General features: G+C 39.8%; 3 protein-coding genes across 3 annotated transcripts; 2 read left to right on the top strand and 1 right to left on the bottom strand.

Annotated features, from left to right (window-relative positions):
• Window positions 1-4,303: 4,303 nt before the first annotated feature.
• tbc1d8b (TBC1 domain family member 8B) lies at window positions 4,304-16,016 on the top strand (the record flags this gene model as incomplete). Its single annotated transcript, XM_079213942.1, has 21 exons — window positions 4,304-4,430; window positions 6,940-7,050; window positions 7,339-7,457; window positions 7,801-8,026; window positions 8,479-8,719; window positions 9,323-9,530; window positions 9,626-9,793; window positions 9,878-10,039; window positions 10,285-10,435; window positions 10,642-10,856; window positions 11,435-11,552; window positions 11,662-11,947; window positions 12,042-12,171; window positions 12,250-12,348; window positions 12,441-12,509; window positions 12,634-12,874; window positions 12,963-13,028; window positions 14,914-15,006; window positions 15,170-15,217; window positions 15,330-15,427; window positions 15,579-16,016. The coding sequence occupies 21 exons, from the start codon at window positions 4,304-4,306 to the stop codon at window positions 16,014-16,016; spliced, it is 3,414 nt and encodes a 1,137-aa protein (XP_079070068.1).
• Window positions 16,017-23,167: 7,151 nt separating this feature from the next.
• Window positions 23,168-32,374, bottom strand: LOC306753988 (gap junction alpha-5 protein-like; the record flags this gene model as incomplete). Its single annotated transcript, XM_079237900.1, has 3 exons — window positions 23,168-25,199; window positions 30,314-31,043; window positions 32,347-32,374. 3 exons carry the CDS (start codon window positions 32,372-32,374, stop codon window positions 24,128-24,130), a joined length of 1,830 nt encoding a protein of 609 aa, XP_079094026.1. The 3' UTR covers window positions 23,168-24,127.
• Window positions 32,375-37,874: 5,500 nt separating this feature from the next.
• Window positions 37,875-59,660, top strand: ophn1 (oligophrenin 1). The gene is made up of 24 exons (XM_079214029.1): window positions 37,875-38,270; window positions 39,499-39,594; window positions 40,003-40,064; window positions 40,849-40,920; window positions 42,509-42,610; window positions 42,705-42,815; window positions 42,944-43,048; window positions 43,145-43,274; window positions 43,386-43,486; window positions 43,638-43,729; window positions 44,826-44,904; window positions 47,686-47,719; window positions 47,872-47,934; window positions 48,558-48,632; window positions 49,684-49,768; window positions 50,351-50,409; window positions 51,349-51,454; window positions 51,563-51,722; window positions 52,467-52,614; window positions 53,358-53,666; window positions 54,515-54,659; window positions 55,498-55,548; window positions 58,509-58,561; window positions 58,683-59,660. The coding sequence occupies exons 1-23, from the start codon at window positions 38,117-38,119 to the stop codon at window positions 58,531-58,533; spliced, it is 2,364 nt and encodes a 787-aa protein (XP_079070155.1). The 5' UTR covers window positions 37,875-38,116; the 3' UTR covers window positions 58,534-58,561; window positions 58,683-59,660.
• Window positions 59,661-61,146: the final 1,486 nt, after the last annotated feature.

The following is a 61,146-nucleotide window of genomic DNA, read 5'->3' as shown; positions in this document are numbered from 1 at the left end:
ATGATTCATGTAAAGCACATGCAACATAAAAGGGATTTATTAAAATATGTTTCATCCAAAACACATAAGGTAATAAAATGGTTTTCCATAGTGTGTACATATATGGATTTGTATTTTAACTAAATGAGGACATTAATGGAGGCCAAATGCACGGTAATATTTTGTGAATGTAGTGTGAATCTGTGTGGGTGTAATGTAAATTGTATTCCAACATTTTTATTTGTTTTGCTCTGAGTCTTTTTACGGCAATCAAGCCATTGGTGTTGTGTATTTCATTAGAGTATGTGTCTGATTTGATCAAGTGACAGGTAATAACATCAAAGTTACAACATTTTAAGTGATAAGTCTTTGATGATAATAGGATTCAGGATCAACTCATCAGTATCTGAAAAATGCTAACAGATCACGTTAAGTACCAATAAATCATGGACTCCTTTAAATTGTTTATCAGTCAAGCATGAAATTAGGCAAAATTACAGATGCATTGCCCATACCTGTTACTGTATTACAACAAAGGTGTTTAATACATGCATCTATAGGACTTTACTTGTGCAACAAACAACTGACAGGAATCAGCCTTTAATTTAACCCAGCACAGAGTACATAAAAATCTTAAAAGTTTTATTTTGAAAGGCACTTTGGGGAAAGTGTTCCGAAAGAAAGGGAAAATAAACAAATTAGAAGACAACAAAGGAAAACACGCTATACATATGTATTGTTTAAAGATGAGTTTAAAGGGTTTAGGACAACCCATGTTGATAGCCAATAACAAGAGCTGTTATTGTGTTATTGCTGAGTTTTTACTGGATATTCAAAATAGGTCAGCTGTGGGCACGGTGCCACTTTATACACTGTAGTGAACCTCATGGCAAATGAAAGGCTCCAAGATTAACCATAAGGCTGTTCTCTTATGGTATTATGCAATCATTTCAATTCAAACAATGTTCATGCTGCTAATGCCCTTAAGTATTTTCAAAAGTTGGAGATGCAACAAATTTGAATCCTGCAAGAATTAATTTGGCCACTTATGGACAGCAAAAATCAAACCGCAGCAACAACATCACATAAAGTTAATTTGGTATAAATTGAAATACATCTACAGTTTGATATGATATTGATTCATATAGTCTTGCAGTCATCAGTGTAGCTTAATGCTGAATAGCCATGAGTCAACTAAATGGATAGATGTGATTACATGGAATTTACTAAACCAATGGGTGAACATACAAGCATAACACTTCACTGAGTATCCTCATATCCTCTTCTTGTAATACTCCTGATGGAAAGAGAATTTGGATTTTCCAAAGAATTACTTTTAAGGTCCTAGAAATATAGTTTTCTGAATTTTAGGTGTAAGAACTTGTGGCCCTTACAGAGCCCCGACCTCAACCCCGTCCCACAGCGAGCACTCCGGGGTTTTTTGGACAGCGTTCCCGGAAGAGTGAAGGCTCTTGACATAAGAGCAACAGTCACATAATGTTTGAGAGTCCACACATACTTTTGGCCGCATTGTGTAGCTTGAGACACTTCCTCAGACCTCATTAACATGTAGCAAATAACCAACTGTCACCTGTTGGCAGTTCAGTGAATTCACCAAGTCACAATGCTTCATGCTAGAAGTTAACACTCACAACATTAATGGTAAAGGATCTACAGTTATTCATACTGCTGATCTGTTCGAAAAATCATTGCACTAACTTCCTGACAAGTGAATCAGCCGTCATGGTACTCTCGTTTCCTTCAATGAAGCAACCATCACTAAGCGTGGTACAGCAATGATGTTCCCGGGTCAATTTGACCCGGTGCGTGTTGAATCATCCAAAAGTTGTCAGAAACCAAAAAATCCTAATAAATATAGTTTGTACCTCATCACCAACACCATTACCAACTATTCAATCCGTTTTTAGTGGAATGGAGTTATTCACCCCTCCATAGATCATAGTTCAATTAGGCTAACTCAATCATTTTAATGAAAAATACATCAAACAATTGTTTAGGTGCATTTGAAAAACTTAGATATAAATTGCATTAGTCTACCATAGGATGTATTTTTTCCTAAATTTAATTTGCATTTTGAATTATTTTTTGTCATGGGCTGATGTAGATAAATAGAGATGATACACCTGTGCTGTTCAGGGTGATATTGACCAGCTCACTCAAAATCAAGCCAAATGAGTCATAAGGATTTATATTGAAAGTAAACTTTATGTATGTTTATTTATAGTGTTAAGAAATCTAAATTGACCTCAAGATGGTCTTCACCTTCAGATACTTACTCCTCTATTTCACTGTCGTGATCAAGGATGTGCTCCAGAGCCTCCAGGGCCGTCATCCTTTTGTTTCTGTTGCTCATGTTGCCCTACAGTTGTGTGTATCTGCAGACTGTAAAGTTGGTAGAACTTTGTATGCTTCACCTCCCCCGCGGGAAAGAAAAGGTTCCCGTCAAAATAGTATCTGTATTTCTCGCACAGGTGGGGTAGTTAGAAAGAGAGTGTGCGTGCGCCTGAGATTGGGATGAAATGTGTGTGTGTCCCTCTCAGTAAGTGTCTCAGTCAGTCTATTAGAAATCCTATAATACCATATTCATTAGGAGAGACATCAAAGAAACCCTTACTTTGATGTTCCCGGTGTATTTAGGGGGAAAGTGAGAAGATAAGCATTGTTTAGTCTGGAAGGTGTGGTTCACCTGGAGGGATGGGCACATGAAGCAGGATAGAGATGGTTCCCATAACAAACACCTGCTTTTTTGTTTGAAGTTTGAAATGTGTACAACTTTATATATGGTGTGTGTTTGTGTGTATGTTATGTGTGTGTGTGTGTGTGTGTGTGTGTGTGTGTGTGGGTGTGTGTGTGTGTGTGTGTGTGTGTGTGTGTGTGTGTGTGTGTGTGTGTGTTGTGTGAGAAATGTGATGAAACATGGAAGGAGTCTCTCACATTTTCAAAGAAAGAAATGGTCTAAACTTGACCCTTCTGACCCCTTATAGCCTCCACTTTCACTGTCGGGTCAAATTGACTCGAACATCATCTCTGTAATATAAACCTGCAGGGGGGGTTTACAAATACATGATTTTTTTTTACGTTGATTACACCAATTAAGGCAAGCAGAAGAAGTTTCATACAGAAAAAGTACTTTAAAATATTTTTCCTGGTTGTTCAAACTTTGAAACGGGTCAATTTGACCCGGAACATAACAGGAGGGTTAAGGCAGAATTTCAGAATGAGGTTCAAAGGGTCCTGAAGAAGCCTTGTGACAAGCAAACTGATAATGTATATGCTATGGATGCTATGGATTGGATAGGGAGGCTTGTAATCAGGGGATGCTGTGCTTGCAGTGCCTGCAGTGCCGCTATATGCCTTGTCAGGTCTTTGTGTCTTTGATAATTAAAGTCTTTGGTCTGAGACGCAAGTATCCTTTAATGTACGCTATCTATTTCAACAACAGTACAAACACTTAATTATTCAGGAAATGTTGTAAAGCAAACACTGGTCTAACTTCATTGAAATAATACAATGCAACATATTCTTTTAGGCAAAAATAATAACATCAACACCAGAAATCTCAATAAAAGGGAAAACTGTTCTGTAGCTTCAGACAATGGGAGGAATTGTCTGACTGTCAGACAATGGGAGTCTTTAATGTGTTCATTCATTGATGTATTCATTATGAAATGTCCACCCTTATTTTAGATTATATGAAGAAAGGGGTTATTGAAAGGAATATTTAACACATATTGCAGCTTGGATGAATAAGAAAAGCAATATTTTATAATATATATATATATATATATATATATATATATATATATATATATATATATATACGTATATATATATATATATATATATATATATATATATATATATATATACGTATATATATATATATATATATATATATATATATATATATATATATATATATATTCTGGGATTGTAGTGTATATATATATAAAATAATAAAGTATTGTTTTTCTTTTTCATCCAAGCTGCAATATGTGTTAAATGTTCCTTTATTTTAGATTATATGAAGAAAGGGGTTATTGAAAGGAAAATTTCAATTTTTTTCTTCTTTTTTTCTTAATTTCATTCATTAAATGTCTTGTGTCGCGTCCAGGCGAACCGCCTCCTCCTCAGAAACTACAATCCCAGAATGCCTTGCAGCGTTGGCAGCATTTCTTGTCGACGTGGGAAGGGAGGGGATTCGGACACAAACAAATGTCCACGGGTTTGATGTCGGGCTACGTTACAGATAACTGTGACATGTCAGGTGGATTCCAGAGATAACCTCCCTGACAGCTGAAACATGTGGCTCAAACCGGACGAGATTCTGCTGAAAAATGCGTTCAAACTGTGGGTGACGGAAGAGGATAACGAGTACTTCGTACTGCAAAGGAGACGAGGTTACGGAGAAGGCGGAGGCGGCTTGACAGGTAACGTTAGCGGGTTGTGCTCGCGCCTCCTCGCTCGCGCGCGTTGTGTGTGTGTGTGTGTAGAACCAGCCGCTGCGGTATCTCCGGGACACGTTACAACAAACAAGTTGTGAACGGGTTAACTCGCTTTACGTCCGTGAGCTAGCGTGCTGTGCAGGGCGGGCGCTGCAGACACATACCCTCGTAGCAACAGGTCTGAGCCAATAAGTGTCGGCATTAAGGGAGTCCGCGCAGATGCTGCACAGCTGCTGTGCTCACGGTGTTGTGACGGCGTGCAAGACCTCGCGCTCTATGGGTGTCCGTGTCCGTGTGTCGGCGTATTGTGGTTACGAAGCGAGGTGACGTTGGGGAAAGTCTGCCTGTCCACTAACGTTATTGTTCCTGCTGGGTTTAGGACACGGTGGCTGCAGGGTTAGGGTTACAAGATGAACAAAAGGCCTAAAAACTTTGAGCCACGTATTTGGGAATATTTTTAGGAGTAGCTGTGTCATGAGAATATACAATATTTAACTGTCACCTCTGAAGGAATATGCAAGTGGTGACGTAGTGTTGTTTTTGTTGGGGCAGTTCAGTCAGTTTGTGGAGATGTGAAACCACTTTCTCCCTGAGGTTAAAACATATGAAATAAACCCCTTTTATAATGCCAGGTGCTGCTGCTTTCTGGGTAATAAACGTGTCAGCGACTTTGTAGAGACACTGATGCTGAGTGGAGTTGTTCCACTGTAATTCAGGTTACATCAGCACTTTGACAGTAGTTTGTACAGACTACAACTAATGATTGTTTTCATTAGGCCTATGATTCCTCTGTCCATTATTACAAACAGTTCAAATCTTAATGTTTTTACACTGACATAAAAGAAGGACAGGAACTCTTCCTATTTTAAAAGCCAAAACAAGTTAATGTGTTTTTTTTTCCCTTGTAAAAATACATATTCATTAATGTATAATATACTAATTATTAAAGAAGTTGTTGATTTAATTTCCTGTTTACCAAATAATCAATTCATCATATAATGATGTCATCCCTCCTACAGATCTTTTGTTGAACTTTCCCTGTTTTCTTGCTATGGACTTGGAGCATATAATATAACATAACTGGGCAGCAATAGTGTTAGCTGACACACTGATCTAATACTTTTAGATGACTGGTCCTCGGTAAGGGACAGTCAGTAATCGGTTGCACCGCTCCATATGGATTATTAGTTTGTAATATTTCCTCTATGAAGGACAGTAACTGAACTTAATCATACGTACCAGTTTTCAGGAAGAGTGGTGCATTTTCAAAGTAATCTGTTTAAAAACTGAAATAAATCATGCTGGAACTCTCAAATTTAGCGGCATTCTCTTTTGAGTTCACCCTCAGGTGCTCGGTTTCAACCGAACCCCCAGTGCGTTTCTGATGCAGATGCAACCTCGCAATAATAACCTGACTGCGTAGCATTCTTTACTGACTGTGGCTCCGTGGTAGAGCAGGGTCGTCCTTCAATCAGAGGATCGCCGGTTCCATTAAGACACTTCACCCCAAATTGCTGTATCTGTGCCTACGGTGTGTGAATGTTAGCTAGTTCTGATGGGCAGGTGGCACCTTGCCTGGTAGCCCCTCCCATCAGTGCATTTATGAATGGGTGAATGATGACATGTAGCGTTAAAGCGCTTTGAGTGGTCGGAAGACAAGAAAAGCGCTGTACAAGTACAGTCCATTTACCATCCATTTATCTTTGAAACCTATTGTCACCTGCCAGTATAAAAGTGGAGCCTATAATACCACCAATGATTGTTACCACATGCCTCTGCGTGACAGCCGCAAGGCAATTAATAGATAATTAGTGATAATGAATGGTGTTCTAGCGGATCACAAAAGGATCAATATCCTTGTTGGAGTGTTTAATGTTAGTGGAGGTTAAATACTACCTGATGGTACACGGCATGATGCACTTGAGTCCCTCTGCAGCACAAGAGCCTTTTGTGTGTGAAGTATCTTGTATGTGTTTTAGTCTATGCTCTACTGTGTGATATTCTTCTACACTGATGAAAACATAAATTATGTAAACTGTGTTTGATCCTTGACGGCTCACCAGTAGAGCCTGTGGAGAGCTGGTCTGTGTTCAGCAGGCAGGCCAGTGTAATGCTGATGCAGTGTGTGTGAGTGTGGTTTCGCAGCGACCTTGTTTATAATTCATGGAGGGCATGTCAGAGAAGTTATAAAGGTAACAGATTTAGCTAATTTTAGTTGCGCAACTCTAACGTGGACCTGAGGGATCTCTCCTTTCTACGCAGTCAGAAAGTATCAGAGCACAGTCTGGTTTGTCAGTAAATACAGTTCAACACAGCTGTGATCAATTAACAGTGATTCATCAAAGGTCAAAAAAATGAGAAGTTGTTATTTTCGCTGTTCATTTTATTTCCATATATGTCCGATATCTGTCTTTCTCATTTTCAAAGGCGCCACATGGCTGACGGTCATGTGAGACAGAGGTGGTTAAAAATATCAATGTACTGTATGTTACAGGCCTCCTTGTGGGAACTCTGGATACGGTGTTGGACTCCACATCCAAAGTGGCTCCCTATCGCATTCTGCACCACACACCAGACTCACAAGTGTATTGGTCCATAGCATGTGGTATGTTCCTGTATTTCAATCTTCTTCTGGCAAACATGTCAATAGTGCTGTCCAGCGGTTAGGTTTTCAAGATTACTAGTTGCAAAATGTCTTTTTGATGTAGACATTTTATAAAAACATTAACTGTAAATGTAACAAAGTCCAGGACAATTCTACCAGTCACAATGAAGCCAATATTCCCAAATCCAAGTTAAAAATAAAATATTTTACAGTAAAAAACATTTTTAAAAAGGAAGAAAAAGTGACCGTTGAGTTTTTGTAATGTTTTCTCTCTTGATTTTGGGTCAGGTGTCACCAAAGAGGAAATTGTTCAGCATTGGGAATGGCTGCAGCAGAACATCATGAGGACACTCTCTGTTTTCGACTCCAGCGAAGACATCACCAGTTTTGTACAGGGCAAGATTAGAGTAAGAAAATCCTCTTTTTTTTTTTTAATGGGGACTCCTCATCCCACATGGCTAATATGCCTACACGTTAATCTCTCAGCAGGGCTGTAATTGTAATGCTTTAACATACTGTACAATGGCTTCTTGATTCTTGTAATACTGTACTTATCCCTGATTATTTTTCGAGTAATTTATCTGGCCCCTTAGCGAATAAGAAGGTGTGGCTTAGTCACCAACAGCAGCCCTTTTTCTCCCCATTGTTAATATAAAGATATGGATTTGAGCAGCTTAAAAGAAGACGGTGCATTCTTGTATCGTCACCCTCAGCCTGCAGTAACCTTTGATGTAACCTTTAATGTGTTAGGGTCTTATTGCTGAGGAAGGGAAGACATCCCTGGTGCTGGAGGAAGATCCCGAGAAGTTCCGGGAAGCACTTTTGAGGTTTGAGAAGTGGTTTGAGCTGCCGCCAAAGGAAAAGCTGGTCACATATTACTCGTGCAGCTACTGGAGAGGCAAGGTGCCCTGCCAGGGCTGGCTCTACCTCAGCACAAACTTCCTGTGCTTCTATTCGTACCTGCTGGGAGCTGAGGGTGAGCTGATTTCTGTTTCATTTATTAACAGGAGCTGCCAGAAACAAAGACAGCTACTAATGGCAACCATAGTTGGCTATGGTTGCCATTAATATTTTAAATAATTGTGAAGAAGCAATTATACTGTAGCAGACCTCATCGTGGAGGTAGATTTGAAAGGCAGTGGGGATAATGGGTAACAGTGAATATTAATGAAGCCAAGTGACATTTTAAGAATGATCACAATAATGCTCTGAACATTGTCATTGTTTCGTATCATCAATTCTTTATAAAGGCACTAGGAAGTATGTTATTACTGCAATGCATTTCCTATATTTCAATTAATGAAACATTTGACTATTTATGTACTTAATTGCGCAGTCATAATTTACCCATTCATTGAAGATCCTTATCCTTGCAGCTGTGAGCCTTAATTAGGGGTCTAATTTCCACTCATTGTGATGACTCTGCAGTGAAACTGATCATCTCCTGGGATGAGATCTGGAGGCTGGAGAAAACCTCGAACGTTATCCTGACTGAGAGCATCCATGTCTTGGTCCACGGGGAGGATCACTACTTCTCCATGCTGATGCACCTTAATGAAACGTTTGTTATCATGGAACAGCTGGCTGACTACTCAATCAAGCGCCTTTTTGATAAAGAGGCCTTCCAGAGAGAGCCAGCGCTCTCCGACCCCCTGCAAATCACCAAGAGGTAACTGTCTGCCTGCTGCACAGCTTCACATGATCCTGTTAGTGCTGGCTGCCCGCTTAAAGAAGCAGAGTAAACATAAAGTCTGACTTCGGTCAAAAAGCATTTGTGTTAGCCTGGTAGGAGTGGCAGGCAGGCCATGCATGACGATACCAAGCCAGGTATTTATAGAAAATCAACATACTGTAGTTGTTTACTTTGACCATTTTGACTACATATTCAAGCTTTTGGTTGGATATCGATTTGCCAGAATCATGCTTTTTAAATTTAAATTCTAAATGCTGTAATTTATTTATGATACAACAAGACAATTTAGAAACTGAGGTTGAACAAAAACATCTACATGCCAATATTATGATATACAGTATTATAATAATACAGTGTATATATTTGGAAAGATCTAAAGTACTCGTAGGCACTGAAATAATCTAATATCCCAGCACCTAAAAGATTGATATGGAAGGTGACGGTCAAGAGAACAAAAATAGGTTATTGTGAGACTGTGTTGTGTGTTTGAGCCTGAAAGCTTCTAAAAGTTTGTTCTTAGAAAACTTAAATATGATGTTCTGCTCATGACATTATTTTCTGCTTTACTTCCTTTCACAGAGGCTTAGAAGCTCATGCAAAGAGTGAGCAGTTCCGGACATTTTTCCGGCTTCCCAAAGAGGAAAACCTGTTAGAGGTGCATGAGAGCTTTCTTTGGGTGCCCTTCAGCCATTATAACACACTTGGCAAGATCTGTCTGTCTGAGAGCTACCTGTGTTTCGCTAGCCAAGATGGAAGCCAATGTCATGTCATCATTCCAATGCGAGAGGTAAAGTAAAACAACAGGAATGATGTACAATAGCAACTCAAAAAGCACCCGGATGAACGACAGAAAACCTAAAAGTGAACATTGCCCTCTTCCAGGTTATCAATGTCGAGAAGTCCGACTCCGGCAACAGGGCTCTAACGGTGTGTGTGCGTGGAAAGCGGGCGCTGCGTTTCTCCGAGGTGCGGGACTACCAGCGGCTCGCCAACACGATCCGTAGCAGGTGTGGGATTAGTGCCAGCCCTCAGCACTCTGCGTCATCAGAGGTAACGTGTGTATTGTTGTATTTCTGCCATTGCACTTGATTTACAGCTAGCTATGCTTTCTGACTTGAATCATTTGTGTCTCAGGCCATACGAGGCGAGTGCCAGTCGCTTATCAACCACTTTGAGGACAACCCAGAGGACGTAACGCTGATGGTGGGACAGAAAGACAGCAGCAAGGCTGTGAGCACCGAGGCTCTCATGACCGTTTTCCACCCCCAGGATGTTGAAAACCTTGACCCCAAAATGGTAAATATCACTTTAAATGAGACATAACCACCACTCACAAAATCTGTGTGGATTACCTTGATAAATTTGTGTTTCACTAGTATCTTCCCATGCTCTGCAGGATGGGGGTGTCTTAGTGGGTGTCTAATCAATGCAGGGGTGGACATGAATAAAAATGCCTGTTTTAGAAATACCACCAGTTTTAACAGTGTAGCAGAGCATGTACAGTAACCCTGTGGTATGTGGTCTTCGCGTGTGTTCGGCAGCTTAAAGAAAAGATGAAGGAACAGTCCTGGAACATCCATTTCTCGGAATATGGACGTGGCACAAGTATGTTCTTCACCAGGAAGACTCGAGACTTGATTGTTCGTGGCGTTCCTGAGGCCTTGAGAGGAGAGCTGTGGATGCTTTTTTCAGGTATTTATACAGCAGACATTACTCTGGCCATGTCATGTCTAAGCAAATGATATGCCGGGTCAGTGATTTGTTAGTGAAGCCTTGCATGATTGAAAGTGTTATGTGCTGAGTGCTTCCTCAACATGCATAATTAAATTAAACATCGTTGATGTGGGTATATCTGCAGCATCTGTTTCTTTGGACTAACTGTGGTTCTACCTCTGCAGGCGCTGTTAACGACATGGCCACTCATCCCGGCTATTACACGGATCTGGTTGAACAGTCTCTGGGCACAAGCACTTTGGCTACAGATGAGATCGAGAGAGACCTGCACCGCTCTCTGCCAGAGCACCCCGCCTTTCAGAGCGACACAGGCATCTCAGCTCTACGCAGAGTCCTTACTGCCTATGCATACAGGAACCCCAAAATTGGCTACTGCCAGGTGCTTTGATTTCTTGTTTTTAACGGGCAGAAAAGCCCTGATTGAAACTGATAGCACACACTCACAACTTCTTAGAGGCTTTGAGTAAACTGTAGGGACATTAGCCATGTGACTGTATGTAGCCAGAAGTTTATTTCAGAAAAATAGCCAATTTCCTTACATCTTCATTTGTAGTTGGTAATTCATGTGAGGTTATCCTTTAGTTTTTTACCCTCTTGACAGTGACCGATGAGGTGACAGGTGGTTATAGTACAGACAAAAGACATATTTGAACCCTTTCGGTTTTAAACCCGTGTCCTTTACTGCGATTGGTCGTTTCATGACATTGAGGAGTGCAGCAACTCTGAAAAGCAGAGATGATTTTTAAAAAGGCCAAGTACCTTTAAAAAAAAAAAAAGGCTGTAGAGATCAGAGATGGCCAGATGTGATCTAAAACCATTGACATTTTTTATAAAGGCACCGGTGCTCAAAAAAAAGTACCTTTTTGACACACATTTGTAAATTGGCCTCCCGCCTCAGTTACTGTAACCTTATACTTACAAAGGAGGTTTATTAAGAATGCTTTTCCCCCTATTTAGGCCATGAACATTCTCACCTCCGTTCTTCTGCTCTACGCTAAAGAAGAGGAGGCGTTCTGGCTCTTAGTGGCCGTCTGTGAGAGGATGTTGCCGGATTACTTTAACCGCCGGATTATTGGTGAGAGTGGAAGCAAATTCTCATTCTGTGACTGCTGGTAATTTTAGGCCTTGAGTGATTTCACGAGTGAAGTCACACTCTGTAATGTTGCCGATGTTGCTTTCTTCAGGCGCTTTGGTGGACCAGGCGGTGTTTGAGGATCTGATTAGGGAACATCTCCCCCAGCTGGTGGAGCACATGACGGACCTGAGTTTCTTCTCGTCCGTGTCCTTGTCCTGGTTCCTCACTCTTTTCATCAGTGTCCTCCCCATAGAGAGTGCTGTGAACGTGGTAGACTGTTTTTTCTACGACGGCATAAAAGCCATCTTGCAGCTCGGCCTGGCAGTGCTGGACTACAACATGGGGGCTCTGATCAGCTGCCATGACGATGCAGAGGCCGTCACCATCCTCAACAAGTTTGTGTGAATACAAACCAAGCTGGACTGATGGTTTTTAGACATGGTCCCTGTGTGAATTATTATCCCTCTTTCTCTGATGATGTTATTTCAGATTCTTTGACAGCGTGACAAACAAAGACAGTCCCCTGCCTTCAACAGTGAAGCAAGCTTCAGTGACCAGCACCGATACAGCCTCACGCTTCAACGTGGATATCAGCGAACTGATCCGAGAGGCCTACGAGGTAATGCGTTTCTCTGTGTCGGTATTATTCCATGATGCCGGTTTTGTGGTTGAATTAACTAATTGTGCTTGGTTTTAGAAATATGGAAATATCCGTTCAGAGGATGTCGAGAGTTCACGGAAAAGAAACAAACTGCATGTGATCCAGACGCTGGAGGATACAACAAAACAAAATGTGGTATGTGGCCGTTGAGTTTTTAACTGAGTTTAGTTAGGGTACTTGCATTGTTTCTGTGGTATTAAGGATGAATTTAATGATTTTTTTTTCAGATTCGGGTGGTGACCCAAGAGGTCAGATTCAGTCCCTCACATCTGGATGGGCTTTATAACTTGTTCAAAGTGAGTCAATTACATGACACAGCATCTCGAGTGTCATTATACAAAAATATCAACAGACATCATTTATCCATTTTTGTTATGTTTAAATGGCCTTGTGTTCTTTTTCTTTGTTTTCTATTTTCAGAGGCAGCATTTCCTGTGCTGCTACTGGACAATGAAGAGTCCAGCTCTGCTCCATCATGACCCTAGCCTGGCCTATTTGGAGCAGTACCAATTGGGTTTCCAACAGTTCAGCGTGCTCTTCTCTCTGCTGGAGCCCTGGGCTTTCTGCAGCGCCAAGAGCGCCCTCTCCCTCTGGGTCTTCCGCCTGATAGACGAGAACCAGGACGGCCTCGTCAACTTTAAAGAGTTCTGCTATGCCCTCGGTGAGTTCCCTCGCTCTCTGCTCTCCACTAATGCTGCCGTTGACCTCAGTACACCCACTGCTATAACTTCTCATCGCTCCTCCCGCAGATACTTTGTACAGTGGATCGTTCACAAATAAGCTGAAGTTCCTCTTCAAGCTGCACCTGCCACCAGGTGAGTGATGAACAATTGGAGCATTAAATCTCAATGACACAAAAACTGATTAATAGTTGTCATGTGACTGCTCTCGCCCCTGACCCTGTCAAGTCGACAAGATAGATTTGTGTGAGTGCAACGTCAGCTTTGACTCTGACCCATTTCTCTCACAACATGTCTGCAGTGATTCCTTCAGGTTCAAAGTTCAAACGCAGCTAATTTTTTCTGAACTGGATTCAGCCTGAAGTAAAGCACAAGGTCTGATAGACCTCAGTCTCCGTGCTGCAGGGGCTTGTGGGATTTGTCCTTAACTCAGCATTTGATGAGCGAACACATTGCCCCGGGGATAGAGACTGTCCTTGAACATGTGACTCCTCACTGCGTGATGTCGGCTTGGAGGCAGAAGTAAGAATAGCCTATATTAGGTGAAAGAACTTTGCCATGGCAACAATGTGTGCGAGGAGCTCTAGGGGCATTTCGCAGTGGTCTAGTTTCTCCACAAAGAGGGTCTGTGATGATGGTGAAGTGCTCAAATTACAACTGACAGCTAGGCAGCAGACGAGAGCACTGAGTCACCATTTGTGATGTGCCAGGCCGGTGAACGTTTTATGTCTAGTGGAGAGAGCACATTCCTTCAGCACCAAGGACAGGTACCCAGGACTGAACTCCTCCAGACTTTAATCAGCATGAGTGCTCTAAACGCTGTCCGATAAGTGGGACAGCACTTTTGTGATGTCATTGTACCTGCACAGTAGTGTGAGGCTGATATTTCAGTGTGGAGCCTAACCCTCGTGTTGTCTTGGGGTCAAAATGACCCATCAACACACATACATATACACTCGTACACGGGTCATTTTGACCCCAAGACAACACGAGGGTTTAACAACGTGGACCATTTGTTGTTTGCTTCTTGCGTCAAAGTAAACGAGTTGCGTCGGATCAAATCAACATGTGAAACAGCTAGACATGGTGTGTTTTTCATGATGCAAAATAGCCCTGTCATAACCGCTTTTGACGTCACATTGTGGGTTTTTTTGTGGGGTTTTTTGTGGGTTTTTTTGTGGACTTTTGGAAAGTTTGCAGAGAGTGGGTGGAAAAGGTTGACCATGTGGACCTCAAACACTTGCCAATTTCACAGTGGGACAGCCCTGGGCCCTGGAACTGGGCCAAACGCATCATTGATCAAGGAAACAAAATCATGTGCTGACTGTCAAGTCTAAACACAGAAACTATTCGGCTGTATCTTGTGTGTAAATGGAAAGTTAGTATTAATGTATCATTAGTTATCTGTGTAAGTTGGTGATAATTTGATGGTTCGTTGACGAGAGGGATAGGTCAGAATTTGAAGATGATAATATTTTGGAGGTAATCAATGAGTTTCATAAGCATCTGCCCATGAGATCTTAAATAATATGTTAGGCGTGAATTTTAGCCTGCTTCTGGCGAGTTAGGAAAGCTCACCACAATCATTTACGGTTAATTCTGTTTGAATACCAGCAACAGATTCTACGTCAGACACTAATAAGGTGATCCTCAGGCTGTACCGCTTATGCAGCACGAAGCTATCTGCCAAACATGATGACACTGCTGGCTTGTGTGGGTAATTGTTTAATCCAGCAATGCAAACTGACACGCATGCATGAACTCACAGAAAGTCATTGGCGGGGGTTGGCGCATAGAAGTATACAAGTCTCATTCAGCATGACCTCAGACTTTGTAGGAGTCACAAAGATGCAATCTATTTCAGGAGTAAGATGGGGTTGCGTTACACTGTATGTAATAAACGGGTAACTCGGCGTGTATGAATATCTTTGTTTTCTTTAACACATTTACTCTACATTGCTGATGTGGATCCTCTGTCTTCATCTTTCCTCTCAGTACTCTCATTTTCGGTATCTTCTAGCTTTCACAGGTAGTCCTTTGCACTTAAAGGAACAAAGAATCCAGCACTTTATTCCAGTGACTGAAGACTCTTCTCACTTGAGTAGACTCTCTGGTTAGCCTCTTTACTCTTTCTTTTCCTTATAAAACTCAAATGTCACCTTTTACCCTTTCCTCCTAAATTCTGTCTTAATGCTTGCCTGATTACCTTGAATGTATTGATTGTTCTTGAAGCATTTCACTCTGCTATTTGTTCACATGCTGCTTCTATATTTCAGCATTTGATCTACCACAAGATGGCGTGATAAAGAAAAGCCCTGAAAGAGGTAGTATTTTATTAGATCCAATCTATCACAAACACTCCATGGATATAACTAAAATAACTGTGCATGTCTTAGTTGTGTGTGATAGTTTACAGTTTGTATGTGAAATTGACAGGTAGAGGAAAAGTGGACCTACAGGCCTACCTGAAACAATGGCAAAATGAAATACTTAAGAAAGAGGAAACTATTAAAGACCTACCCCGAATTGATCAGGTAATTTAATCTATGTTGTGACAATTTTCTTCCTGAAGCTATTTTATAAAACGATGTGATAAGGCAGAGTATCTGATGAAGCACAACATGTATATACTGTGTGTGTGTATGTATATATATATATCTCAGTTATTTTCTTTTTAAATCTCAGACTCAGTTCATCCAGTTCTCCAAGACCCTTTACAACATCTTTCATGGCGATCCGGAGGAGGAGTCTCTGTACCGAGCCGTGGCCCATGTGACCAGTCTTCTCCTGAGGATGGAGGAGGTGGGACGGAGGCTGCAGGAGGCGAGCAGCCTGTCCGAGTCCTCAAAACCTGCCAACGGCGCTGCCGCTGCAGATGAGGAGGAGCCTTCAACGGAAGAAGCGTCTACGACCCCGGAGAGCTCCGGCACCTCCAGCTCCCGCAACAGTCAGGACGCAGGGATCGACCTCACCGAGATGGAGTGGTCGTTTTCCTTTGAGCAGGTTCTTGCGTCTCTGCTCAACGAGCCGACTATAGTCCGCTTCTTCGAAAGGCCCGTCGACGTTCAGACTAAACTGGGACAAGCAAGGGTTGCCCAGCTGAAGCTCAAGGCGAATAAGTGAAAGGATACATAAGGGAATTGATACTTCGCTTCGAATTCAAACCCACAAGTCACCATGAATTTCCTTCCTCCATTTGGAAAGGACAGCGGGTTTTGGCGAGGCAGAATGATGGTATTATAAATAAAGAGGCATCCAATTTTAAAATCTGGGCTGTATGAAACAAATAAGGCACAAAATCTTAAATGTAAACACGGTTGTTACAGTCCACTGACCAACACCTTCAGTGCATTTTCATGTTGGGCCTCGTTGTATACCGTCGGCTGTCGTTCCTCAAATCTGATTATGCATTTTCAAGCTCTGTGACGAAATGTAGCTTCAGATTCTTCGGATTTTATGGAAGTTTAGTGAAAAATATTTCCCACCCCTATACGGCGTGGAGCATCTACAGTATAGTTTTGTATTTCAGTCATTCAGTGCTGTTCCCTGTATTTAGAAACATGACAGAAGACGTTGTCCTGCCCTCTCTCATGATGTCAAATCAAGTAGTTAAAATCCGTGGCGAATGGTGACCGAGGCGGCGAGAGGAGGATTCTCCCTCTGGGTATCTTGTTATGTTTTCTCTTAAAGATAAACAAGTCACTGCTGTCGTAGTACAAACTAGTGTGTCCTGTGACTCCAGTGTCTCCTGTTCTTAGGCAACATTAATGTTATTCTGTAAATGTCAACTTATTGTGAGAAACAACAGCTTTCCAGTTAAAGATGCACAGAATCAACAGTAGTACAGTGAGTAAGGAGAAGCAGTATTGCCCCTGCAAGCCATAAATATTGTCTCAATGAGGAGGTCAGATGCATTTTATTCAGTGCATGAAAGATTACATTACGGTATTATGCATTTGCTATAATACACAAGAGAGGAGGCCGTACTGCCACACTCAACTGTCTCGTTCCTCTAACAGCAGCACACGCTGTAACGATATCATAGCATGACCTGCATGTCATACTGGAAACTATGGTCAGTAAAGGTAAAATAATTTGATGGCCACAGTGCTGCTGCTGCAGGGAGATCTCCTGCATCGGCTTCTGAACATGTGCCGTGCGTTAGCTTCACAGTGCTATTGGTCGCTATAACTGTTTGCTTATGTCCGTCCTAATGTATATGTAGAATGTTATGCTCTAGTATAAGTGCAGCATTTTGTACATAGAGATCAGTTCAATAGTCGTTTGATTATTGTATTTATGCGGCGTGTAGTGACAATGTAAGATATGAGCTCGTAGACCGTCGTGGACACAACTTAAACCTTTTTGAAGGACATTTTATTTTATTAAATCTCAGGGTTCAATTTGTGTAAAATAAAAGGGAGAAAAGGGATATTTTTGAGGATCTGGGATATATAAAGTATATAACAGTGTTATACATAGCGTACAAATATCTGTAACATTAAAATGTAGAGCATGAGTAGCATAGGTCCATTGCTCGCCACACTATGCTAACGTTCAATGAACAGCAACTATAACCGCTCGCTACAGAAAGCTGGATCTGACTAACAGTATTTGAGTTGTTTCCTTTTTATCTGTGCTTTTTTCTGCTTCTTTGGTTTTGCTTCTCTCAGTGAACCATCTGCACAATTGTCTGAGATTCACACGTGATAGATAAGCGTGTATCTCGGCCAGATCTTATGGCCGTTGGATTCCATAAAAGGTTGTGACGCTTTAGCTGCAGCTTGTCACCTCCAGGGGCCAAATTCAGAGCTTTCTCTCTGCTTGTCTGTAGGAAACAGTGTTTTTAGAAGCTCTTTAAGTGCAAGCGCTATTCTCTGTGTCCTTTTTATTTTGCCATTTCCTAGTAATGTTTTGTTACGTTTTGTGGTTCTTTTTTTTAATTTCATTAAGATATAAGGACCAATCTGAAATGTATTTAATTGTGTAATTATTGGGTTAATTGATATCGATTGTTGAAGTGAGTTGTACATACTTTTTGGAACTCATTGGAACTGAAAAGGCACATCTGTCACTGTTTACATGACTAATGTAAAAAATGAATATCAAAATACACCCTATTGTCTTTGATAAATCCAAAGCTCCGTCGGTGACATCAGTCCAGTGCATTAAGCCATAATGAAGTCGTACTGATGCGGCAGAGCTTCAAAACAGCATCGCTATTTCCATAATTTGAAACAATATGGTCTGACTATTTCAGTACGCCGGTTCCCCGGCAGTTTCATGCTGCATTTGTAACCTCTCCTAACTTCAAGAAATGATTATAACATGCAGATTAAAACATCTAATCAAAGACTGTGCTTTAGTCTTTCTGCGATGGTTCTGAGCTTTGCGTTCAAGTTAATTGCTTCGTCTGCTTCTGATAATATGATCATATCGTAAAGATTAGAAATCATGCAATAGTTTAATTTCATTTGTTGGTCTTTATGGAAGAAATGTTGAATAGTGGTTAATTAAGTGATAAGAAAACTTAAGATGCTCAGTAATTTCCTAACTTTGGTTCTTTAGGCAAAGCTTTTGGAAAATGGCACTTAAGATGTATTTTAATTTTTTTTTTGCCCAGAATATTCCTTTTCTTTTTCGCTCGTCGAGGAAATAAATGAAAGTTGATGACATTTTAAGAACGGAGGACGGAAAATGTTATGGTTGGAAATCGTTATCCCCTGGCATGTTATCAGATTTGCCATTAAGCATCATTAGTGCCAGCTGTAGAAACTATACAGCTGTATACATTATACAGCAAGCACAGGCAATGCTCCAGCGCCTGCATTAGTATATGATTAATTAAGTCTGTACACGTGTAAGTGTAGTCTACAGCTTTTATAGTCTGTAGCTTTTGATCGAGAGCTAGTTAAGCAAAATATGTGAAGCACATATATTTTGGTTTACCCTCTTGATTATGCTTTGGTTTTATTTTCTTTCTTTTTTTTTCTCCATTCAAAGGTATCGGAATAAAGAGTTATGATTCTATAATTAGGTTTTGGTCATTCTGATTGTTACCTGGAACACCTGGGATCTAGACGCACCAAAAGTGATTTGAAATTGGACTCATGTTAATTGGTACTTGTTTATTTGTGTACTAAGCATAAAATTCTGCCTGTTGGGGTTACCTATCAGTAAGTCATGTATGTCTATATGTGTCTTTATGCATATAATATACGGAAAGTTCTGAAGGATTTTATTGTATAATAAATACAGCCTTGGATGAATAAGCAGACTGTCGTTGTTGTAACACGTCTAAAGTCAATATACATTTTGAAAAACATCAGGTGGGCGACGTCAAGGTGGGTCTGTGTACAATGTGTCTAATTTGCCCTTACTGTAGATGTGGGGAAAATGTAATGTAATATTTATCCTACGATATCCGATATAGATTATATCAAGCTACACATTTGTTTACCTGTATCATGAATTCAGTAATATATCCATGCAATGCTACTATTGCTCGAGGTTTAAGAATATGTACAGTACGTTTAGGGACATTAAACCTGGTGTTATTTAACAGCAGTTATGGAGCAATAATAGTCATTTGGAATGATGTGTGTGTGCACCTGGTGAGTAAGTCCAAAAAGGATTCCCTCTCTTTCAGCTCGTTTTTTTTCAACTGCTAGGGGAAACATCCTGGATGCCAAGTTTGAATATCTTGGAGAAAGAGAAGCACAAACCTATTTGTCATCCAAGTTCTCCAATAGTGGGTTATATTTTGACTTGAAAAGCAGGCTTTATTATTTACACTTACAGTTTTACTATCACATTACAGAAATAGCCTCTTTGGGGCATTACACAAACATGGTTCCATACAGTACATACTCTATATAGAAAAACAATAAAACTCCATTAACACTGAAATGTTCCTTCATTTACTCCACCTAAAGCTTGCTCTGCCTGATTTACGAGTAGCAGTGTGACTCTGTGACGGATGGTCTCTGCGTATCACTCATACTATTCTGGCTCAGAGATTTGGTTGCATATGGTTGTAACCCAGAGTTCACAACCTTCAACCTCATCACCTGTTCAGTTTTCATTCTTGTCCTGTCAAGAGAGATCGGACTGCTCCGGAGGTTTGAGAGGTCTTATCTTGGTTCATAACATTGATGAAAGCCAATGGAGACCTTAAAGGGATCGTCTGGATCTGTTGTAGTGTTTTTGAATGAGGTACTTATCTATAGTCAGTGTATTAGCCCCAGTGTACTGCCATCTGGCAGTTGGCACGTCCCCAGTTTGGAGGAACAGACGAAAGCTAAGCAATGTACTACTGTGGACAGGGACATCAGAAAAACATATTTTAGAAAGAGCAATATCAGTGTGCGCTATATTGAAAATATTGTTCCTCTTTACCTTTGCCATCAGACCCTTTCCACTGGGGACCTGACGCAGTTACCTATGTTCTCTTCAAAGCTAGAATAAGATCAATTGTACCTCCCAACACAGGGGTTAATGGTCTATAACTGCCTCGATCGCTAAGTTAGTTTGTGTTATTGTGTGACTTTGGTGTTTTAAAGGGTGAAATCTAATTAATCAAAGTCACACAATTACACAAATAAACCAAACGATCAAGGCCGCAGTAGACCAGCAAGGTAAAACTACCGTTTAGTCAGTGGAGTCTGTGGCTTTGAAAAGAGCAAAAATGTCTTTCGTTCCCACTCCAAAGAGCTGCCTGCTCCCATCCCAGGGCTGACTACTGCAGGTAATCCACTGACTATGGATAAGCTCCTCATACAACCCTGTTTCAAAAGATCCAAACTGTCCCTTTAAATATTTCTCAGCGACAAATTGTCCTTCCTGACCAGACTTCCACCATTTTTCATCAGGATGGATATTTAAACATACTGTGCCACGGATAAAAAGCATTCTAACTTAAGAATGCCGCTGGCGTTACAGTGGAGTATTTACAATATTTGACTGAATGAATTAAACAATTGTGGTTGGTAATCAGCTGCAGGGAAGAGTACAGAAGACACACTGCACTATGCAAACCCAGCTTATTGGTCTTCACTTGGGTTGAATTGTTGGCAACAACTTGTTATTGTTGCTGATGCAGGGGAAGAGACCTTTGCCCCCTACCCCCAAAACACCCACAATGCTCCTGCAAGTGTGCGTGAGAGCTATTTATAGCAGCAGTGAGGAAGTCTTTGAAGCAGAGCTCTCACCAGTGTATGATGGCATGTGTTTTGGAAATGGGTCCGCACCGCACTCTTGTCTGTGCATGTTTGCTGCAGCTGCTGGAAACCACGCAGTTAAAATGGCAGCTTCAGGCGGGCAGGGCTGCAATGACACACTTGGCAAATCAAATCATTGCAGTTCACAGTTAGACAAATCTTACAAATTAGCTAGTTATTGCGCAGTTTTGTTTAGTGTTTAATTCATCTTTTCTACTTTTTTTATTTTGTTTTTACCAAACTGATTCATTCAGTACAAGACTTGTTTTTGATTGGCTCCTTCAAATAATGGTCACCCACTCTTATCCAATAAGGTGAGAGGATGGCATTTAAAAGTTATAATCCCTCGCATAGAGTGCCAAGAGATGATGTATTTGTGTAGGCCAACCGGGAAGTTAGCATCGCACTACATTTTTCAATTGGTGCCCACCACATACCTTATTTCAGGCATCTAATTAAAAGCCTGTTTAAAAAAATTAAAAACATTGACTTCGAGACAAGGAACCTGAAGTGCAAAAAGCTAACTCATTTCCAGATTTCAGGACTCATTCCAGCAACATTATTAGTAAATCCAAATAATTTCTAGTACTAGATCCACAGGCCAGCATTGTTCTTATCTTGAGAGTAAAAGACAACTGTATGACCAAGATGACTCATACATATATATTTAGTAATCATTTTACTCACAGAACCAATTTCCTTTTTTCAATATTGTGTTTTTTGTTTTTCTTTAGTCATACATTCAATATGTATATAATATCTTGCTGCCTAATGTTATGTTGTGGATACCAACATTTAAATAAGTAGGTCACAAACAAACAAAAAAAATAAGACTGAGAAATTGATATTTGGATGTAGCTACTTCAGAAGCATCACATTTCTAACTATTAATCTCAAACAAGGCAGTTTTTCAATAAAGTGTTTTTATTTTGTATTCATTGGGAATAGGCTCAGTGAATTAATGTCAACTCACCTCTTGTAGGACATAATGTTGACAGCTAAAAACTGTTATATACTAGTGTAGTGGACAGTAAGTACGTAATTCATTATTTTCATGTCTGATATGTTGAGAATTAATTAAAGGGAAAATCTATATCTAAGAACATGATTAAAACATGTATAATAAGGTGAAAGTGCAAACATATTGTATGTCCAAAATACTTGAAATCTAGGTGTCAGGCATATTAAATTCATATTTGATCATTTAATGCTGTGATAAACACTAAAACATCAGTTATTAACTGATGGTTAACATCATCATATAAGAGGTTTATGTGAATACTAATGTAGTCTGACTCTGAAACTGGGACATTTGCTGAGCTGCAGGATGAAAAATACACATTTATTTTACCAACTTGCCTCCAGCAGTGAGTATGTTGTGGAAAAGCCGCATGTTAGCAATACTGCCAGTCTATCAGAATATAATATTTATATGATAAGTGTGCAAGGACTCAATGTCATGTGTTGCCTCTCAATGATCACAATAGATCTGCTATTAGAACGTGAACATGATTATTATCAAAACAGAAGTTTGCTGCACATCATATGCTAGTCAGTAAAAACATTTTTTTTTTACCATTTTGAGAAGTTTGCAACCAAATCTTGATCATTTGCCACTTCTTAACATGAAAAATAGGGACAGCATAGAAAAAAACATGCACCACAAAATAAGTTTATCTCTTGCCCACATTCTGATGCTACATGATGATGTGTTTGCTCTCTCAGTCTCTTCAGTTGGATGTGAGAGTGGTACCAGCTGACTAAGCAGAATCAAGACAGACTGGAGGTCGTCTCTGAAATGGATCTGTGGTGGGAATCAGCACAAAGGTACAGAAAACCAAAATACTAAAAGGGAGAAAACGGATGAACAAACAACCAGTGACTTGCAGAATTCATCTGAGGGATCTGTGAAGAACGTGACGACAGCTGCACTATTGGTATCCTTCAGGAAATGAGGTTGGACACTAACTGATGACACCTGAGAATCAAATTCTGTATCAGATAAAACAAAAACTACAAAAGAAACGTGTTTGGTTACTGTAATGAAGCTTTTATTATTTTAAGTTACATTTGCATTATGAAGCTGCATAGAATCATAATTACTCAAAATATAAGGGGAATTAAAATAGCTATACCATTTTCTTCATTTTGGAAGAATTACAAGTAAGTAAGGACAATTGAATGTTTGTGTTTTTTAACATATCTACATTTTGGAGGAAATCAAAATAAGCATATCGACATTTGTGGCCCATAATTTGGTTGCTAAAGCAAATGTTCAATGAAAAGAAAAACAATGCAGCAACATGTTGATGAAAGCGTTTGTGTCTTCTGAACATTTCATATATTCCAACTGCAGTAAGACGTTCATTTTTGTCCAACAACTGCTTTTTACTTTTGCTTTGACATCTTTTCCGTGCATCTCACAGTTCTCCCTGTGAATAAATGAAACGGTTCTCAAGTAATCTGCATCTTTATCTCCCACGAGTATGGAAGTTCATTCATACCAAAACTATTGAGCAAGTTAAAAACTAATTGGCTCATTACTTAATCTCCTAGTCAACACATCAGACAATGCTAGAGCAATGCCTTGTGTTTACAGCATTTGTAAACAATTGCATTTTGACAACAAAAAAAAAATTGTGGTCGTAGTTGATAATGTCATACCACAAGAGGAAGTCATTAAATTAGGATTTGAGTGAGAAGTGTAGCTTCCTTTGCGAACTGTTTTCAAAGGTATGTCCATCATACACAAACTCATAGTGAGTTCAGCATACTCAACCCTGCCTTCTAAGAAACATCATGTTACTCAATCTCTCAGGTTTACTTCTGAGAAAAGTTTGACTACAAACAGTATGTTCTTTTAAAGCCTGTTTGCAATGGACTCTCACATGTTCTAAATTTACAAAGCTGTCCTTGTGCACTCTCAAATCTTGTGGTCACTTAATAGTATTGTCAGTAATAGTCTTCCATACTTACGAATATTTTACAGACAAATGCATGTTGTTCCTGAGCTCACTAGATCTTCAGGTCATCCAGTCTGATCTTGTTATTGCTGTGCTTGCTTGACTGACTGTTTCTGCGCGGACTTTCAATGGGCAACTCAAAGACCGGGCTGGACATTTTCCTCTCCTTCAAATCGTCTCCCTCTGGTTTACCATTTCTCTCCACGGCCATATTGTCTCTGTTCTGCTTGTGAACCACTTTGCTGTTGTAGGGGCTGTAGGCAGCGTTAGGCTCTGCCATGCTGTACTTTGAGTCCGCGGGGAAAGGTTCAGGCACTGCAGGGTGACCACTAAAGAAGTTGTAGTTTGGCACATACGGCATGACCGCGTCATTTAGGGCCTTGGGAGCCTCACCTGCAGCCTTTGATCGTTTGTATCTAAGACCCTGGTGGCACTTGGTGAAACCTAAATGGTACATTTCCACCAGGTTGAGCAGCAGGGAGATGCAGGCCACGGCCAGCATGAACAGGATGAATATCGTCTTCTCAGTGGGTCGAGAGATGTAGCAGTTCACCATGTTAGGGCAAGGCCAGCGGTCGCAGGTGTACATCGGCTTGAGCTCGAAGCCATACAGGAAGTACTGAGCTACAATAAAGCCCACTTCAAAGAGGGTCTTAAAAAAAACGTTGAAGACGTAGGTTCGCAACAGTGCGCCTTTCAAACGCACGTGGCCCAGGTTGTCTTTGACTGGGGCCTTCCTGGCTTTGGCTACATGTAACTGCTGGTGTTTTTTACTTTGCAAGGCAAGGTCTTTCTCTTTCTGTTCATCCTTTTCCTCCATGCGGACCAGATGAAGGATGTGACCCAGATAAATGAGAGTTGGCGTGGAGACAAAGATGATCTGCAGCACCCAGAAGCGGATATGAGAAATGGGAAAGGTCTTGTCATAGCAGACGTTCTGACAACCGGGCTGCTTGGTGTCGCACGTGAAGCCCGACTGCTCGTCGCCCCACACCTTCTCGGCGGCGGATCCCAGCACCAGGATGCGGAAGATGAACAACACTGTCAGCCAGACTTTGCCCACGACGGTGGAGTGTTCCTGGGCGCTCTCCAACAGCTTCCCCAACAAGTTCCAGTCCCCCATGCTGGCTCACAAATGAAGACTCAATTTATCGAAAAAACCAGGAGAGACACCTGTAAGGAGAGGGAGTAAAAATAAATGTACAACACACAGTAATGTGGTAGACTATGGTCGAGTCATTTCAACTTCAAGACTTGGTCCTAAAGCTACAAAGCGGGTCCTTGCTTTGATATGGTTTGGCTGTGAAATCCCAAAATTACAACTATACGATACTAACATGGAGGAATTTAAATCAGCGATAACAGATTTTGGTTTACCACTCTGGGGCAACGGAAACAAGCTGTGAAGACACACTTTTTTTCTTCTTTTTTTTAAACTTTTTATTTATTTAGTTAACAAAAAACGCGACAAAACATTGCAAATGACTGTCATTTACAGCGAAGACACACTTTTAAGTTGATATGGTGATTTAGAGAATTTAAAGAAAAATGTAGAAGTAGGTGGTCACAACGGGAGCCAAATAAACCTGACATCACTGACACTTATGCACGATATCTGTGTCACACACTTAATGTGGGAAACCTGAAGGAAATCCCATCGAGTGAGTTTATTAAATATCTGAATCTTCTTCATAATAACTTAAGCTGGCAATCTACAGATAATCGCATTTGATCCAATAAGGACGATTTGCGCATTGGCATTCCAAGTTAACCCTTATAAATATGGTATTTGTCTTTGCAACACTGTTACCCCACAAAGACTACTGTACTTCAGAGGAGATTTACTGATGGAGACACTGATTTATTATGAATTCACTGTTTGTATTCCCAGAGGTTGTGCCCGATCCAAAGTAGGCTAATAAAAAGGGCAAGGACACAGCTGACTGTGTGTGAGAGAAAGCCCTGGAGCAGGCAGGGGAGACTCCTCGATCTTGTGACACAGTAGCCGACAGTGCTCCCCGACTCTAGAATTAGGCTTCTAGTTTAGATTTCAGGGGCCTATTGGTTACAACACAGGCAAAAATGTACTTTAAAAATAGTTGTACTTGTCCTTGTGACCATATTGTGAATCGGAACACCTAGAGATTGTCAACGAGAAATTAAAGGATTTTTTAAAGGATCAAAACTTTTCACACAGTAGTAACTGTTGTTAGTGTACTTAATACTGAGCTACTCAGGGTTCTACTCCGACATAGTATATAAAAGATTCTGTGATTCTATTTTACATCAGAACAGTCACATGCATTTTGAATATTAAGTTAGACATTAAAAAAGATTATCTTGGGTATCTTCATGAAGAAAAACGTACCTGATAATGTTCATCTCCTACAGCAGTGCAGATCCAGAGTCAGTGGGTGACTCGGCCTCTTCCGTTCACAGAGAGGCCATGTTCTCCTGAAGAAACTGCAACGCCGAGATAAACTTCTCTCAGACAGTTTTAACCGGAGGTTCTCTGATCCCGCCTGCTGCACTCCCACTCTGACCTAATCAATGCCCAGTGTTCAACAAGCCTCTACGACTAAAGCCCCTCCGGTGTCTGCGCCAGCACAGATGAAAAAATTCCCACTTGTAGGAAAAGTATAAAACCCCTTCGCTCAAGAGGTGTTACCGTTCAACGGAGTGGCAGCTGGAGAGTCCAGTGAGGATGCAGGTTAGTCTTACATGTCAGTAGGATCTAAATATAATTCACGGGGATGGGAGTGGCTTTGTTGTCACTCTCATGGTGACCCTTGACAGTGTGGAGGAGCGTCAGACACTGTCAAGCCTTCACTCAGCGCTGCAGCGAGCGTTGCTGTTTGTTGAGTGACTGATAAGCTTCGAGGTTGTAATACGTATACAGAAAAAGAAGCTCTAAAAACTTGACCCTGTTCTTTAGTCTGTGTGACTCATCTGGATGTTCTTTATTCTTTGTATCAACTTAAAGTTTAGCAGCATTGTGTTGCTGTGGTGCAGACCACACAACAGTGGTGAAAAGTATCATTTACTCAAACACTGTACATAAGACAATTGTCTTTGAGTATTTCCACTGCAAATGTTTATCCAAAACACACACACATATATTAAAATCCTATACTTAACATTATAATAATGTATGTGTGTGTGTATGTGTCATAAAAAATGGCGTCCCTTACAGTTAGGTGGCTGAGAGGACAACACTGCATCTTTGAATTGTCTTTTGTGCTTTTAGGTTGTAGAAAGTCCTCTTTACAAATTGATGTAATCTTGTATGAAGGTTTTGCAAAAAGAAGAAGAAAAGAAGTTGTGTGCATGGCAAACGAAACGCTGTGCAATTGTTCAACTTATAAGCAAAAGAAAAAGATAATAATCAAAATCAGCCTCCTTGTGATGGATGAACTTCTATAAATAAACTTTGCCAATCTCCTCATCGAAATGTGTGGGTGGTACTGAGACGCACATGCTCACACACAGTCAACACTAACACTAGTTACAAGCAGGAAAACCAGATTGGAGGAATTGGATTTTTGGTTCAATGCTGCCGATATGCTTCACGTCAGTCTGAACACTATATAGATGGTGTGTGTCGACGCGTTCCATAAAAGGAGAAATGCCCTCATGCTCGGTCACTTCAGGTCCAGCTGTCCGCAGGGTCAACTATTGTCACCCACACACTGACCCCTTACATGGCCAAGCTATTGATAACACAACACTCTGCACTCTGGCCTTTAAAAGCAGCTTAAGAAGAACCCAATCAGCCTGAGACGTTTCTTCACAGGTGGCAACGCGGCTCCGAAGATCTTGCGTCTAGAGATGGCAACGTCGCCACTACTGTACAATGTGGGAGGAAGTTTCATCAGTGTTTCTGAACGTGGCAAAACTGTAGGTGCAGATTCATTTCTTCTTGCAATTACTGTAAGTGCTGCACTCTGGTAATTTTAGAACAATTTCCTCTTAGTCATGAATTCCTATCAAAATACTGCACACCAGAACAATGTTCACCTGTTTTATGTTGGAGCGCTCCCATTAGAGTCAAATGGACAGTTTAAGAAGCCACAGACAATTCACAAGAGTAATTTTAGCATGTGTAGTCCTTTGTTTTTGAATTAGTAAATCACATGTTGGGTTTGAAGAGAAAACTGAGTAAGAATTACACAATTACACAAACTGTGGTTGATTTTATTCTACTGTGTACTGACAACATGGAAACATCCAGCTTCAAAATGAATGAATTTAACCCTTGTGCCTCACTTTAAAGAAATACATGTTGTTCTGAAAAGTAACAACAATAAGAAATATTAGTTTCCACTTTCGCAAAGTTACATCTTTCATCCAATTTCAGCCCTGATCATTACTACCAAATGTTAATTAATTATCAGAATGTTAACCCTTTAAATACCAGTTTGTTGACATAATGCCTCTGTTGTGATGGAAATAACACAATAGTGTAATCATTTTCTGAATACTACGTAAATGAGAGCAAAGCAAGCTGGAGACTGAATGAAGCGAGGGAGCAGCGTTAGCAAGAACAAATGAGTAAATCAGAGAAATTAAATGTTATGTTCTGATTGTTTCATGGCGGTTACATTCTAAAGCACAACCTGCGGGAAGCAGGGAGGGGTCTGCTTGGTTAAACTGACACACCGGTAGCAGCACTCTGCACACAGCACAGAAGAGAAACGAAGAGGAACACGGAAGCACACACAAACACACTGCAATGTCAAAGCCCGTTGACCGCCTTGTATCAAAGGCCTAAAGGCTGCCTCGGTATCAGACACTGAAGGGCGTGACAGTGCTATTTGACAACGTGGGAACGAGAAGGGGCTGCCATATGGGGCCCAAAGGCTCTTTGCTGAAATGCCCTGGACACAGCAAACTAAGAATAAGAGAGAAAATGCAGCCAGAGGGCAGGTTCTCTGACACTGGTTGGTCATATATAATGATTGAGAGGGATTCATTTTTTTTTCAGTCTATATATTGTTTTTTAGGAAGATACTGCATATTATACCTTTAAGAAATATTAAAGGCATAGCACCACTGTTGTGTTTTAATTATTATTCTGTGTATTATAAATGCTAGGGTGATTTTTTTACACAGTCTGGGATATGTCAATAACAACGCGGATTTTGATGCATCGCATCAACACTGCCGTGCTCCATAATACAGCAGCAATGCTAGTTGAAACCACGAGAAGTAGTATCTATTTGCCCTATGGGTCAAATACATGAGAATAAAATCATCAAATAAAATGACTACAATTAAAAAACCAGGGCTCGGGATTGAATGCCGGATATAATATAATACGCAATGGTATGCTGTAATGGCTGTGGGTTCAATAGTTGTGGTTTGAATAGGTACATTTTTTTTCTCAAGGGTCTGAGTGTTTTGGGCTATACACTCACAACATCACAACAATGATTAAAAAGACAAAATAAGTCCCTAGTGAGGCACAAGGGTTATAGAACATGTTAAGGAATTAGTAGTACATTTTAAAAAAGCTTTTGAAATGGGTTATTGCTTTTTTATCTGAAGGAAGTAAAGAATCAGTATTCAACACTGTCATTGATTTAACATGTTTTCCATGCATTAGTACAACATCTCTCTTATAACAACTAGAGAAAAAAACTAAAATCCTCCAGTCCACTAGACTCAATCCATGGCGATTAGGCAAACACATGATGTTTGTGATCATATTTAATGTAAATAATAGAATATTATAAATAAAAATGCCTGAAATATTACTACATTATATTTCCGGCACACTTCTCTGATTATTATAAATAGTGTGAGTCACATTTCATGATTAAATACTTTCATTTCAAAAACCCAAAAATGTCCACAATGAAAGACAATATAAGGTGGTCAGTTGGCATATTTCTTCATAACATGTTACTTAATTGATCACCATTGGCCTAACATCAAGCTGTAATATTGTGTCAGTACAAAGAGCTCCTGTATACAGTCTTTAGGTTCAAGACAGAATATGTAAACTGATCTCCAGTCTGGTGAGAACACGTGTTGTTTGAACAATACTTTTGTTTTTATAATTTAATGTTTTGCACTGAAATTATAAACCACTGGATAAATCATCCCATGTCAAACTGCAATATACATTGTATGATATGCGCCTCAGTCACAAGTTAATTCAATGGCTGTCGCTTGGATCCAAAGTCACGTGTATGTCCTTTTGTGCAAGTATGCAATCTGTGTGTTTTGTTAGTACGAGCAGAGGTTTTTCTGGATCCAAGCCGCCACAGTCGAGTCTCCAGCTGCGTTCAGATGCTTACTGCAGGCCTTCCCCACCAAGAAGATCACCTCTGCAATGTTGAGCAGAATACAAACCCCTGATACAGCCAGCATGAACACAGTGAAGACCGTCTTCTCTGTGGGCCTCGACACGAAGCAGTCCACCGTGTTGGGACAGGGGTACGAGTCGCACTTCACAAGCCGGATCATCTTGTAACCGGGGTAGATCATATAAAACAGATACATGAAGGTGACCTCAAAGACGATGCGGAACACCAGGCTGATGACGTACGTCCACCATAGAGCCCCTGAGATTTTCATCTTCTGGGTCTTTATCTGCTCCAGGTCTTTGGGGTTGGACCGCCCTGACAGTTTGTAGAGCCGCTTGTCGACGTGGCGGCGGTGGGCCACGTGCATGGCGACCAGCAGGGCAGGGGTGGAGACCAGGATGAGCTGAAGCGCCCACAGGCGGATGTGGGAGATGGGGAAGAAGTGGTCGTAGCAGACGCTGTTGCAGCCCGGCTGCTGGGTGTTGCAGGTGAATCCGGACTTCTCATCGCCCCACACGCTCTCCGCTGCCACCACCAGAACCAGGATACGGAAAATGAACAGGACCGAGAGCCAGATGCGACCAATGCCTGTGGAGTGTCTGTTCACACCGCTGATGACAGCATAAAATGAGGCCCAGTTCATCTTTGGTTCCTGGTCTGACGGAGAATACATCAAATGGTCAGCAGCTGAGAGAATATTGTGCTAAATATGTATTGTTTTTATTTGTCCTGTAAGCTTTTCCACAGGAAAAAGAACATAATGCAACACGGAGGACAGAAGATCATTAAGGAACATGGAGCAGAATAAACAGAACAAATCTGTTGCAAACACAAAATTAGAAACACTGAAAATAGAAGTATTTTCTTCATATTTTGTGTATTCTATCTTGATCATTATTGATAAGAGATGCAAAAGAGGCAAAGTCTTTTCATTAATTTGAACCTTCCAGCAAAATTCGTTCTTGTCTGACTTCCTCCAGTGGAAACCAAACCCTGATGAGCCGATAACGCCAGTGCGAGTCAAAGAGACCTGTGTCATAATAATCAGAGCTGGAGAGATTCTAAAAAAACACTTTTGATCACTCATTTCCATGAAAGGAGAAACAAAAGAAACATTCCCACGTTAAATGCATCAGTGTTCCTTCATGTTCATGTTTGACATTTCCACTATTAAATGGAATAGCAGTACAGCTATTTATTAAAAGTGTAATACTGTTTAAAAGTATATTCTCACTTTAATTGCAAAAAATAAATTAGATCTTTACTTATAATAAAGTAGTGCGTTTAGCGGATTCTTTTGACTTATATTTGTACTTTGCCTTTTAAGCCAAGAGTTTACCGCACGAGAGTTTTCCGCGCGGCCAAAGTGACATACCATCAGGCAGCGCCCTTTTTGAGGTTTGAAGATGATGAATAAATGAGTTAATTGACAGAAAATGAACTAGTTACCAGTAAAAAAAAAAGAATTAAATTGCAAAAGCCTACATTCACAAGTTCCAGCTTTTCAATTGTGAGAATGTACTGTTTTTCTTTGTCTTACAGACAGGAATTTGTGCCATTTAAAAAAAATGAAGAGAATAATCGAGAAAATGATTGGCAGATTACTCAACATTTTGGCCTCAAAGTAAAGAGGTTGCAGGTTCAATTTCCAATGTTCTGTTGTATATCTGGCTATAGTGACAACCAGAAACTCAAAACACTGAAAGATTATTAAAGAAGTTTAAGTGTCTAAGTGCAGATTCAGTATTTAAATACTAGGTAGCATAGTACTGTATACCTTAATAGAAATGTATACACTTAAAATGTAACTTTGGAAGCAGAAGTTTCTCAAGTTCAGAATTATTTCAAAGCCTACAAATCATTCAAAATGTTGTATCTACTCTGTGCTGATCATTATCGGTTGTCTTGAGTTCCTCACATGCTTGAATTTCCCATCTAGTATAAATGTCAGAGTGGTTACCCGGCTCAGCAGGAGGCGTAAGAGGCATAGGAGGCAGCGTAGACGACAAAGTTGACCCGTTGGTTTTGCATAGATGTGAATCCAGAGAAGAAGGAAGGCTCTCTGCTCCCCTCTGCAGTTGGCAGGCCGCTTAAGAGTGCAACACTGAAGTCTGGCACCATGTGTCATGTGACATGCTTTCACCAGCCGCCATGGTGTAGCATGCAAAGAGGGCATCTGCACCCAACATAACGGTGTCTTATACTGTTCATTCTCGTAAATGTAAATAATTTGTGGTCCAAAAGTGTTTTATTGCTTATGTAAAGAAGGAATCCTCTGATTCCAAACTAACTAACTATGATTATTCAGAGAGTCTGACAAGTGCATCAACATGACAAAATACTGTTTTGTTTGATTATCACCACAAGAATGACAATTTTTGTGATAAAATATCTGGAAAAACATACTTGCTGGAGTGTCACAGTGTTATCTGTCACTAACTGTACAAGCACACATTTACCAAACGTTTGAGTGCATAACAAAGCACAAACTACCATGACACAAACAACCAATTAACACAAATTCACCATCTGAGAAATGAAGCAGACTTACCGTCAGCTGTAGTTTAGAATAAAGCACATCCAAAATCATTCACGTTAACATTAGCAGATTTTTTTTTTTTCCAATCTGTGGCCGTGAACAAGAGTATCAGAGCACCATGACTTTGCATTGCTAATGATTTCCCTCACACTAGCCACTGCCCTGCACTGGAGAGGTCATATGCTTCTGTGCGCAATATTTGCATACAATAGCCCCATTTACAGCCACCAAACAAACGGCTTCAGAATTCAGATCAAACGTTTTAATTTCTGCCCAGCTGAGGAATCTGTGTGGGTCTGTCGTCTCTTCCTCATTGTGCTGTGTTCTGCAGGGGAAGTAGAGGGTGTTTTGACGCAATATGGAGTAAAACGTAAAGGTCTAAAACAAAGAATTGACCCATAACATCTCAAGATAAGAGAACAAGAGTTTATTATCAAAATAATCATCTATTTCTTTCTCCTTAGCATTTACATCCACGTTGTTGCTGCCCGCCTGATATCTAACCCGCGACTCAACCTGCTCACTCTTTACCACAGTTTGACGTATTCCTGTGGGATTATTGGCTTGTTTTTAAGGCTGAATGACCGCTTTAGCTCACTGGTTTTGGCAGTGAGGTGTTCAAAAGAAATGTGTGTATTGAAGCATTTCCACAATTGTATTTATTATTTACAACAGCTTAATTAAATTGATCATGCTCTACTGTATCGATTATATTTCTAATAAAAGTAAGGATCTGACTATTAAAGCTCCATGCTGTTTAATGATGAATGAAATTGGTCTGCAGGTTGTCAAGAGCAGTGACCTGAAGATTGACGTCTTTTAATGGCATACAAATTGGCATTGTAATGTTGATTTTGAAAATTATTTTGAAGGGGGCCAATACTGATCCTTGCGGGACAGTTTTTAGAACCAACCTATTATGATCAACGATATCAAATGCAAGCAAAATATCACTTTAATGTCCATATGCACAACAATTCAAGCAGATGAATACAATTTGCTTTGACTCAGGTCTCTGGGAAATAAATGTCTTCTTAAGTCTTTCAGTGTGTGTGTGTGTGTGTGTGTGTGTGTGTGTGTGTGTGTGTGTGTGTGTGTGTGTGTGTGTGTGTGTGTGTGACGGTTGTAACGTTGATCAAGGGAGTGGTGGAATATGAGGTCAACTAATTGAAGTACTTGTACTTTGCTCACGTAATTTCCCTTTTTTTGTTGCTTTTTGCATCTACTCAACTTCATTTTGGAGGCACATATTGTAATTTCTCCACTGCATTTAGTTATTTTGCATATTTAAGTTATTAATATAAAATAGGAAGTGATCACAATCAGCTCCACCTTCATCAGGTGCAACATTAAGTGATAAACACATTTATACATCACATCCCGTGATGTAATATCTAAGAATCGGAAATAATGGCCCTTCTGCTTATTGATAATTTTACTTTTGGTACTTTAGGTATATTTTGTATGCAAATACTTGTGTCCACCACTGGATGAAGGGCTCGCTATTGGCATGACCGTACGTGTGACATTAATTGCTGCTGCTGCCAGTCAGAGAGGTGATGTTACTGAGAGCTGCAGTTATGTGCAAACATTCCTAAGGGATGCCAAGGTGATTAATAATTCTTCATGACCTTTTCTGCAACATCTCGTTCACTCCTGGCGTTGTTTTTGTAAATGAAGGCCCAACATATTCTGACCTGTACATGGATGGAGCTTTTTCAAATAAACCTTTAAAGTATTAGTCCCTGGTAAAAAATATCACTGATATGTACTTAATTAACTGAAACTGACTGAACGCTGTGGTCCCCTGCTTCAGTTCAGACTGAATGGTGACACCTGGAGGTCATTAACAGTCATAGCTCTATAGTTATAGTTTTTGTTTTGCGCAATATAATGTAAATGTAAAGTAATACACACACATAACAGAGATAAATAATATCACGGTGCATCACATCACAAGTAGAAACCCCATTGGGCTTATTTGAAGTCTTCACTTATATAATATTATTATATTCCCCTGGTTTTGTTTGTATATTTTATTTATTTGTGTTTGTTTTCTATTCCATTTGCTCTTTTTGGTTATTGTAGTATTCATTGCCTTTATGGTATGGTCCTCTTTGTGAACTTTGTTTTTAAAAGTGCTATATAAATAAAGTTATTATTGATTAATTATAATATTATATAAATATATTTTTACAAGATATGATGAATCATAACAACAATAACCACACATTATAAACAACAACAAAAAAAGAAAATGTGATTATATCGGTGTTTGTTTGTTTGTGTGTGTGTGTGTGTGTGTGTGTGTGTGTGTGTGTGTGTGTGTGTGTGTGTGTGTGTGTGTGTGTGTGTGTGTGTGTGTGTGTGTGGAGATATTGGTTCATACACCTGCATTGACTTCTAAGCAATAGTAATGCTACAGGTCCCTATGAGTGAAACAACTGTAGATATAATACAAAACCTGAAACAAGGAACACATGGGAAATAATACACAAAGAAAGATGTTTTTAGTTCATTAATTATGTTGTTTATTTCTTGAGCAAATGGATTACCATGACAAGCATGAATTTTGTTCGCTAATTCATGACCAATATTTACAAAGAATGTCTTACTTTTTTAGCTATATCAAATGGATTGTTGAAAGAATTTTAACCATCCAAAAAGACTGAAGGAAAATCTCTTTGCAACACCTGATGTATACGTTCCACGTGGTTAATATCTTTTGAACATTTACTGGAGTAAAATGTCACAAAGTTTATCCTCATTTATCAGATCAAGAGAACGCAACAGACTTTCATTGAAATCTTTGATGACTGAGTCAGGTGGGCGATAAATAGCACCAACTATAACATTCCTTCCACCAGAGACACCAGAGCTCTAAAAAAAACAACAACAGACTCCACGTTATTCTTATCTGAATATTCCTGTTAATAATAGTTTATTACTATATTCCTATTAATAATAATTAATAATATTACTATTATAAATTCATAGTCCCCAGGAATAAACATACTCCACCTCCAGATCTATTCACTCTTACATTATGAACCGACTGTGATTTGGTCTTTTAAAGAGTTCTCTAGAGTCCTCAGTAAGCAGCGATAAGGCAATAACTGAACAATCATGATTGAGTAAAGACCAATAATGAATGAATTTGTCATAGTTGCTCGAAAAACTTCTTATATTCAGATGAAAAGTAGTGAATATATTAGGAGGCAAAGAAACACATGAGTCATTAAACTGGGTTTCATCAGAAAAACTACAGAGGTTATACACATCAAAATGTTTACGTCTGGTTCAACATGATGAGAGTCAACGGTAGAGGGAGCAAAAGGCTTAAAGGACCAGCCTTTAAAATCAGATTTGATGTTGACCATAGTATATGTAAAGAGTCATGTATTGATGTATTGAGATGAACGGTGAAACAAAATCAAAAGTATAATACAATCCTAATGTTGGGAAGGCCAATGCTCAGTCGGGCTCCTCTCCAAACGTTTAACAACGCTTCCCTTCCTTTGCAGAAGTGAATTCAGTCTTGGGAGAGTGACAGTGCACAGACTGCCTCTACATTCCTGAACACCTCAGCACAGGCCTCTGCGGAGAGAAACAAGTCTGCAGGTATGTCAAATCATTTGAATGCTTCGTAACATTCGTCATCAGCCTTTATTTACAGACTTGATAAACAGCTGATGCTCATATGATCTTAATACATATGTGTAGTATGATGACGTAGTTTTACATTAATGTTTCCATTGTGTAATTTAAAATGTTGCAGAATTACTTTAGTTGTCCTGTAAGTCTGGTGATGCTTCCTGTGACGAGAACAGTGACGTAATGGTGGTTGAACCTAAATGTAGGAACACACCCAGTCACATGCAGGTGTCACACCTGTCTCATTGTGGAATAATCACGTTCTTGTGATATGTTCAGGGCCCTGCACATTATTAATTATCCTAAATTAATCATGAGATGCTTTGAAACTAAAACGATGTTCCTCCAACACACATAGCTTTGTTTAAAGAACTATAAATATGTAAGCAAGTGGAACCTTTATTTATTTTTTTTCAAGAAAGTCCACATTCACACGGGCAGCTGCACATTACAACAGAGCCGACCTGTTGTTCACTGCAGCAGATGAGGGTTGAGGGCCTTGCTCAAGAGCACCTAACTCCTGTTTCTGGTCATAACCCCACTTCTCCAACCTGGCTGTTCACATCCTTTCAGGCTTGTGATCCCTGAAATTGAAGCAATGTCTTAACCAAAAAAGTGGTATTCCCCTTTTGATTTATCCAATTACTTAAAATCGTCTAGTAATTTAAAGACGGAAAAGCTAGAATTACAAAGTCTGAAAAATATTTACATTATTGTTATGTTGCAGAATTACAAAACAAAAATGTTTTTATCCCACCCTGTGACTCCTCAGTTATTTAATTTTCAACCCTTTGGGGTTTGACACCATGGCCTTAGGTGACATACATATATACATTATTTATAATATGTATATTAACATTGTTTTTCTTAACTTGCCTATGGCCGTTTATTCCTGACAGCACCTGAACGCAGCATCGTGAACACGAGTACAGCAACTGTGCAGCAGCCCCTTTAAGAACCTCCTGGGTGTGGAAAAGGGGAAGTTTTCAGCGAGTCCGTAGCCAGTTGGTTTCGTCCCATTCCGCTTTGCGCTACCCCTCTTTGCAAAGCTGTGGGGTATAAAGGATGTGTATGACATCTCAGTTTGATTATATGCATTTACGAATGCGTATTCAGTGACGTAATAGCGTGCTGCTAGCTTAACAAATCAAATGTGACTTCAAACCGAGGTAAAGGACGGATGAGGTTTCGATGACAGTGTGAGATATTTCGGAAACGGACGCGTCCCAATGGATTCTAGCCGCTCTTCTAATCGCGACACCGCAACAAGGAAAAAGTGGCGAAGCGGACCAGGATACAACTAAATTACAGTTTCACCCGCGCCAGAGGAGGGGAAAAAGGGAAGTGAATATAACGCCGTGCCTCCCCACGGTCTCGTGCACTTCATACCTGACGCAGGACCCCACGGACCCCACGGACCCCGTGGCCAGATGAGCAATGACGAGCGCGCGGTAGACGAGCGGAGGCTGTGAGGCTCAACGAGAACAAACCCCGGTGTTTATTTCTATATTGTCTGCATTATTACACTGCCCAGAAGATGGGGCATCCTCCTCTGGAGTTCAGTGCCTGCTACCAGGACAGTCCGGACTTCAGGGAGACTCTCAAGTGTTATGAACTGGAGCTGGAGAGGACGAGCAAATTCCTCAAAGAGTTGATAAAAGACGGCAACAGTGTGATCACTGCAATCAGAGGTAAGCCTCCTTCAATGCGATCGCTCTCGTTTTTTAATCAATAAATCAATGTTTTGTATGTATTGCATGTGCATACATAGAGCGGCATGATGAGGCTTGGGATCAGCATCAATGGGGCCTTTTTTCAAGGGCCCGGCGGGATCAATGTGGGTGGGAGAGGCTGATTCGGGGAGGTGCCAGTGCGCCCCTGGGAGAGGACCAAGCAGCCTGCAGGGGGTCTGGTGCAGATGCACAACAGCTGCCTTCTTGCGTGGCCTGTTCCGCCTCTGTGACGTCACCTGTGGTCTCCCCGCTGCTGGTTGTGCAGTGGGACCAGTCCCACCACGCAGAGTATGGACCGCAGCCAGTGGCAGCACGCAGCAGATGTCTTTATTTGGGTCAGTGTGGCACCCATGAAGGAGAGCACTGTTTTTGTTGTTGTTGTTTGGCTCGCCAAGTCCAAATCCCCAGGAAGCATCTTTTCACCTCGCAAACACAAAGTGTCATTGTAGGTGCAGCGTGGTGAGTGAGGGTCCTGCTGTATGTTCAGTCCACAGAAGAGCCAGAGGTCACGAGGGCTCGTTGTTGGGGTCACCTGCACCAAGAGATATTCGTTGAAAGTCACATATTTATTTTGAGTCCTCATGATCTGGACTCACTGCTCACGTCCTGTAGAACATTTTTATTTATTATTTTAAACACTGATCTCCAGCTGTCGGTGCTATGAAATGGGCTGTGTGTGTTCTGCAGTGCACTGTCAACAATAAAAGCCTTTAATACAAAGGCACTATTAAGGCAATCCAAAATACACTACATAAACGAAGCAGACATTTTTTTAATGGGAAAACAAACAAACATGTGAAATGATGGAAAGTTGAAAAGTGTGGCATAACAAAGAGGGATTTATTGAGAAATTAAGAATATGATACAAGGTCTGGTAGCCAAGTTCTTCAGACAAGAAGCCCTGCGGTATTGATCGGACAGTTTTTTTAATTTGATAATACAACCCAGACAAAGCAGGGCTGCTGCTGATGAGATGAAACCTGCCAAGGATGTCTTTCATATGTTAGACTTTACTGGCAGAAAAAAAAGAAGAGGAAAAACACTGTTTTCTGGACTGCATTTCCATTTTTTGGGGGGTATTTAGAGCATAAAGATTATTGGAGGTGTTGTTTAACGTAGTTGTGGTAGAGGCCGTTGTAACTCAATTCAGATGTTTCAAAAGGTGTAAATGTTATTTTTTTCCCAGGCTACTCCTTGGCAGTACAGAAGTTCTCCCAGACTCTCAGCATGTTCCAGTTCGACGTCATCGGTGACTCCCTGACAGATGATGAAATTAATATCAGTAAGATGATGCTACTTTGTGTTTACTGACTCTTAGACAACTTGCAGAAGATGTCATGCCATATTCCAGCATGTTTTTCTGTGTACTAATACCATAAATACACATTTAGAATGATCAAAAAAACATCCCCTACTGGACCTCGGTGGAGAGGAACATTGTTGTCATTCACTTGGTGATTCCTCACAACTTGAATGTGAGGAATCACAAAATCAAAAGGTTTTGATTTAGTTTTGACTTTAGCATCAGAGCTCAATGACAATTGTGTATTAAAACACACAGTTTATTCTAATGCACATTTGTTAACACTGGAGCAAGTGTGTTTCTTTTTTAATCTTTCCCGTCAGACACTTAAGATAAGAATGAGCAATGTCTTCATTCCGGTCGTCATGTTTGTGTTTTCCTCCCCAGCTCAGTCGTTCCAGGAGTTCGCCGGACTCCTGCAGGAAGTAGAGCACGACAGGATGATGCTGGTGCGTTATCAACTTCCTCCACACCGACTCTGCATCCCATTTAAACCCTCATTAGATATTAGAACCCACACCAACATGTCCTGCACTACAGATTAAAAGGAAACGTTTGGCACATTCGGTTACAGATAACTAACTTCCTCTCTGTTATGATGCAAAATCATCACTTTTTTTTGCACAATAGATATTCCATCTGTCTTTGTTCATTGAAATGTGCCATAGGCACGCACCTAGATGCTGTGGCCTTCTGAATACTTGTCGAGATTAATTCTGGTAATTATTTTGCGATCAGTTTCCCTCTCGTGTTTCTCGTTCCCTTTTTGTAAATGTGTCTGATGTGCCGTTATTTCACATATTTATTATACAATAACTACTGAATATGTTATGGTTTTGGTGTTGTTGTTTTTTAAAGCTATTTGCTTTATTTTCACAACTTTAATAGTTGCGTACAAGTTGTCCCACATCCTTCCTTATTTACGTAGCCAGATAAACTCAAACTAACCTGGTTTGATTCATCCTCGTACACAATCAATCAAGGAGAGACATCAGGTGTAGAAGTTCCAGTTAGACTGGGTTTACTGGATACAGATCTAATTAAAAACGGGAAGTCATCCGGTAAACTGTGCTGGCAATGGTGTGGAGGAGAGCGGCATTATTATGAAATTGTCACACTCACACTTTACATTCAAACTCTTTCAACAGGTTAAGACATAAGGCAATACATTTTGTGTGCGTGAGTGTTTGTGCGTGTAGAATTGTAATGACTGCTCCATGTTTGCCCGTCCAGGTCCAGAACGCCTCCGATCTGCTCATCAAGCCGTTGGAGAAGTTCAGAAAGGAGCAAATAGGAGTTACAAAAGTAAGTGATTCATCTGCTCCGCAAGGAAAATGTGGCAAATATCATTCATTCTTAAGACACTCTGCAAAGCACTGTTCTGCTGTTGCTATGCATGAAAAGTCAAATCCTTATACAACATTATGCATAATATATATATAATGCTTTCCTGAGGTGCTAACCGAGCAGACAGCCTGTTATGAGCTACTTCCCCAAATCTATTTTTGAGTGTATGTGTGAAACGTTAATCTTTTATGAACACTAACATTTACGTCTCTTCTTCCTCCTCAATGTGTAAAGGCATTTTGTCGAAAGCACTTTTGTAGTTGAGAACAGCTCGTGTTTTTCTCAGGTGACCCCCTGTGTGCCACTCTACCAGAGATTTATTCTGCTTTTAAAGTCATCAGGAATCTCAGTGGGATATCACCTTGATTATTCTGAATGACATTTGAGTTGTTTTTTCTTCTGGTTGCGCTCGGGTGATCAGAAGAGTGTTATTTCCCCCCTCTCACTGTATTTATTAACCAGCCGCTTTCTTGCTGCTTTGCTGATTTAAAACACATGCAGGATTGAAATATACAGGCGCCACATGACTTGGAAAACAAATGCATATTAAAATACAATCCAATTGAATCCTATCTAAAGACGTATTTTGATTGTTCCATTGTTCTATTCATCATAATAATACTACTAAAATGAACTGTTAATTACAACAATACTAATAATGTACTGGATAATACATCTGTGTTTTCTCAATAAGATAAAAAGGGGTATCATCTCCTTTACAAGGAGAAAGTACATGTGAGCAGACAATGTTCTACAAACAGTGAAAGACGTCAAAACAAAATGTACTAGATCAACAACACACTAGTCTGACCCCCTCCGCTCAGTTAGATGAACTCAAGTCCCTCTTCATCGACCCACCATGTTTCAAATGTGATCATTTTAATTGATTTAACCTGGAAGTTAATGAACTCTCTCTCTCTCGGTCGTTTGGTTTGCAGTCATAATACCAGCTGAATGTTTCTTTGTTACTTTTAGAGAGCTATTCCAACCATTTATCAATCATTTTAGCTCTCTACTTCAACTGTTATCTTTAGCTAAGAATTTATTCAGTTAATTAATTATTTATTTTTTGTCAGATCAAATCGGTTGAGCTACATTTTCTCCAAAATACCCCCAGGCAACTACAGAAGTACTCCCTGAGGGAAATACGTGACCTATAATAGCCTTCTGCAAATGTGTTGGTATCAGCGTATTTATCAGAAGAAAATACAGTACAGAAATGTCAAAAATGTGTAACTTCGAAACAGTGTCTCCATCGCATAGTCTGCCCTCCACCACGGAGCTTTTTCAAAGCTTCATGCAAAACTTGCATGATGTAAATTTAAAGAATCTTCAGCAAAAATGTTAATATTAGCTTGAAATGTCGGCTTTCAAAATAAGCTCAAATTAAAAACCTTGCAAGTTTTAGTTTCTGAGAGCTGCTCATAATTTGAATGAGAGATGAACATTTCTAAAAACCTATTTGTCTTCCAGTCAAGCTTTGCTAGATCATCTTTAAAAATGTATTTAATCTTTTAATTTTCACAATTACACATCTGTCCTGCAGGAAAAGAAAAAGAAGTTCGAGAAGGAGAGTGAGAAATATCACTCGCAGGTCGACAAACACCTGAATCTTTCTGCGAAGAAGAAAGAGAGTCAACTTCAAGAGGTGGCGTACGACAAGTATTCATCAGTTATGCAGTGAAGTGTAGAACTGTTTGAAATGTCCTTTTCTTTTTTTAATTTCCAATTTTGTACTCCAGGCTGATGAACTCCTTGAAAAAGAGCGTGTCAATTTCTATGAATCGTCGGTGGACTATGTGTACCAGATCCATCAGGTGCAGGACAGGAAGAAGTTTGATGTGGTTGAGCCGGTGAGTGCGGCTCTCCTACTCTTCCTCTTTTGTGTCTTGTGACAAGAGATTGAGGAAATATATATATTTGAATAGAAGAACTTGCTTATGGGTATCTGCGGTATGTAATTCCTGCTTTGGCTGGACAGGTGCTGGCATTTCTGCAGAGCATTCTAACGCTCAACAACCTGACAGTGGAGATGACTCAGGACTTCATGCCTTACAAGCAAGAACTGCAGCTCAGCTTGCAGAACGTAAGTGGTGCAGCAAATGATGCCATCAGTGAGATTTAGTATCTTCTTAATCAGATGTCAATAAAATTCTAAAGAGCCGTCCGGTTTTGCCCGCAGACGAGAAACCACTACGAGAGCACTCGCGAGGAGATGGAGGAGCTGATGAAGAGAATGAAACACCCATCCCACATCTGTAAAATGTACAGTTTCCTGCCCATGCAGGGCTATCTGTACTGCCAGGAGAAGTGTACGTGTACCAGATGTTAATACAGAAGCATCATACTCTTTTTCTTTCTTTTTTTCTGACAAGCCCTGTTCTTTTTTTGTTGTTGTCATTGTTTCTTTTTTGTCCCAACAGGGGCTTTAGGCGTGTCGTGGGTCAAATATTATTGCAGCTATCACACGGAGGGGAGACAGCTGGTCATGGTGCCTTGTGAACAAAAGCCGATAACTAAACAGGTGCTTCACTGAAAAAAGATTCAAAGAATGTTCCAACAAATCCAACACTCACAGCCACAGACCAACCTGCTCTGCTGTCATCATCGTCTCCATCGCACATAACACTTTTTTCTCTCTCTCCCTCTCCCCCCCCTTCCCTCTCCCTCTCTAGGGCATCACGGTGCTGACACTGATATCCTGCATCCGCCGGAAGACAGAGTCCATCGACAAGCGCTTTTGCTTCGACATGGAAACCAACGAGAGGTTAGCGCAAACAAATCAGCGTTGAGATGAGGCAACACGGGAGCCTTGTGGGATAAACAGGTTGAGGCGCCGAGGTGAACAGGTGGCTCACAAGGACAGAGTGTGAGGGCTAAATGGACCGCAGCCCAAACAATCCCTAAGCAACGGGACAGGGGCTGGAAACAGATGGAAAACTGTGTAATTTCAGGGGGAAGGAACACAACAAGTTCATATTTATGCAAGCGGGCCGTTCAGTACAGCATGCATTCGAGCCATAGGCGGTTCTGTCATATTCAGGTTTCTTGAAATAGAAATACTTGGAAGTATCGACAGGGTGTCTTTAAAGGATTAACAGTTGCTTGAATGATTCACAAAGTGCTTGAAAGCGTCTCCAATTGTTGAGCAACTAATTTGTGCCAGTGTGCGAGCTGAACAACACAGTGAGGAGTAGGCTGTTTGATAAACTGAAGGTGGCAGTGCTGTCTAGTGGAGAAGACTATGCTGTTGGCTCAAGATGTTTTACGGCGAGCCTGGATGTCCCCTGAAAGGCTCCCAGCGCTGCTTTCTGACCTTTGACCTCCCCAGTGCGTGTGTACATAGGGTGTATATAGTCCTATAAATTGTCTTCATCCGAGTTTGCAAGATGCCAGCATAAATCAGTAGCCGTCATAGCCATGTGGCTAGCAGGGTTAGCTATCGGTCGAGAGAATCGTTATCGCAGAAGAGTTTTTAAGGTTGCCATTGTGAGCTGATTAGTGCAGTTGGCAGCTTCAAACTCGCAGCACAGTTGTCTTTGTTAACAATTGATCCGGTCGCCTATAAACTGTCAAGTCTGGCACTGGGTTTCGTTGCTTCTGCAGGAGACAGATTGCAACAGTTGATTCTCATCGACTCTTCACGCCCGTCTCGCTCTTCTCCGTTTGCGAGCTCCATCGTTAACACATCGGTACTTCTTCTTGTGCTGTTCTTGTTATTTTGTCCACTCTGTTTTACTTGAAAAATGTCTAAGAGCTCTGAAAACTAAATGTTTAATACTGGTTGGAAGATGTAGCTGTGTGGCTGGATAATTTAATTGCAACTTTTGCTTCTTTAATGGCATTTGTTACTGTTTCCATAGAAACACACCCGTCACTTTCCAAGCTCTTTCGGAGGGAGACAGGAAGTTGTGGATGGAGGCCATGGATGGAAAAGAGCCTGTGAGTTCATTTCTTGTCTCATTTTGGATTATTCTTCTTTGTCAAAACTGCTCGTCTGCCAAAAATATGTACAATGCAATATGGAGTTTGCTACTAAGGGGAGACATGGCCACTGGTTATTGTGGTGACACACAAAACTCCCAACGCCAGTTTCCATTTCCAATCTGGATTGTAGAGTTTATCCAAAAATGTCTTAAATTCAACCTTCTTAAATATTGGTAGGTCGTGACATTTCCGTCTTAAATCTTTGAGGGAAGAAGCCACAGTTATCGAGATGAACGTCATTTGCAGCTTCTTAATTGACATGCATCTAATTAAAAGGGTTATATATATTTACAATATCAGCTTCTGAAAAAATGTGTTAAGTACTGTGCTGGTTTAAATAATATATTTGTTTAACTGGAACAATATTGTGCTTTTTTGCTATCGCATTCATCGTGTAAGGGACATAACAGCTCACATGTGACATTTGTTAGGCGAGGGTGATGTCGTTACGGCTTCCCTATTACAGATGTGTGAGGTGGTACGAAGCCTGTTCGGCTGACTTCACACCATCAATGATTTTTCCTTTTTGCTCCTATAATCATATTTAGGCGTTAATTGACACAGCCAAATGTTTGCTCCGACTCCCACAGTCTCTGCATTCAGCAGTTTTGAGGCGACGGCAAACCAAATAGCCTCAGCTGCAAAAATGTACGATATAGTCAATTCCTCTTTTGGTTTTAAACCCTGCTTTTTTCTGCTCTCTCTGCAGTCCTTCTCATATGAGATGGTTGAGGTTTAAAGGTGGATGCCCTGTGAGTTGTGGCCAGAACAAATAGGCTGTCCCAGCCTGAGGATGTGAAAATAGCAGAAGGCACGCTTCTCAGCGCCCTTTCTTCCTGTGCAACTTCCTCAATGACTTCTGTATATCATGTACATTTCACAAGAGCCTTTCCACCCGCTATGCCCAAATATTGTCAAGCAGAGATGCACTGCACTGCTGCCAGGTCTGCTCTGGACAAGGATCAACTCTGGTGTTCTGTTAGACTAATCTCTTCTGCTACAGCGGATTGTATTACACGCCGAATGCCCTTTAGCCTTTTGAGTGACTGATATATGAGATGCAGTTTGGTGGACACTTTATATTTGCTCATATGGGCCTCATAGTGCAGCATGTGGATGCATATTCTTATGCGTTTCAACATTGTTCTGTACATACCGCATCTTTTTAACAGTCCTCAGACTCTGCGGTCTCATTATCCAGAGCTTTGCTCAAAGAGTGTGCTGATTTTCTTGCACATTTAACTGTTGATCTACTCACCGCTATCATCCTGAAATTTCCCCACTGTGGGACTAATAAAGGAATATCTAATCTAATCTAACACTTATTGACTTGGAGTAGACATGAGAGTGATTAGTGGAGCAACCATAAGTAATCAGGAACTGATAGATGAATTGTAAAAGTAATTTATCTTGCAAAAAATGCTGAATAGTCATTCCAGCTCTTCAAATGTAAGGGTTTGCTGCGGTTCCTTGTTGTATCTTGTTGGTTGAGAGAGAAAAAAAAGACATTTGATGATGTCCCCTAGGGTTCTGGAAAAATTGCTTCTTCTGACATTTTATTGACAAAACAATTAACCAAATGATCAAGGATTATATCTTCAGATTTCAGCGATAATACAAAATAAACAATGGTTAGTTGCATCCCTCGTAGATGCACATTGACAATAATTTTTGCCCATATTAAACCTCAAGAGCTCTGGAAGCCAAGGTGGGTTGACGGAAATTTGGAAATTTCCAAACCAAGAAGAATTGCATGAACATGTGTGCCAATATGGCAAATGTTACACAATATTCAACTTGCAGATTACTAAAAGGGCAAAATGTGCGCGCTTTCCACTGGAACTCCTATAAGTAAAAAAAAAAGTATTTGGCATCGAAGAGTTGGATGAAAAGGCAATTCTTGCACGTTCCTCTGCAAACTTGCCTCAGCGAGAGGACATTTTGGCAATTTCCTTTTCTCAAGATAATCATTCAAACATTGGAAAGAAGGTGACTTTTCCCTGCCAGTAATTCCTTTCTTTGATGGTAGCTTCATTATTTTTGCATGTACAGATCAGATTTGTCAGTTTTGAAGCATGGCTTATTTCTTCTTATTATTTTTTTCAAAACAAAGCGGAGAGTTATGTTGTAGTTGTTCTTTTCTCAGGCCTAAATCAATAACACACTTATTTCACACACTTATTTCTTGCTGAAGAGACCTTAAACAAGACTCTAGCTCCAGCTGTTCTCCATCTGGTCTTGACCTCTGACAGTCATGACAGAGTTGAAAACTATTTGGGGAAGAAGACAATGCTTTGATATCAAAAACTACTTAGAGTTGGATGACTTTCACAAGCTTCTCTAAATTGCTCCCAAGAGAACCGTATTATTTTTATTTGTTTGGTTGTTTTTCTTTAAATCATGGATGTTTCTTGTTTTAATCAGTTAACAAGACACACACTCTGTCCTCTCATCCTTTTTCCCCTCTCTGCTTCCTTTGTTACTATTTTCATGCAATTTGAATCTGCTCATAAAGTAAACCTAAACCCGAAAACTGGGCTAATAGTCCCATAAACACCACGGGAAGCCATCACTATATGCAGCCAAGTTTGATTTTAGTTAAGCAACTATGTGTCCTCCTGCCCTCATCAAGTTTCCCACTTATTTTCCAAGAAAGACATTTTCATTAATCATGTTGGGAGGTGAGTCTTAGATTTTCCATATGTTTCCTCGATTTCATTTTTTTTTTCATTTCAGATCTATCATTCCCCAATTCACAAGCAAGCTGAAAGTAAGTCATTCATTAACCTCACGGTCCGACGTTGTGATGTTGATGTGATGAGATGTAGACAGACACAGTCACACTTTGATGTCTCATTTTTAACAATTGGAAGAAAAAAAATTGTTTGCTGTTAAACTGTTTCATCTTTTTTACTTCCACAGTGGAACTGAACGAAATTGGATTCAAGTTTGTGCGAAAGTGCATCAACTACATTGAAACAAAAGGTAAAGGGTCCTATTCGAGGTTTATTCCAGCGGTCTTTAGCTCGGTTAGTTTACTTACTTTCCCTGAAGGGGGCGTAGTTGAGTCATGTGGTAAATGTTATTGCCAAGCCTGCAAGCTGCTGTCAGGGAATACCGTACATGTTTTTCATCACAATACGATAGCCTAAATTAAATGTTCTATTTCAGATTGTATATAAGTTTAATTATCTTTATGCCACACATGTAATGTCGTTTTTTTTAAGGATTTTTTTACAGTATTTCTTTAACAAAAGCCCTTCTCTCCACGCATGCTAAAACATAGAAGCCCAATAACTCAAACCTTTAACTCGAGGGACGATGCAACTTTATAATTCTACAGTTACAAAATATTTTGGCAGAAGTGCGATTCATCTCTCAAGAAAAGAAGAAGTACTCCAGCCATAAGCATGCAATTTGACTCATGATCCAGGCACGGCGCATTGTTTGGTCTCGAACTAAATGGTTAAATGAAGCGTGCACAATCTCTAGCTTGATTCTGGCTCGTGCAGCCTCGGAAGAGAAGCATGTGGTACATTTCCACTGCTCTGTATTTGTCCAGATGAAGATTTGAAATGTATTTTTGCGTCCTCTTCTCCTCTTTCCAGGAGTCACACAAGAAGGAGTGTACAGAACAGTTGGCAGCAACATCCAGGTGCAGAAGCTATTAAATGCCTTCTTTGGTAAGGAAATAAGCCGTGAACATGTTGTACTGTATTCACTGTGTCTCTTTGCTCAGGCTTGTCTTCTTTCGTAAAACAAAGCAGTTTCTGCCACTTTTGTGAAGGTCATCTGCATGAATTTAAAGAAAATATCAGCAGGTCGCTGACTCGCAGTGCTCCTGTTCTGGAGGGCTCTGCCTTAAAGTGGCTGTATTTCATATTGTTATACAATCAAATGAATATGCATTAAAGTGGCGTGTAGTGGCAAACTCACGCAGAATTATCGCCCAGCTCTGATTAAAATTTGAATTCAAATCCAAATTAATGCTAATGCTGCTCTTTATTGGCTGGGTGTGTGTGTGTGTATATATAGGCGTCGGTGTGTCACAACATTAGCCACATCAACTTAAAAGGTTAGAATATGTCGGTAGCATAACATTTTTTTTCTGCTGCCCTTTAAGTGGCCAAGAATAAATTGTCGCCGGTTTAAATTACAGTTATTTGTACTTTATTTTCACAGAAGATACTTTACACAGTAGGAGGAGCACATACATGACATCAACACTAAGACTTATTTACCCCAGTGATTTTCCTTTTGTGATGTGCCTTATATTCTTCTGTAAAAAAAACAACAACATCATCATCATCATGTTTTTGCAATTGCTGTATGTCTAGTAGGGAATTCCTGGCCTCATATTGCTTATCATTTAATTATGGCTGGTACGTGCTACAACCTGCCAGTTACTTTGATCAATTAGAGTACTAATCACAGGTGGTTGTTTAGTTTAGTTTAGTTTATTTACTGGATCCCCATTAGCTGACGCCTTAGCGGCCGCAAATCTTCCTTGGGTTCACAGAAAGGACAAAATACATACAAAAACATGCAAAACATAACGTGAAACAAACAGTTAAAAATAATACAAACAGAATAAAAATAAAAAATAGTACAGTCAGATACCTAGTGCAATTCAATCATAACTTATACAAGAAAAGTTGTCAGTGTTGTTTCCATGGAACTGAACAGAATGGCATTACATTTTCTGTGTTTGTTTTTTGATTTGCTTCTTTATAGACCCCACAAACCCAGGAGACGTAGACCTCCAGAGCAGCGACTGGGACATTAAAACCATCACAAGTGCACTGAAGTTTTATCTAAGGTAAGTTTGTCTGTGAGTAGATGCACGTGAGCAGGAGACATAAAGTTAATTTGTGGAAAATACTGAATATCACTGTGTAGCTCGAGATCTACGGCTACTTTTGACTGACGTTGTTTTCATTATCAAATCTGTACGTCTGTTCTATAATTTATCTGTTAGATAGGCCTACATTAAATACATACAACTATAATATAATAATAATAATAATAATAATAATAATAATAATAATAATAATAATAATAATAATAAAAGTATTCAATACATTTGAATTTATCAAGGGTCTCATTTGTAACTTATTTTTCTTCATACAAATCCCTGATATTCAGAGGATTTAGGTATTTTCCAAGAATCTGCTTGATTTTTGTGTGTATGTGGGGATCTGGAACCGAATGTACATTAAAGCAATAGGTTGTTATTAAAATAACAAACGCAGCGTAGACAGAGGCTGCAGTCTCTAAGTGCGTCCTGGTGTAATTGTGTAATTGTGTAACAAGTGACTGCGGCTTTTTGTGTGTTTGACGTGGTGAGCTATATTGCACTGCGGCCTTGGACGTGTTTACAAGAGTGTGTATTTCTCTGCAGGAGCTTGTCTGAACCTCTGATGACCTACAGTCTACACAGAGACCTCATGTGTGCTGCAAGTAAGATGTGTTTCATTATCCAGCAAAAATACTAGGGACTTGTGTTTGCATGTTCATGTTCATTTCTTTAAACTCTCTTCTCGGATCTAGACCTAAATATGTCAAACTCACAATGGAGTGTCAAAGGGTCAAAATCTAATTCTCTTGATGATGCAACAGTGATTAGGACGGTTTGCAACTTGATTATGTGACTTTTCCTAAAACTTGTCCTCACCTGTTAGCATTACAATAGTGAAAAACTATTTATTTTTTATTTTGCATGCTTATTCATGTTCTACTTAAAGTACCGAAAGCATTCATGCTTTCTGTTTGCAAAGATGAGAAGACATGTAAAATTATGTGTGCATGGAAAATACTGTTTGTATATACTTGTAGCTTAAATGTTATCATTTGTTGGTTTTAGCGATAGGTTACAATTAAGTTACGCAGTTTCCTGAATTTAATTGACTTCCTTGTATGATCTATGAAGTACAGGATAGATGCTCAGATTAGATTTGTGTGAAGATTTCAGATAATCCTTCCAGACAGTTTGGGTAGTTATTATCCATTTTCCATGTAGCTTACCGTGGACAAGCATTGCATGGATGGCAGGTACAAAAGAGTCAAATCAATGGCATGTGGGCTGCAGGTTCAGCAGTTTGAGTCAATATGGAAGCAATAAAAGTCCTCTGCTTATTTGCTTATTTTCTTTCTGTCACACGACCTCATTGTAAAACAGAGGAGACAATGCGTTTAATAGCATCAGCCTCATTCTGTCAAGACGTTACAGTAAGACAAATTGTGGCTTCAGTTTCCTGGAAATGTCGTTCGGTATTTGAATAGAGGCTCCTAGATATACGGTCTGAGTTTTTTACTAGTCTCATGCCATTGCAGTGTATTATATATTGCGTCTCTTGGGATTTATGTCTACAGATACTTTGTGTTGTCTTTGTGTCACAGAGTCAGATAATCTGGACTTTCGACTGAGTGAGATTCATTCTCTTTCCCACAAACTACCAGAGAAGAATCGGGAGATGGTGGAGATGCTTATCAAACACTTGGTCTAGTAAGTTATTACCACACACTGTATTTATTGTCTGTTTTTGCTGCTCCCACAGGATTTATGTGTCACCGCCCGGTGCTAACAGCTACATTTCTTGATGTTTGTGAACAGCGTGTGCAGTCACAGTGAAGAAAATCGAATGACCCCTTCAAACATGGCTGTTATCTTTGGACCCACACTGATGAGAGCCAAGGAGGAAACGGTGGCGGCCATGTTGGATATTAAATTCCAAAATATTGTCGTTGAGATTCTGATTGAGGACTTCAAAAAGGTACATTTTAGAAGATTAATAGTTTTAGATTTTTTTCCAGTCTGAAATAAAAAGAATGTAAACCATCAAGCAATATAATTTTGCCTTTGTTATACATTTTAGGGAATGCTCTTATGCTTTGCCGAGATAAAGATGAGAACATTGATACCACTCATTAAAGTACATTTTTATCTACCACTGGCAGCTGGCTTATTTAGCTTAGCATAATGACTGGGTAAAAGCTTTGTTGGCTGGAAACAAAATCCCCCAAAACCACAACAGGGAGTTCAACTATTTTCTGGCTAAGGAATAGTCCATTAAACACCCCCAGTAAAATCCTAAATTGACGTTTTTAGGTGTTGGTGTGTATACCATTACACAAACGAGATACAACATTACCAGTGGTCTAAGCCAGGATGGCTGTTTCTACTCTTATGCTAAACTAAGCTGGCCGGCTGCTGTCTGGAGCTTCATACTTGCAAGGATGTTGATCTTCTCATGGAAGTCTTGACAATAAAGAGATTCAGTGTATTTCCGAAAAATGTTGAACAATATGATGCTTCTTAATGTGATTTAAATCTAATTTGGGATTTGTACCGAGTCTTTTCGTTCAGATTGTCTTTGTGAAAAATAGCAGACAATTCTATTGTCATGGTTTTTGTTCTGTTCCTTCTCATGTATCATGTGTAATTGTATTTATTCACTTACAGTCTGTAACAGTAGCCACTAAACCAAAGTGTGACTGTACATGTCTTGTGATTACAGATCTTCAGTTATATGCCAGAGGACAGCACTTCCCCACCAGTCCCTCCTCCAAGGATCACCCCGAGAAAGCGGCAACCAATCACCATCTCCAAGCGTCCACCTCGTGTTTATCAAGCTCTTAGTCACAACCTCTACCAGCACACAGAGAGTAATTATCAGGCTCACTTGGCTCTATTGTCACCATCATCTTTATCATTAACCCAACTTATTCATGCTGGATTATTAAAATATTGCAGACAGATTTGAGCCACAATATCTCTGCAGTCGGTTCTTAACATTAACAATTACACTACAGAAAAATGTGATTTCCATCAAATACCATTCCAAAAACAATATGACATATTCCTTAACATGGAATCATTCTTTTGTTTGCCAAAGCATGTACAATCTAAATCTATTCATTCCCTGTATTTATTCCCTTTTTGATGCTTTATTGATGATATGGAATTACTCTGGTGCTTTTTTTTATTGGAAATATAAATAGACAATTACTTTTGTATTCTCTTTTATAGTTGTTTTTTAAGACCTCTGGCTAAATCGTGAAATGTTCTGCCTGTTTGAACTGCCTGTTAAGTGGGTGTGTCTCCGCGCTCTCGTACTCTGTGGCGAGAGATTTGGAGCACATGCAGCTTCGGTTGGTTTAATATTTAACGATTCCTAACGTACAGACAAATAACCAGCCCTGTATGATCATACTTTCTTCTTTCTTCTTAAAATCACTGAAACATTGTGGTTGCTAAGATTTGACATTCAATTACATTGTAATGTTTTGTGACCTTCAGCACATTTTTTGCTGAGCTTTGCATGTTTCTTTTCTTGCACGTTGAAGACAATGAGCACAGAGGAAAACATTTACATTTATTTATCGGCTATGTTCTCTCTTTGCAACAGATGGCCAGAACGAGAGCTCCGTCATGGACGGGGAAGTCTCAACGAACCCTGTTCCCCTGCAGCGGACAAAACCTGTAAGCCTGGCTCCACTCGTTCCAAGAGAACCTCCTCCGAGACTGGCGTTGATGCCCAGACCATCGAGCCGTCAGGAAAGACACTTAGACTCTGACTCTGGCAAGTTAGACGACACAAGGCAAAGGCCAGATTCTTCTTCAGCGGCAAACGGGGAGTCTGGAGTCTATGTGAGCAGAGTACCATCCTTCCAGAGCAGGAGACAACCTCCGAAAGGCACAGCAGCCAACAGAGAAGGTATACTGAACCCTGTGTTCATGTGGAGAAATATGTTTCTTCCAGGTTTTAGGGGAACTTTACAAAAGTGAATACAAAGAGATGTAGTGTAGAAAGCAAAAGTTGTGATTTTTCAATCAGATATGTTGGGAGATACAAATAGTTATAGGCGAGTAGAACATTGTCAGCCAGCTCTCAATAAGGTCGCCTGCTTGTTTCCCCTTCTGTCATGTTGCTACATCCAGTCCTTAAAACTGCCATTTTTATCTCCGGTTGGTTAGTTTTTATGCCTCAGCGCCGCAATAGACGTGGCCAGAGGCAATCGGGTTTTCGATTAGTCTATACATGGCATTCTTATGAATGCAATATCTATTGCCTGGAGGGCATTTCTTCAAATTTGGCACAAACATCCACTTGGATTCAAAGATGAAGTCATAAGATTTTGGTCATTTGGTCTTTTTTTGGTCCAAAAATGCATATGCTAATTATGACAATTTCACACAACTGTTTGATAAAATGAAGAAGTGATGACATTTTGGACAAACATGGATGTGAACTGTAACTTGACTGGTTGGAGGAGACATGCAACCAGGAGGCAGTCTAGTTTATTGTTGTTGTAATAGTTTTATAATAGCTTTATAAAACGGGTTGGAGTCCATGAAGATTTTAGGCATCTGTTTTTCTAGAGGTTTGGTTTTAGCATGTCATTGCAAAGATCTTTTGTTATTATAGAAGATCTTAACATAGTGAAAGTTGAAATGTGTTTCAGAACCCTTTCAACCCATCACAGCATTTAGTCTTAATTTTGCCATTTACAACTGTATTGCAACATGTGCAGTTCTATATTAAGGTTGTCTTATTTCTTTCAGGAGATTCTGATGGTCCGACCAGAAGGTCCACAGAGAAACATGCCATTTGTCGACCCCCTGTCCGGCCTCCAGAGCCCCCCTCCAGACCCCCCGCTCAACAAAAGACCCCGAGTGCAGCCAGCAGCGAGGGCTCAGCCACATCCTAGTAAGTTCTCTTCTGTCTTCCAAAAGTCTGTCACCTCCTTTCTTTGAGATACTGAAGGCATTCGTAGCTTATCAAAACTCCGATCAAAGAATGGACATGTTGCTAGATTCTGTCATCCCAAAGATTAGTAAAAAAGACGATAATCAATATTATTGTATTAACAATGGACTATGTGTATGGGGTCGCTTGTCGTGATATGATCATCAGTTTACTTCCGCTCTTCGCATCTTTCAGCTCATTGTTTTAGTTTTACGGTTCACAACTTAAGTGTTTTGGTTCATTCTTATCGCTCTCATCAACGGCATTTTTAGACGCAGCAGGCAACGGTTTTCAGTGGTAAAAGCTATTAAAAAAAAACACTATCCCACTACCTGACAAAATAAGCAGCCAGCTGGTGAACATACATACAAATAACTTATAACATTACATAACATATTTCCCTCACAGGGGGGTAGAGCCTTAAACACTCTAGGTGGCCAAAAACATTACTCAAAAGAAATGCTAATGTTGCTAATAAGCAACTGTGTGTTAACACATTCACCATATCAATTAAAAAGGCGACAATGTGTCAACAAAAAACTAAGTTATAAGATAAAGTTAATCATTTCGTTATCTTGAAATGACAAAGTTGTTTTCTCATGGTAATCGTTTAATGAGGCTTGTTATCTTGTAAGGGCCCGTTCACACCAGACGCGACTCCATTGTTCCCCTATGGTACGCCACGCCTTTTAATGCGCGTGTTTTAATCACAAAGGAATCTAATGAGCAATCTCACCGATGAGATGAATCATGTGCTGATCTACAATAATAACATGTTTTTTTCTTTGTTTTTCTGCAGTGTTGCCTCTAAAACAAAGTTTTTTGAGAATGCCTCCAAGCACGTTGGCAGGTATGTAAAAGCTTTTTTCTTTTCTTTTTTATGTGCCCCAGCCTGTACTTTTCTTTAGTTCAGTACACTGATCAGACACAAATGTGTGTACATTCCTGTCGATGACAGGACACATTAATAAAAACCCAACGGAAGTTTCTAGTTAGACTCTTTTTTCAGATGACGTAAATATGGAAGTGGAAACATGTCTTCTCTTTATGATTTGCTTGGATGGTCCGAGTTAAGCTCTTTGCTGCCCTCCCTGCACAGGCAGTGATGAAGGCTGCAAATGAAAAATGCCAGTGGCAAGAGTTTGTGGAAGTTTGATCAAAGAGAGTTTTTCTTTTTCTACATTGTAATCTCTCAGTGTCACATACAGACATATTAAGTTGTCGTTTGGCCTTTTGAAAGGAAGAAGCACCAACTGTGACTCATAGTGATTATTATCCCACACAGCTGTATAGTATGAATATTGTGTTGATATATTTAGATCTAACAATTAGTTGTTAGCCGCTGAAGATTATTACAGGTGGTTCATAGGGAAGCAAGATAAATCAATTACTCTATCGTTCCACTTCATTAGACTCATTCATTAGACTCAAGTGTTGCTGTTGTCACACATATGGGCCTTAAAACGTGCAGTCAGCAAATCTAATCCAGGACACTTTTTGTCAAAATCGGCCCGCTAGCTGTTTGTTCTGTGTCAGCCTGGCTCCGTCAATGGGAAACAAACATCAACGCTATTCCAGCCAATCAGCAGCATGGGACGTTTGTTCTTGTGCTCAGGACAAGGGAAAGTCCATGGACGTATAGAGAGAAAGCAGTAACATGCAGGGAACTCTTGGTCTGGGTACGCATTGACCTATCAATGTGACTTTTGGATATGTCTAAATTGCACATGGATAGACAGCCATCCACACACAATGAGCGTCTGGTGACAGAGCACCAGGATCAAGAAAAAGTGTCAGCCCGTACGTAGATAGCAACTTTAACACTCCTCCAAAATGCGCTAACGTTCACACACAACGGCACACCAGGGTAAATAAAAGAAAAAAGAGAGATAAATATTGGCGTCAGCGCACCAGTAGAAAGCTTATCTCTCCTCCAGAAAGAGTAAAAGCACCAGAACGAAGAGAAAACTGTGCAAACGTCAGACGACACACACAAAGTCAATAAAAGGGCTCTCAAACTAAACTAATATAAATTAAGATTTTATATTCGGCTATAACTAATATTTTTTCACATTGGGGTTTTTCGAATTAAGCACCCAATTGTCTGTGGCAAAGTATGATTTTATGTTATTGTGGTTATATAAATGTAATTTCTGTTGATGTAAGATTGCTTCTAGACCGCCACTTTGAAAACAAAACTGTTTTTAACCACACTAAAGATGTTGTTTTTGAAAGGCTAAATGCCAACAGATATAAGAAGAATACTTATTTCGGTAAAAATATTATTAGAATTTTGGAAATGTTTCTCTTTTTCCAGTAATCTTTGACTTTTGGACTGAGATGAGGCAACAACAACAACACCTTGTTGGTTGTGTGTGTAAGAAAGAGAATTGGGAAGGTGTACTATTGCATGCAATAAGTCTCTACGGTATTATTATTAATAAGAATTAGTATAATTAATACAATTAATGATAATAAGTATTATACTTGTGTTGTTCCATTAATAATAAACATTGATAATATTAATATAAAAGGAATGTCAACATTATGAACACATCTTTGAACTATTTGGTTACAGCCCCACATATTTATTTATTCTCAGTTTTTTTTTAAAGGAGGCACTTACGTTGTTTGAAGAGGAAGTCCGTGTGTCTCTCCCTCTGGACAAAGATGTTCCTGACTTTCATGTGAAAGTCCTTCTTATTAGGGTTATTCCTCAGTTCCATAAGTCTTTCCTTTGCAGTGGCAACATGAGCCAAGGAAGAAAGCCGGTTCTGGTTTGTCACAGCTGTTGGTTTTTATGTGCTTCAAAGGTTTAGTGGCCGAGGATACCGTCTCCTGCACACCATTGCCATTCAAAAGTATTTAGCAGCTGTCCAGGAGTCATCCCGTGGATTTATTGTGAACAGTATAATCACATCAAGTCCGCTCTGATCGTGAACAAAGTTGAGAAGCTTATATGAGTTGCTAACTTGTCATCTTTATCTGCCAACACAGTTTAACATGATTTCATGATGACTGGCTACTGTTCTTATCTTTTTGCCCAGAAAGGTGTGCTCAGATCACATGTTGAAAATCTTTTAAAGTCATAAATATCCATGCAGAACGCGAGCTGATCGAGAACTGTCCGCATTGGCCACTGAGAAGCAGCTGCTACTTTGAAGCCAAATCAAATATTTCTAAGTGGACACAACAACAACAACATCTGTGTTTTTGACCATAAAATGACAGCTTGTTTGATAATGCCATTCTTAAAGAGAACAATTTTGAAGATGAAGAAATCAATGAATAAAACTAACATGTAGTCTTTTTACCTTTGGTGAGGCAGTTAGTCAATCTGTTTATAGATTGATTGTATTTGATCAATTAAAAATACAGTAGGCTTCACAAATATGCATACACGGCTAACATTCATCAGGATGTTGCAATAAAGTGACTTATTTCAAGGTGGCTAGGGGGCAGGCAGGAGATGGGGATGGCATGAATATGCTACTAATAACCACATTTTTACACAAATACACCCAAAAAGCAAAGAATATGATAAAAAAATAATGATTTACATTTTTTTTTTTTTTAAGTTATTTACATTTTTCCTCGTCATCACTCGTGTGGAGAAACGTGCTTCTCCCTACTTTACGCTTTAGATGATGTTGCCAATTAACCCGAATGACCTCAGGAGTTTGTTCTCAGCTTCTTATCTTTCTATTTATTATCAGCATTTGTTTGGGTGTTGAGTGAAAATAACAACCATCTTTCTCCAGAATCGAGAATGGATTTGTAATTTTTTTTTTCTCCCTTTTTTTAATTCAGTCCACCGGACTCTGCGCCATCATAAACAGTGACGAATGTGAAAAAAAAAAGAGGTGAGATGTACTGTTGTGACAGATTTAACAGCATTAAAATACTGAATAAATTGAGAGTCTACCTGTATAATGAAGTGATTTTTCTGTTTTAATTTCTCTATTTCCATGCTTGTTTTCTCAGAATTAAAGTTAAGGAGACTCGGAGAACATCATGTGACCTCTACGTGCTGGTGGGTGCTGATCAGGCTGGAGGCAGTCGCTGTCAATGATCCTAGCCGATAATAATGGATCTGGAATGGATAGATTTGATTTTTTTTTTAATGGGAAAAAGGATGTTAGCAAATGGACTTTTGACGGTACTATTTTTCCCCTTTGTTTCATGCCAGTTGACAATTTTGTCAACTAATATTACAATATTTTGTCATTTTACAGTGTTAAGAAGTTTTAATGACCTATTTTATTAGAGGCATCAAACTGCCATAACTGATTGAAACCGCTTACTTAGACATCTTGTCTACACTCTTAACACTTTGCATTGTGAAATAGATCTCCCAAAGAAGACTAATTGATCGAAATAGGGTTAATCATTATTAATTTGAAAATGTGAAATATTAGTCTTAACTTCTAGATTTTGTAATGAACCATGGATGAAGCAAGTAATGTCGATGGAATCATTATTTCTGAGGAAGCTTTTTTAGTTGGTCAGTTTTTAAATTATATTTAGATCAAAATTGAATTTGACAAAACGTGTCATTCAGCCACAAGTCACTTTTTAAGAGGCATTACAAAAAAGTATTTTGCTACAGGTGTCAGCCTGTATTCCAGTCAGTGTAGAATTTACATGATGAATATAATGCTAATGTTAGTTTGATAGGGAATTATTAAAACTAGATTTACTAGTGTACATTCCTTCACTTCTGACCTCATGGAGTCCTAGAAGTTTACCTGAATTTGTTACACCTCAAAATAAATAGTTGGCATTACCAAAACGGGTCAAGTAAACTGATTTTTACCGTAGATTATGTAAAGATAACACTCCAAAGCTTTGTTTTTAAAATAGTTATGTTCATTTTAAACTTTTGTTTGATAACCCAACTTGATAATTCTGGTTTTCTTCTGGTTGCATTCATTTTCAAAAAATAAAAAGTTCTTAACATGACTTATGTTTGAAATATGTTTGTGTTATTGCATGATTATTGTCCTATATCCTCAGTCAGTAAGCTGATGTTTGAAATTAGTCATCATTTTATTATTCTTAATTTAGAACAAGGAAAATGTAAACAAAACAGGGAATTAATATGCAAACATGACTGATAGAATTAAATCAACAGTGGTGGAAATTATGCTACGGCCAAATCAAACAATGACAATAATCAATAGAGGTAACATTAAACTGAAAATCACTTAATTACTTTTTAAAGAACAAAAGCAGCAGCAGCAAAAAAAAAAACGGTTTACCCGTCGCTGTATGCCTCCATCAACCAGTCATGTTGCAGTTTACATCCATGTCTGTCAAAAAGGTCATCACTTTATCTTATTAGACATATGTGGGAAATTATACCATATGAGTGATTGAGTTATGGACATAAATGACATTTGACCACTAAATTCTAATACTTGAGTCCAAGTGGACGTTCGCTCAAGGCATTCCCGAGATATCTCGAGAATGGTACGGATATTAGGTCACAGTGACCTTGACCTTTTGAACACCCAAATATAATCAGTTGATCCTTGAGTCCAAGTGGACGCTTGTGCCAAACTTGAAGAAATCCCCTTCAGGAGATACTGATATATTGTGACAGACTGTCAACCAAAACATAACGCCTCTGTGCCAGCAACAAAAATCCCCAAATTCATAACATTCATCCCTAGAGGAACATAAATAGGCTATTTTTACTAATTTCTCCAAGGCAACCCAACTCAAAGTTGTCGCCACAAATGTCAGTCTGCTGGAGGCGTCACCGGAAAAGGCAGAGGATCACTAAAATCAGTCAGCGATATTCTGCGGTGACCATGAGTTACTGTGCAAAGTTTCAGGCAGTCCATTCAACAGAAGTTGTTCAGTCTGGACCACAGACAGCAGAGCGCATGCTGCCAGCATTCACAGTCTCCAAGTGTCTCCATGCAGTCCATCCCCTCCGGCCTCGGTTATACTTGAAGAAACCCCAGAGAGCCCTCTCACGATCACCTTTGATCTTTGCAAAAACCCAACCACGCTCCCTTTGACCAGCACAATTAGTCCTCATAGGTCATATATCCATGGGGTTTTATCTATATTCACTTTAAATACCCTTTCTCAACAGGAAATGTCTAAAATTTAAAAGGAGCAACATGTTTTTAAAATGCAAGTTCAAACAATTTGGACCGCTAACTTTCCCACCTGTGACATGCCAAATGAGGAACGCAACAGTTCTTAGCATTAATGTACTCGGTCTGTTTCATAAACCTACAGTCAGACGTTGTTTTTAAGTTACTGTCCTCTCCTCCTGCCACAGTCCAACCTTAACTACCGGTCAGAGTCACATTGAAACTCACTGGTGTTACTGGACCAGTGGCACTGGGCTTGGTGGTCGGTTGGCCCTCATTAGGGACCATCGGAAATTCCCTGCCCAGAGCTTGCGTGCCTATTCATATGAGCTTGTATG

This window comes from Taurulus bubalis (genome assembly GCF_910589615.1).
Source record: "Taurulus bubalis genome assembly, chromosome: 2".
Taxonomy (NCBI): domain Eukaryota; kingdom Metazoa; phylum Chordata; class Actinopteri; order Perciformes; family Cottidae; genus Taurulus; species Taurulus bubalis.
The sequence above is the reverse complement of the archived record's forward strand: the minus strand, read 5'-3'. Positions and strand labels throughout refer to the sequence as shown.

Excerpts from the sequence above, each read along its gene's own strand:
- ophn1 (XM_079214029.1), top strand. The coding sequence starts at position 38,117 with ATGGGGCATCCTCCTCTGGAGTTCAGTGCCTGCTACCAGGACAGTCCG. Across the intron at positions 43,275-43,385 it reads TCTGTACTGCCAGGAGAAGT|GGGCTTTAGGCGTGTCGTGG; the intron begins GTACGTGTACCA and ends TTGTCCCAACAG. Across the intron at positions 44,905-47,685 it reads CCATGGATGGAAAAGAGCCT|ATCTATCATTCCCCAATTCA; the intron begins GTGAGTTCATTT and ends TTTTCATTTCAG.